The sequence below is a fragment of the Sabethes cyaneus genome, chromosome 3, assembly GCF_943734655.1.
Source record: "Sabethes cyaneus chromosome 3, idSabCyanKW18_F2, whole genome shotgun sequence".
Taxonomy (NCBI): Eukaryota; Metazoa; Arthropoda; class Insecta; order Diptera; family Culicidae; genus Sabethes; species Sabethes cyaneus.
In genome coordinates this window covers 80,032,798-80,104,886 of record NC_071355.1, presented here as the reverse complement: position 1 = coordinate 80,104,886, position 72,089 = coordinate 80,032,798, and the positions used below count along the sequence as shown (strand labels likewise).

At 41.3% G+C, this 72,089-nt stretch overlaps 1 pseudogene; it reads right to left on the bottom strand.

Moving 5' to 3' along the window:
• Positions 1-16,333: 16,333 nt before the first annotated feature.
• On the bottom strand, positions 16,334-46,967 carry LOC128739773 (fatty-acid amide hydrolase 2-like; annotated as a pseudogene).
• Positions 46,968-72,089: the final 25,122 nt, after the last annotated feature.

Below are 72,089 nucleotides of genomic sequence, written 5' to 3'. Positions count from 1 at the left end.
AGTGCACAAGGCACCGATGGTACGCATTACCAAGCTGTTTACCAGCCCGAAGGTAGTACCTCAGTACCTCAAGTACCTAAATACACAACTTCTCAATTTTTGGTTCATGATTTTTAAGTCAAATCTAATTGAATCGTTTGTTTAAGAAACCCCACAAACGCCATTTTTATGAAAATTGACTTTTTAACAGTTTTCGATTCCTTGAGGGTATCTACACCTTCCCTCAAAATTCCAGACAAAGTTAGTTCCACGAACCCCTTTTAATTGGGGTTGCAAATATCCGTTTGTTTGAGAAACCCCAAATATCCATTTTTCCGATAATCACCTAGAGCGGCGCTGCGATAAAACAAAATTATCATTCAATATTTACGTGCAATGTTGTAAGCAGTATTCGCAACACAATTCAATAGTATAAAAATATCTTCGGAATCGCAAAATTACGACTTGGACACAGTCAAAAAGAAGAAATATAGTGTTCGGCAGACTACAGAATACAAGGCGAAAGTTATTAAAAGTAAAAGAACGGTCTATGAAATCAAAAAGAAAAGAATGTTTTAGCTGAAAAAGTGAGAGCTGATTGCAAATGCAGATAAGTTTGGATTAGTTGGTCGACAAGATAAACGTAAATAAACCATTCTTGTAATCAAGATACAGTAAAAACTGTAGCAATCTCGTTCCGGAAATCGGCAGACTAAACTATCCATGCGTTTCCCACAAAAGTAGTAACCCACTAATTACTATACAATGTAAATAATAGCACAATATATAAATAAAAGGTTTAATCTTCTATTTATCTTTTTTGTTAACTCGTTGCTTTTCCTAATGTGAGTAATCCGTTGAGCACTCCCGAGTCACTGTAAAAGCAATAGTTTATCCGTTTGAAGTATTTAAGGTGCTGTTCACGTATGTCCATTTCCTTTTGATATAACGTAATTTGGGGACAGACCCTTATACTCGGATTCTGCTCCATAATCATAGTTCGGTTGTTATCCATGATTTAAAATGCTTATTTTCTGGTTATAATATCTTTGATTACTATTAGCAAAGTATCAAGTTATTCTATGCGATGTGAATTCGTGTTACTCTGGTCTATTTATGCAATTCAAAACCCGCCGTTTTTCCATTTACCTTTTATTGTTTAATAGGTAAATGCAAACCATGATAAAAATTTCGATTAAAAAAGTACAAAACTTTTTCTAAAACTTGTAGTATTCTACTTCAAAATTTTTAATAAATAATATTTAGCGCCCCTCCCTTCTTCTTCTTTTCAGCGGTACGTACTAAATTAACATCCCCAGCGATATATGGTAGCAAATTACACACTATGAACATGAAAAGATTACAAGTTTGAATAAAAACGGCCTAAAACTACTCAAGTGCACTGTCAATTTCTCGTTTGTTTGAGAAACCCCAAATATCCATCAACTTTAAAGCCTTGTAATTATAACTAGAATCATTATTTTGATCAAAAGATAAGTCTACATAATGTATTTTAGATACTATCATAGAACCTCATACCAAAAAATATAAGGATTGGTTCAAAATTTTGGGAAAATCAGTTTTTTGTTGTTTTCCAACAATAATGTTGAGAGGACTTGTGGGGTTTCTCAAACAAACGATTCAATTAGATACCGCTTAATTCAGAAATATTTCACTGTAAAATATTGCTGTATATTATTTTATTTATTCAATTCTTACACTTTATCTCCGTTGCAGAAAAAAACGCAAAATAACAGAGTCATCCTACCCTATTCAGAACAAACACCCTAACATGGAAACGGTTTGAGATAAAGGGAATTCGTTTTCTGCAATACTACTTAAAATACCTTAAGCTACAAACTTGCGGAATTCTTCTGTCTTTTTTCGTTTTAAAGATAATTTCTGGATCTTAATTTAATTTAAGGGCGATTTATTGATACCAATGTACATAGACCACTATCATTTCATGTATAACTAGCTGACCCGACAAGCTTCGTATTGCCACAAATTAAACTGTGTTGTACATAAATCGTGAATCTCGGATGACCTTTGTCACAATCTCGAGTTTTGCAAGTTTCTGGGGAATTCATGGGTGTTTTGATATACAAATTTTGCTCACAGTAAAGTAGAAAACAACTCCCCCCATTGCTTAGCCTGATAAAATAATGTGGATAGCATTTAAAAATTCGCCATCATTACAAACCATTGCGCTGAATACCATTTTTCGGAACACCGATTCTCGGTTGACCATAATGCGGAATATAAAGTTTCGCAGAATACCATTTCGCGAAAAACGTTACGCGGGATGTACCATTTCACGGAAATTCTTTTCGTAGAAAGTACCATTTCGCAGGCGTGACCCAACCAAAGGAAAGTAATAGAGGTCAGTAGATCTAGGAAAATAAATAACCCTAGATAGAGGTGCCCCCCGCAGTGGCTGGCGCTTCCGACGGCAGGTCGCCGGCAACAGTCGCGGCCTGTGGCCGTCTCGCGCTGAATTTTCTAATGTTACTATTGATAGCTTTTGGTGGTCTGTTATTTACTAATGTTTTATGAAAGAGTCATGATTTGTACCACAGGGATGGGGGGTTGCAAACCATCGTAAAAAAATTCCAACCCCCCCCCCCCCCCCCATGCCAAATTTGGTTCCATTAGCTTGATTAGTTCTCTAGTTATGAGGATATTTGTATTTCATTTGTATAGGAGCCCCCCCACTATTAAAGGGGGAGGGGATATAATTCCCCTCCTAAAGAGGGGAGGGGTCTCAATTCACCATTGCAAAAAAATTGCCTATAAAAACACCCACATGCTGAATTTGGTTCCATTTGCTTGATTAGTTCTGGAGTTATGAGAAAATTTGTATTTCATGTGTATGGGAGCCCCCCCCCCCTCCTAAAAAGGTAAGGGGTCCTAATTTATCATAGAAAAAATGCATGCCTCCAAAACACCCATATCCCAAATTTGCTTTCATTTGCTTGATTAGTTCACGAGTTATGCACAAATTTGTGTTTCATTTGTATGGGAGCCCTCCCCCCCCCCTCTTAGTGGGGGGAGGGGTCTCTAACCATCATAAGAACCTTCCCTGGCCCCAAAAGCTCCTACATGCAAATTTTCACGCCGCTCGGTTCCGTAGTTTTCGATTCTTCAAGGAACATACGGACAGACAAACAGACAGACAGAAATCCATTTTTATAGGCATAGATTTACCGGAAATCCCCAAAACGTTCCGCAACATAGTGGTCTATATCCTTGGGACTTAAAATGGGTATTGGTGATATAGTATGGCTATGGAATATCGTGTTCTGACGCCATATTCAAATCATCATCAAAGATCAATGATGGCGACTTCCGGTTTTCTGAAAATTACCGCACATGTCTAGATATATTGCAAAATCCCCATAATATGGGTATCCGATAAAAGGGTTTGAAAGGCAGAAGTCGAACATTGTGTTCCAATGTAGTTTTGAAATCAAAAATAGTCAAATATCGATTATTAGCAAGTCGCATGTACATAGAGCACTATAATGCGGAGCAGAATGGTCATTCTGTTCAAAAACAAAAATTCTGCTTAAAAAAGCAGGTTGGAAACCTAGCTCCTAGCTCCCCGTATTTCCGATATTTTCTGTGGTCGATCATCCTAAGTCAATATTTATCCTTCACTGGTCCTTCTGCTGGTGGCAGTAAAACTATTTTCGCTTCTGACAATGTATCACTTTCCGACCTGCAATAATATTCAGCTGGATCGGATTGTCTCGGCTTTAACGATAAAATGCCCATAATTTTCTCATTTACCCACCAACACCCAGCAGCAATAAAGCGAGCGGATTGCTAGTATATTGATACATACTAACGAGTATTAATCACACAACGGCTTTTGGTGGGGAAAATGGAAGCCCATCTGAAGACGATAAAAAATACACCCGAAAAATTAGGACTCACAATGGCTTTATCAGGCCGTTGATGAAGATTGAGCTTGAATTGCCAAACTGACGGCAGACTACACACGATCCATCCAATTTCGGGGGCCAGACAGAGCCAGAACGGCAGCTCGAAAATGTTCTGCATCTTGTAATGAGAATTTAATAACCGGAAAATATGTGTTTATTATGAGCGCTTTCCTACGTACGGTTCGGAAACTGTTATTTCGACTTGAAGACCGGTTACATAAAAACAGCGTCATTATTTAGTGCGTTGAGTCGAGGCGAAAAGTAATTTTATCGCTTCGCGCTCAGGTGTATTAGAATTTCAAAGCGGAACAAACGCTGTAACGACACAATAGTTTCGGAATTGGGTCTCCCCACAACAAGAGCGCACCTGTGATACACAGGGCAGGACCGAAGGGCGATGTTTATTCATTTTGGATTCGCCACTACCGCGGGGGTCGTTTGTCTTCATTTTACCGAGCTGCCTGTCGGTCAGCGATGCGCAGCGAAATCTGACAAAAAAGACGATACCAGGTCCTGATAACCGTAGTCACCGTAGTCGTTCAGAGGTGAAGGAAAAAAAATGACGAACGAGCTACATATCAAGGTATCAATTTCAAATGCAGTCGAAAATAACCCGCGTGTTGGAACAATTCGGCATAAATTTGTTATTGTTCGGAATCATTCCTGCACGCCTTCACGGGTGCAAGGGTTGTAGTTGGAGTGCTCAACATGTAATCAAAGTAACATTTTAAATTCTATTACAGTCTTATGATGGTCGAAAATACCATTATAAGAGTACAATAAATCTCAAATTGTTACTTGGAGGAGCTATCCGTAACTTAATCATTATTATTTTAGTTGCCGGCGGATAGTCCAAAAATTCTCTAAGGTCTAAGGTCTAAAAGGTCTAAGGGAAATTTCGTCCTTCACTTATTTAAAAATATTATACTTCTTGGTCCAAGCATCGTAGAACAAGCATTTGTTTAAAAAAAGCCAATTTTCTTCGCTAATTAGTAAAAATGATACCATAGTGGTTCAAACCTAAAAGAAGAGTCAGTTCTTTATTTGAAATTTCCTCAAACTCATATATCCTATATATCAAAAACATGACATTGCATCAACTGTCACCTTGCCTTAACAAAAGGCGTCAACCCTGATTACTTCACCGCGTGCGGACTTCCTTCAGTTGAGACCGCTCAGTCGAATTAAACTCGAGAGCGCGTCCAATGCTACCATGTCAGCTATAATTTTCTCATCGTATCAGTCCAATCTGGAAACTGCTTCCACTCTTCCTGTCCCGTAGCTGTAGGTATAGGAATATAGGAGAGGTACCCCCGCGGGTGCGCCGCCATGGCACCTGAGTTTTGCGTGTACACGCTGTAGATAATTGTAATTCTTCACCTACTGATCCGAAAGGCGATCGCTGCTTGCTGGTAGAATAAAAGAACAAACGAACACGGAAAGTAGTTACATTAAACCGCCTCCGAAAAGAAACCAACCGACAGGAATTCGTGCCATGACGGGTGAAGTGTGTTTCATAATGACTTTATTTATACGCGGCCGGTAGTTTTTCGTTTCCCTCGCACGCCCTCAGCTACACGACGACCGGGTCGACATTGACTGACTTGTTAGCGAATGTCTATCATCCATCATTGACCGCAACTAGCTTCAGTGACGATGGGCAAAGAAATAAATTACCGGGACCCTATCCAATCGTGTCAAAACAATAATGAAAGCCCAATGTAACTCGTTAGTTGTTCTTTTGTGGGGCGATGATTAACTCCCGCTCACACGCGGGCAAGGAACGGCAAATTTGGAGTTGTAAATACGTTACTCCATTTAGGAAGAGCATCGCAGCATAAAAAAACGATGGTGTAATTTGAAAGATAATCGGTTGCATTTTAGTTGTGTTTTCGAAACGATTTTGGAAAGCGACACAAAGGTGCCGAGTTTATTGTTGAGGTAGAGCCCATTTTACATTCAATGTTAACGAATGTAGATCAATTAGTCAACAACCACTACAGCTGTTGTTTTTTCCCACAGGTCACTGTTACAATTCCGGGCTGTTTCAGTGTGGATTTAGACAACCGAATGTGGAAATATTTGAAAATTTTCATTAAAATGTTCTTTGTGAGAACTTGTTTGCTTTTTTAAAAATTTAGAAAGATTGTTTCGGAAATTTATAAAATCAAGCTTATAAAACTTACGCTGCATGGATTGTATTTCGCTGGCTTTCACCACTTTCTCCGGAATTTCACAAGGTAGCCATTTTGGACATTTTGCACACGAGGAGCAGCTGTCGATATTCGCCAAATGGTGGAAAAACAATCGTCTAATAGTAAACCCTGATAAATGCGAAGTGATTACGTTCTCGAGAAAGTGGAATCCGATAATCTTCCAGTATACCGACTATCAAGCTTACTTTTAGGACGAGTAGATTACGTCAAAGTTCTCGGGTAACTACTTGGCTCCAAATTGACCTTCAAACAACACGTTGCTTTCGTTGTTTGACAAAGTTTGCAGGAATTTAGTATTCATCATACGTATCGCCAAATACTTCAATAATACATACTGCTTGAAATCGCTCCACTTTGCGTTAGTTCGTTCCAAACTCGTATAATGCGCACTCGTCTGGAGCCCGTATTACCAAAACGGTATCACCCGAATCGAGACGACAGAGGTTCATTCGCCTAGCAATCCGAAGGTTACCATGGAACGACAGGAACCGACTGCCAGGCTACAAACAGCGTTGCAGACTAATCTACCGGGACCCTCTGCAAACACGTCAAGATGCAATTAAAGCTGTCTTAGCGAGAATCTTAGCTCGGCCTCGCTTAACGCTTTTTTCGGAACGGCAGTATGTGTTCGAGAAAAAATGTTCGACAATCACAAACTTGATGGCGCGGCGTATGTTTCAACACTGACGAGAGCGCTTGAAAAGCGACATCAGTTCGATGCGATTTATGTTGATTTAGCTAAAGTTTTTGATAGAGTGCCGCACCTGTTAATAGTTACGAAACTAGACAGAATGGGATTTCCTGTGTGGCTGACACGGTGGATATTGTCATATCTTACCGGTCGGAATGCATTTGTGCGTGTAAATGGAGCCAGTTCCCATGTATTTGAAATGCAATCAGGCTTGCCCCAAGGAAGCCATCTGGGCCCATTACTTTTTATCCTTTTTGTGAACGATTTGCGCTCTACAATTGTATCCCCTAAGTGTATGTTTGCCGATGACCTGAAGTTCTACCGTGTAATGACTTCGAGAGTTGACTGCTATGCCTTACCATCTGACATTGATTCGTTGCTAAATTGGTGCACTCTGAACGAAATAGAGAAGAATGTACAGAAATGTAATGTCATCTCATTCAGCAGAAATAGACAGATCACTTCGTTTGACTATAAAATGGAAAACTTTGTTTTGCTCAGCACGTCGCAGCAACTATTGCTTAAGATTTAGCTTATGTTGTATTAGGCTTTGTCAAATGGAATACACAGTAGTGTGGAACTAACTTAAACGATTCTACATGTAAATAGGTCGGATTTAGTTAAAGCTAGGTTGAAACTACTCAAAATGCCCTTAAAGTGTACAAACTCAGATTTTGAGTAGTTTTTCAACCAAAAAATTGGTGGTAGGAACTTAAAAGTGCGTTATTTGTCATAGAGAATAATTCAATTAGCCAAAATTGGTTGAAATTTTTACCCAAAGTTAGAGTTTATACACTTTAAGGACATTTTGAGTACTTTTAACCCAGTTTTAACTAAATCCGACCTATTTACAGGTTACATTTAAAAGTGCAGGATGTCTACTGCCTAAAGTCCCTCTACTGTGCGATTGTACGCAGTATTCTTGAGTACGAGGTGCTTGTATGGGCGCCTTACCATGCAGTTCAAATCCACCAGATCGAATGAATCCAGCATAATTTCATCCGGTACACTCTTCGAATACTGCCTTGGAATGACTCAGTCCGTTTGCCTCCCTATGAACACCGGTGCGCCCTAATACGTCTGCCCCCTTTGGCAAATAGGAGAAGTATGTCGCAACGACTGTTTATCTTCGACATCCTGCAAAACAATGTCGATAGCCCGGAAATGTCAGGACAGCTTCGACTCAACATTCCGCCTAGGCGTACCCGACGAGTGGACTTCTTTAGGCTTTTAATGCGTCGTACTTTATTTGCCAGGAATAATCCTATTGATGTGTGTTGTCGTGAGTTTAATGTTGTAATGTAATGTGTAATGTTTAATGTACATGACTGTTGTACATGACTGATTATAATGTGACAAGAGCTACTTTTAAACTTCCTCCTTTAACTGGTCTAACGTCTTACGACAAGGCCTGCGCAGTATAATTTCTCCATCTGTTTCGGTCCATGGCAACTAGTCTCCAGTTCCGTGGCACCCAGTGCTCGCCAGATCTGGCTCCACCTGGTCTTGCCACCTCGCTCGCTCTGCCCCTCTTCGTCTTGTTTCCACCGGATTCGATGCGAAAACCATTTTTGCAGGATAGTTGTCCGGCATTCTAGCAACATGCCCAAGCAACAATGTCAGTTTTATTGTACTCTTATGACCGTTTTCATGACCAATTTTGGTCTCAACTGCCATTATAAGAGTGTAATAAAACCCAAATTGTTACTTGGGTGTCCTGCCCAACGTATCCGTCCAGCTTTAACCACTTTCTGAATACCTGGTTCGTCGTAGAGACGCGCGAGCTTGTGGTTCATTCTTCGCCTCAATACACCGTTCTCTTGCACTCAGCCAAAGATGGTTCTTAGCACCCGTCGTTGGAAAACTCCGAGTGCTCGTAGGTCCTCTTCTAGCAGTGTCCACGTTTCGTGCCCGTAGGGTAGAGGATAACCGGTCTAATTAGCGTTTTGTACAGTATGCACTTTGTACGGGGACTCAGATTGTTCGAGCGCAAGTTTTTGTGGAGTCCGTAGTAGGCCCGACTTCCGCTGATAATACGCATTTTAATCTCACGGCTGGTATTGTTGTCCTCAGCTGCCAGTGAGCCAAGGTATACGAACTCGTCGACTAACTCGAACTCATCCCCATTGATTACCACGGTACTGCCCAAGAGGACCCTGTCACGCTCGGTCCTGCCCACCAGCATATACTTCGTTTTAGACAATCTTCTCTGCTTCGCGTTTTAGTCTGGTGTACTGGTCTTCCAACGCCTTAGATGTTCTGTTGACAGCATCCACGTCGTCAGCAAAGCAGATAAATTGACTGAATTTATTGAAAATCGTGCCCCGCATTTCGATCGCCGCTCGTCTTATCACACCTTCAAGCGCAATGTTGAATAGCAGGCAGGAAAGGCCAACTCCTTGTCGAAGTCCCCTGCGAGATTCGAATGGGTCCGACAATCCACCCGAGATTCTCACACAGCACTGGATCCCATCCATCATAGCCATGATAAGTCTAATAAGCTTACCCGGAAAGCCATTTTCGTCCAAAATTTTCCATAGCTCTTGTCGATTTACACTGTCATATGCGGCTTTGAAATCGATGAACAGGTGATGCGTGGAGACTCGGAATTCGCGGCACTTCTGGAGGATCTGCCGCAGGGTGAAGATTTGTTCCGTTGTAGACCGACCCTCCATGAAACCGGTCTGGTAACTTCACACAAATCTATTGGCTATTAGCGATAGGCGATGAAAGATGACTTGGGACAGCACTTTGTAGGCGGCATTCAGGATAGTGATTGCTCGGTAGTTCTCACAATCCAGCTTATCACCTTTCTTGTAGATAGGGCAGATAACCCCGTCTTTCCACTCCTCCGGTAGTCGTTCCGTATCCCAAATCTTGACAATCAGTTGATGCAAACAGCCGGCCAACTTGCCCGGGCCCATTTTAATAAGTTCCGCTCCAATGCCATCCTTTCCCGCTGCTTTGTTGTTCTTCAGCCGCTGGATAGCCTCTTTAACTTCCCTTATCGACGGGGGTGGCACCATTTAGGTGTTCATCGTAGTGCTGCTTCCACCTTTCTATCACCGCACGGTCGTCAGTCAAGATATCTCTATCTTTATCTCTGCACATTTCGGCCCGCGGCATAAAACCTTTGCGAGATTCGTTGAGTCTCTGATAGAACTTCCGTGTGTCGTGAAAGCGGTACAGCTATTCGAGTTCTTCGCACTCCTTCTCCTCTTGGTGGCGCTTCTTCTCCCTGAAGAGTCAGGTTTGCTGTCTCCGCTTCTGTTTGTATTGCTCCACATTCTGACGGGTGGCTCTTCGTAGCATTTGTACCCGCGCTGCGTTCTTCTCAGCCGATATATGCTGCCATTCCTCGTCAAACCATTCGTTACGTCGATTCGATGCCACACGGCCTAGGACGTTCTCCGCTACGCTGTTAATGGCTGTTTTCACGGTCCCCAAGAGGGGCTTCATCCAGCTCAGCCTCTCCCGGCAGCGTGGTTTCGAGAGATAACGCGTAGCTTTCGGCGACATCCGGTTGCTTCAGTCGCGCTAAATTATACCGTGGCGGGCGCCGGTATCGTAAGTTTTTCACAATAGTTAGTTTTTGACGTATCCTTACCATCACTAGGTAGTGATCCAAATCGATGTTGGCGCCCGGATAGGTTCTGACGGCGATAATGTCTGAAAAGCTCTTGATGGCTTGACGATTCCTCAACTAAGTGTGCGGTTGAACTCCAGGTTAGGTGCGGCTCACGACAGCGTTTGATTTGGAGCTGGAGGCTGCAATAAGAATTGTGTTGCCTTGACACTAAAGCTAAGATGACGGCCCTATCACGAGATTCTGTAGTGTGGTTCTAGTAAGACAACCTGCCTAAACAAAGTTAGTACGAGCAAGCAGAAAATTTTGACTCGGAATATTCGGCATGGACAAAGGCGACGAAATAAGCATAACGAACGAATGCTTGGTACCTCAAACTGAAATTTGTGAGTGGCGGCAGGGTGCTGCTAGAACAGCTAGAACCCCGAAACTTTGGTATCGTGGCACTGCAGTAGATTTGTCGCAAAGGCGAGAAAGTATGAAGGATCTGTGAGGGCAAGTTCTATTTTACCAGACGGTGAAGCGACCAAAGTCTTGGGAGCGGGCTTTATAGTGATGGGCAGAATGCAGGAAGGCTATCAACGAGAGGATGTGTATGTTGAAGGTCGAAAGCCGTTTCTTCCACTACACCACTCTATATCCACGCATTCGGGACACGCGAGGGACTCCGTATGCCCGAACTTGTACAGATACTGCATCTGTCGACCCACCCAGATACTTCCGGGATTAGTCGATGTGGAATTAGACCATGCCCGCTGCCATGTGATCATCGAGGCCGATCTTGTGAAACTCCGTATATCTCTATTTCCACGTTGGTTAAAGCACTCTACGTCCTCGCTGATGATGATGCCAATAGGCATCATACCCGCTAAGATACGCACTGGCCACAAGCACATGAGACGATAGGTACTTTCCAGCTTACCTAAGTAGTTTTTGGTTCCTGACGCCGATGACCACACCGGCCCGTCATACCTAAGTATGGACTGACCACATTGGCTAATAACCTAAGAACTATTAGACAACTTACGAGACGATGCCGTAATAGCTGTGGAAGGCTTCTTGCAGGCAAAGTCGACGACGCTCCCGCACTTGAGCTTGTCATCGACCATGACTCCCAGGAGTTTCAAGGACCGCGTTGACGAAATAGTGCAGTCTCCGAAGCTGATCTTCACTTGTTACACCGACTTACGGTTGTTCACCACGAAAGCCTCCGTTTTATGATGCGCTAGCTCCAGTTTCCTGGAGCGCATCCAATCTTCAACAATGCTTATAGAGTGGGCGGCCGACAGCTCAACCTCTCTGATAGATTCATCGTGGACTTCCAAGGTAATGCCGACCGCAAAGTCGACAATCACAACCCCTACCGGGAACTTTAGATCACAATAGATCAAAATGCTGGTCGTAGTGATAATATCCACACAAAAAAACTTTAGCTTAAACACCTCGTCATACATGACATTCCACAACACCGGGCCCACCATAGAACCTTTCGGAACCCCTGCGGTGATTAAAACGCACTTCTGACCCTCCTTTGTGTTGTAGCATAGCATACGATTCTGAAAATAATTTTCCAGAATCCTGTACAGCGACACCGTCACTTGGACCTATCATAGTCGGCATGGAAGCGATATATAGACAGGTGATCGGGCCCCATAGCCGAATGAACTTCAACGAACTAGATCAACTTTGCAGCTTTCCGAAGTCTGGTGCACTTTCTATCCCCATAAAGATATTCACAAAGAACATTGAACCAAATCGACCATACTCTGATCGGTAAAGCTGGCCATTGCGAACATCACCAACATTCGCTCCCTACGGGGTACGGATGTCGCCTTGGATCATTACCTAGTAGCAGTACTTGTGTGTTCAAAACCTTCGACGGTATATACCTCGCAACAAAGCCGCTCTTGTCGGTTGAACATTCGGCAATCAGACAAACCGCGTATTGCCGAGAACTACACGAAGCTTCTGGATGGAGCACTATACCTTCCTCTATGGAGCGCTTCGACCCTCGAAGACGGATGGAGCAGGATACAAAGCAAAGTCATGGGCTTACACCGTCATTAGACATTACCCTTCTTTATCGACAGACTTCGCAGCCGGCTGTTTTAGAGTACAGGAAAATTACGAGGCCAGTGTAACGATCCTACTGACTCTATCAAGCAAGCACCGTCTAACCGAGATTCGAACATGCGACGACTGGCTTGTTAGACCAGCATCGTACCTCGAAGCTAAGTAGGCGGGAGCAGGATACGCCGCGGCCATCAATGAGCCAGCATTGGTGGTGCTAGACGAGGATACCCCGAGTGCACGAATTGACTGATTTGACGGGGAATACCAGCAAGCGGTGGAGAGGAATTGCCACTAAAGAGAATATGGCGAAATGTCGACGAACGTGGAATGAGTGGAGAATTGTGCTAAAAATAAATGCATCGAAGACCAAATACATTCTCAAAGGAGGCAAATACGCGCGTTATGAACAACCAACTACAGGTTTGGAGAGACTCCCGTCGTACATCTGGTGAAAATTGGTGGACTACGGCAGATCGGATTAGGCGTAATGATGCCGGACAATGAACCGACGAAAACGATTCTTTTCAACAACCAGAAACAGAAGGGCCCAACGTGCAAGATGAGACTGTCTGCGAGCGCGACTACTCTGGAGGTAATCTTAGCAATAAATCCAATATTACATCACTTTTCGAACTTTTCGGTTGATATATCACCAATTTTTACTGTGGCCAAAAGCAAATCATGGTCCACACGGTCAAAGACCGTCTTCAGATCTATGGAAATAATACCTATCTATTTGAGTGCTGTTCTCCATATGTTGGATGCAGTATGATGTGAACTCTGTGAGATTTGTGGTAGTCGACCGTCCCGGAAAAACTCAATGCCTGTCACAAAAAATATAGCACTTTACTTCATGAAACAGGAAACTTATTTAATCCATACTTATTTCCACAAAGTCTATACTCCTGATTTCAGTATTTGAAGAACGAATTGTATCTACATTCATAGTTTGATGGCAAGCCCGCGTTCGTTCGTTAGGTAGAGACCGTTCTACTTTTTTCAGGTATCTCAGTTTCGAATCCATTAAATATCATGAGCCATCCTTTCGAAAATATCAATCATCATCCATCAACATTTGATCAGAATGCACAAAAAAGAGTAGTTTGGTAGCTTCACTTGAACATACAAATATGTTTTTGTGTACTTTTGGGTAAACGCGTGCTCTCGTTACTCGAAATGCTCAAAACACCGACACTGCGCTAGGCTAGGATTTACAGCCTCTTACATACTACCTACTACTCATTACAAATGCAAATGGTGAAGCCGCTGAAAAGGTGCATGTTGAACATCCGGCGTTTGCAATTGACAGCTATTGGTTAGATTTGGGCTATCGGTGGTTTTCGCATTATCGCCGCGCTGCGACCGGTTTTATGAAACCGTCGTCGGCGCCGGGTACGTACTTTCCGCCGCAGGCATTCAAACCACGTAATTCAGCTGCCTGACCGCGAGTGTGGCGGTGTGTGTGTGTATGTGTGTTACAATCTATATGGTAATTTGAGTCTGAAGTGTGTTTTGATTCGATGCATGCAGTTTCAACCGCAACCAGCCAGCGCCAGCGTGGGCTTCTGTGTGCAACGTGCTATGGAAAACATTTTTTTCGCCAAATTTGATTAGAATAATGAAATATATCTCCTATGAAGGAATTAAGAGGCCGGAAAAACGAATCAATACGGTCGCGGGAAAACTGCGAACGAATGCCGAAATCTATTTGTTTGTGAAATTTCCATTTCACGATTCGTTACCGATATTGAAATGAATTTTTGGATAAATTGGGCCTACTGTTTGTTGAAATTAAGACCGTTTGCGTGCAAAAAGCGATCGCTTTTTGGTAACGATGAAAAAAAAAACTGCTCGAGTGGAAAACAGATCATTTTGCAACGTCCCTTGTTTAGATTTTATTGATAGTCAGCATCCAAAAATCGTTGGTAATGGGATAAATCAAATTTCAAATAAATTTTTGTCCGAAATTAAATTTAAGCTATAATTTTATGTTGAACTAGTAGAAAAAGTGATGGAAAAAGAACCAGCAAATAATATTTTGCAAACCGACTGCTTCGCTTCTAACCTTCAAATAACATTTATTTTAAACTATCGCGCTTGGGTTGGGTGATTGACCAAATGAATATGTATCTGACGGGTTCATTTGGCAGTCGCGCGTTCCAGACAATCGCCTCATCTGAAGTGAAGGTGTACAGAAACAAACATTCGGCTTCTAAATTGAGTAATTATGAGGAGTTAATTTTCCGGAACTTTGAAAGGGTTCAGACGGTTTTTGGACCAGCAGCGACGAACGAATAGCACGCAAAATAAAACATACCAAACTGGGAAAAAACGCCCATCTGTTAATCGAGTACAGCTGTCATGCGACATTACACCTTCCGCTAGCGATGTTTTATTGCTCTAGACCCGTCGGTTGTACCTTTGTTTCATTTCTCACCAAAAAGAGTTTATAGTTCCGCTCTAAAAGTTAAATTTTAAAACAAGAATCATAGAACAATTCTACACATACCTACTGATTGGTTCATTGTCGAAAACTTGGCAAACGTCAACGGGCACAGGATATTCTAGCGAAAAATGTTAATGACATCATTTGGAAAATAATTTTGCGGAGAAAAAAATAAATGCTGAATGTTCCAGTCTAGTTGACAAGTATCTTCGTATGCTATATTGATTTGACAGATTGAAGATAACTATCAATCTAAATAAGAGCTGTGTCAAAGCTGTTCATGCAGACTGGACACGCACTTTATAAATTCTCATGGTATAGCCAGCTTTGCTAGACTTTGCTGAGGAAAATCCGTAGTTTTATCATCGAAGAAAGGGTTATACCACAAACTATACAGACACTACGCGTAGAACAAAAAGCATAAAATCTGAGGGACCAGTTTCATTTGGAGTGAGTGAATCTCGTCCCTTGCACATCTCACGGATCTCACGTATTAATATGGCTCTCAAACACTACCTGTCTCTTTTGCTCTACTAGGAATTTAGAAATTCACTTGCGCATAAATCTCAGCAACCCGATTAGCTATGATATTTTCGTTAGTTCATTACAATAAACTGTTTATGTAGATTGACGAGGTAAGCAATTCTTGATATATTTTACATAGTCTTAGAATTTTAGTTTTTTTCGCCACTTTTCAGCTGCTGCACATATAATGTTTCTATGTAGTGCTAATTCTATCAATGCAAGGTATGCTTACATCAGTATACTCCAATTAATGAAAGGAACTGATGATTTGCATACCCAAAATGTGACGAACTATGGAAAAAATAATTGTTATACTTGCATTGTAAGCGCCTACCTGTCGAAACGGATAAATCTGAGTTATCCCGTGAAAATAAATAGAAACGAAGATCATATTCGTCTCCGGACTGGCAAAATCGCAAACATTGAAATTAAACACAACTCTAATAGCTCACTTGCGACCTGATAGACTGTCGATTGCACGTACAACTTTCTTCCTTAATAGGACAAATTCCAGCGTTACGGGACACAATTAGCACCCAGTTTTACTGTGTGAACTGCATCCTGTTTCACCATTTTTTTGGCAAATACCTTGTAAAATAGTTGATTAACGAGGCCATGTCAGGGATTGTATGTCAGGATTTTAATGAAATAGCAACTGATTTGCATAGTAGGGATTGTGTCCCGTAACGCTGGAACGTGTCATAGGATATTTGGAAATCCATATGACCCACGTGGAGAAGAAAATTAATGCAATTGGAATACGAAAGGACGGTTAGCAAAACTATTAGAATTTAAACATACAGCCTTATTTTGTATTCTAACGAATCGGTTTATCGAACATACATTATGATGTATAAGCATCTTTCTACATTAAATTTCATAGAGAAGACGACAAACGTGCCTCATCAGCATGGGCAACCTATTGGACGTGAAACTAGATTTGACATTAGACATCAAATTGTACTTTGACTCGGTCTTCGACTTGGCTACCGACGGTAAATCGAAAACAGAGCATCCTCATGGGTGCTTGAGAATCTCTTTGTCAAACGTGGTATTTGGTTGATCATCAGTCTGCCGAGTATTATAATAGGTTTCGATGTTCTTCATTCGCACCATTTTTCACATGGAAATGTCCAGTGACCGACTGAGTTGCTTCATTCTTTTTCTGGGTTAAAATGCTTTACAACTTTTTCAATGGCGAACCGTACATCTGGTTGAATCGATTCGGTTAAGCCAGTTGGACCTTAGACCATCATTTTCTACTTAGTAATATTTCAGGTCTGTGGGATTCACCTCTGTTTCTAAGGTTACAGTGGTTCCCTCCTTGTAAGATGAATAAGAAGATCGTCAGCATATCGGCAGGTAGCCGAGAAGGTCCTGCTGTATCCGTAGTAACCCCCGTCAGCGATGCGGCTGAGTTTATTGAAGCTACTTCACCACCCGAAGATCTTCCTACAGTTCACCACAAAGCGTATGCATTTATTATAAGTTTCCCAGCACATTCAAAGTTCTGGAGTGTTCCTAACCAGCAATATGATATCTCCGTTCGTTTTAATTAATTAGTCCACGGGAGCATCATGTTCAGCAATCCGCCTTTTCTTCAGATTTCTTCCACCCGTATTACTCATATCTTTGACTCCCAGGTTCTCCTTTAGGGTGATTGGCACAACAAGTATGGGTGTTTCTTCTATCATCTGTTATTTAGTTTTCAGTCCACTCGCAATTTCCTGCTCTATTCGTCTGACGTCTGATCTGGAGCTGCCTTAAATTTAGATGAATGCGTCGTACTTGGGATCCGCGGCCAATAATTTTTAGGAGATATCCAACTAAGATTAGCGCCAAATCCATCGTGTCGTCAAGTTTTGTAACAAAAATAACAGTACCTTCCGTTGCTATTGACCATAGCTTTGGGTTGGCAAGGAAATGTTGTTTGTTTTGCATGGTAACTAAAAATGTTTGTTTTGCGTTGCTATAAAACCTATTGATGAACTAACGAGTGAGAAAAATGAGTGCTTGTGAAGGGACCGTGAGTGACTTTCTCACGTCCCTTGTGGGACCTGAAAAAATCGTTCGCGTGTTGTCTGTATAGTTTGTGGTTATACCACAAACTATACAGACACCACGCGTAGAACAAAAAGTTAAAAATCTAAGGGACCAGTTTCATTTGCAGTGAGTGAATTTCGTCCCTTGCATATCTCACCAATTCATGCGGAGCTCAGCACCCAATATTCGCATATCAATCTCAGCAGCCCATTAACCTATCTAAGTTTGCCTGACAGTTGTAAGAATTTGTAAGAACCAATGGTGATGGTGCAGCTGTATATGAAAAGTATGAATCGAAGTAAGTATGATGAAAAATTTGCTGCCTATTTATTATACAATACGACTTTTTTCAGATCGACACAGCATTCTTCAGCAGTGACATCGTGCGATTACCACAATGCCGGAAGTGAAGCAAGCACTCCAGTAGCTTCCATTAAAGAACTTTGTTTCGTCTCTCTGCAGCAATCGAATGATTTGGTTGTTTGCATCACATTGTACTCGATCCGCAGATCATCGAATTCGAAGACCTGGAGTTCGTGAATATTTCACGAATTTCACCATTGCCGCTACAGTCCAGAAGGAGAAGATCCAGCTGGGAAAGGATTCGTTCGAAGACAGTTGTGCTGCCAAAGGCTGGGCAGAAGAATAATCTTGTCACTTCAGCTTTGCGGTACGTGAACAACTTCCGCACTTTCGCACTTGGGAAACATCATCGGTTGCGTCCTATCGGCAGACATTTTTGTGAAACGGATGAGTATGGAACGTCAACGGACACGAAGTCTTTATTTATCACCAAAACAGATTTGTGATAAGTATTTCGAAAGTCACAACTCAATTTATCGTTAGTTTGGCATTGTGTTCGATTACATCGGAAGAACTACAACAGACGAGCATGCAGCAGTTTACAGATTTGTATAATGGAGGATTCATTGAGATGCGAGCTGTGCATTAGTGGCTTTTTCAAAAATGTGAACTATATCTGGTTGATCAGGTGCATTGAGGGAACCTGTGCTCCTCATTGTGGTTATGAGGATGCTCGTAGCGATAAGCACGACGCTTGCGAGATGGCTGGTTAATGCTATCGATTTGATCCATCCGCGGTGGAAGGTTTGCAATACTTTTCCAATCATCTGCCAGTCCAGTCATTTTTACTGGATTTGTGAATTATCTTAAAATTAATAAAATGTATAGTACTAAATAAATAAATAAAATAAATTATCCAATTTTATTCGAAATAATGACGGTCTTAATTTGGGGGCACGCTATAATAAGACAAAACGTATTTTTCATCAACTCCTCAATAGTAGACAGTTGAGGCATGAAATGGGGAAGGCAATGAACATGCGTCTAGCATAGCTCTAGTCATCCCAGTTCCTAAATAGCGCGTGCACGTGGGCATATCCGGTAATGCTTTATCCTTAAGATTGAGTATACTCAATATACAATACATTATAGTATAGGTATACCTAAGCTAGGAGGTGCAATACTGCGTGGATCCCGGCATCTGGTATTAGCTGTGGTTTATGCAGCTGTTCATGTTCTCGATCACCTGCCTAGTTGTAATCATTTCGAACCCACATGCTTGATAAAGTGGGACCTTTGCCATGCCGGTCCTACCTGGATGACAGCAATCATTCCGGCTTGTATCACATTTCTGCTTGCTGCGGCGGTGCTAACCGTGGTAATGAACACTTTTTAAGCTACCTGTTGAACCAGAAACGTCTGGCCAACGGTTTAAGCTTGGATGATGTTTGCCTATATAAGATCAGTGGGCTAACCAATGTAGGTTGACCAGCACCTTGTTAACGGACCGCGGTAGTTACTGCCTGGTCGGCAGCACTGGGATGAAGAACTTTAACTTGCTATCAAACTGAATACTGAATTTGCGATGTGTTTACCGGTTTACCGGTGTAGGTTAGCGTTCCAACTGATATTCCTTTGGCTACAGAGACATCAAATCCGTTTCGAAACTGCAAAGGGCAACATGCGTCATGCGTTTCCATTACTTTTGGCAATTTAGACTTGAAACAAACAGCTGATCAGTTGAATAAAACATAACAACAATATCTCTCACCTCACCTATCATAGTAAGTCGGAATCAGAGCATCCGTCTAGGTACTTGACCATCACTCTGCAGAGTATAATAGGGTTCGATGTCCTTCATTCAAAGCATTTTGCATATTGAAAGTCCAGCGACCAACTGATTCGCTTAATGTTAACCATTTCTGCGTTACAATAGTTAGCAACTTTTTTAATGGCTACCCGTATATCTGGCTGAATTGGTTCGGTTAGGTTAGTTGGACCATAATTTTCTATGTAGTAATATTTCACCTCTGTGAGGTTCACCTCTGTGCCTAAGGTAGGTGGTTCCCTCGGGGTCTCTCATTGCTTGTAAGAGGAACGGAAGATCTTCAGCATATCAGCAAGTAGTCGAGAAGATCCTGCTATATCCGTAGTAACCCCCGTCAGCGATGCGGCTGAGCTTATTAGAGCTGCTTTACCACCAAATTTCCTGATCTATTCGTCTGGTGCCTTCTAGAGCTTGCTGGAAGCGGTCTTGCATGATTGCATTTAAAATAGGATTAACCTGGCGGCAGCGATTGATGTAGGTGGCAATGACTTGTTCACTGTTGATCAAACCGTTTCAAATTTTGGGGAGCTTTTCACCCTTTCGCCAGCGATATTCCAGCATCTGGCACGGCACATAGCTCCACGGCTGCCAATAACTTAGATCAAACCGTATTCAGTAAAATTCAACGTAAACGGGTGAAAAAATTCGGGATTGTTTTTGTTTTAGATGGTAACCAAAAGTGTTTGTTTTGCGTTGCTATAGAACCTGAAAATGAACTAACGTCTCCATTCAAAAGTGAGACAAATGAGTGTTTGTGAAGGGACCGTGAGTGAATTTCTCACGTCCCTTCTGGTACCTGGAAAAATCGTTCGCGTGTTGTCTGTATAGTTTGTGGTTATACTTTCGTTTCAAAATCAATAGAGAAACGAAATCCGGCCAAATGTGTGATCGCTCATTATCACATTTGTATTATATGTATAGTCCTTGATTGTTTTCGCAGATAATTAATACTTTTTCGAATTAAATTAAATAAAAATTCATCTATGTTTATCCGTCTTTCATTTTTTATTTTCCTTCGTGTGGATCGGTCTTTTAAACATCTGCTATTTTATCTATTTTCACCGATTTGTTGTCATTTTTCTTGTCGACTGCAGCAAACTTCCAGCGGGTTATTTATTCCATAAGCTGTTCGATGAGGCAATTGTCGAAAAAACTCAGTTGGGCGCATCACTCGGGATGGTGTGTTGAAGCTTCCATTCGGCCCCGTGTCCATTCGGCCTCGCGTCTATTCGGCCTCGTGTCCATTCGGTCTCGTGTCTATTCGGCCTTGCGTCTATTCGGCCTCGTGTACATTTGGCCAGTCCATATAGACGCCAGTATATGCCTCATATCCGTATGCCTTATATCCATTATGCCTAGCATACTATGCCTCGCGTCCGTATGCCTAACGTCCGTATGCCTAACGGGATATCATCAACCTGGTGAATGACATTATGCAGCATTTGTTCACGTTTGCTTCCATTCCGTTCAGACTGCACCAATCCATGAGCGTGTTGATATCCGATTGAAGTGCGCAACAATCTGCCAGCGTTGTGATTACTCGGTAGAATTTGATGCGGCCGCATATAATAATTTTGGCGACTTTAATTTCCAACATAAATCGTTAATAAACAAAACAAATTGCAATGGCCCCAGGACGCTGCCCTGAGGTACACCGGATTGAATTTGGAATGGGGTCGAGCAGACATCGCAAATTTTCACTGTTGAAGTCCGATCCGTAAGATAAGACAGGATCCATTGTGTTATCCATTCTGGTAACCCTATTCTTTTGAACTTCTCCACCGCCAGAACGTGTGGAAACTTGTTGAAAGCTTTGGCGAAATCGACTTTTCGATACCTTTCGCCTTTTTTGGACATATCTTTGTTTTCTTCTATTCGTATACGTTGTTTTTTTAACTTTGCCATATTTTTGTCATATTTCAATGGGGTTTTTGCCGCTATTTCAACGTATTTTTGTCATTTTCTGAATTCTGCTTTTAACATTTGTTAATTTTGACACTTTTAAACTTCTTTTTGTCGTGTTTTTTGTTTGTCTTGTCGTATTTAGTCATGTTTTTTGTCGCTGTGTTGGTCATTGTATTGTTTATTCATCGTCATCTGTTTGTTGTCTTTTTTCGTGTTCATCGTCTCTCTGTCACATTTTTGTTCTTGCGTTTTTAACGAATTTTTGGATGCTGTTTTTGCGTTTTTTCGTTTTCTTTACACCCAATTCTTTTTTTGCACGGATTTTTTATGCACGGTTCCTCGAAATAACTTGGTTTTTCGAAAATTTCGCCAACACCAGTTGAACACCCAATTTTCTTTTTACATGGATTTTCTTACGCGGAACTTTTTTTTCATGACTTTTTTGCACGGTTTCTCGAAATAGCACGGGTTATTTTTGCACGGAACGCAACCCTCATGTAAAAAAAGAATTTGGTGTATTTTTGTCATATATTCATCGACTTTTGTCGTCGTTCCGCCGTGTTATTATTGTCACTACATCACTGCTTTGTCAATTTTTCGCCATTCTGTCGATTGTCGAGCCAACAAAAATGTTACCTTCTTATTGTCTTTTCGTCTTTCTTTCATTGTCGTTTGAAGCATGTTTGGTTGCCCTTTTGACGCTTCTTAAACATCTTTTTGCCATGTTTTTGTTCTTTTTGTCGCTGTTTTGGTATCTTAGCAACGCATTTTCATGTTTTTCCTGTCGTATTTTCGTCGGTTTTCATTGTCTTTTTGTCAATTTTTCATCGTATTTTCGCCATCTTTTCAACATTTTTTTATTTTTATTGCATTTTTACCGTCTATAAGACGGTTCTTCGTTGTCTTTTTTTTTTCTTTTTTTAGACTTCGTTTCGTCGCCTTGTTGTGTTTTCTGAAGGCTTAACCAGTTTGCGATTGTCGCGTAAAAAGACTAGAGCTAATTAATACAAATAGAACAAGAATTTTGTAACTCAAAGAAATTTTGAACAATTTTTGTGAAGTTTTTGAAAATTCGTAGATATGAACACTTGGCCTGTAGGTCCCCAGAAAATTCCTAAATCCACAGATCTGGCTTCACTGCACAGCAGTTCGGGGAACATAACTTTCTAGCTTTTTTGCAATAAGTTAATTATTTGTATAAAAACAGATTCAGTTTCAAGTATAACTGAAGTACAATTTCATGTCCGGCTGCAGTAAATATTTTAACATTAATATAAATCCCGCTTTAAAATTTGGATTTACGTATAATTTTAATTTAATTTTTTTTTTCAAGTTGGATTTCAAGAACAATTTCATGTCCAATTAAGCAAAATTCAAAGTCCAGCTTCATGAAAACATCCATTATTTAATCCTATATGATGTCTAAATTCACGTAAATTTTGGAGTCTAATTTTAGCTGTAATATCGAGTCCTGTTTGAAGTCCAATTTCAAAATTCAACTTAATTGACTTTTGAGTAAAATGTTGACTTTTGGCTTTAATTTTTAACCCACAAATTTTGACATTTGACGTTCTATTGTGAACTTTTAAATTTTTGACTTCTGATTTTCTGAATTTTGAATTTTTCCTTTTGAATTTTATTTTTGGCATTTAAGTTTCTACATTTAATTTTTGAGTTTTTATTTATTTCTTAATCTTTGACATTGATGTTTGTTTTTTCATTTTAGTCGTTTGACATTTCGTTTTGATTGCGGACTTTTGATTCTTTACTCTTGATGGTTAACTTTGTACATTTGTATTTCATATAAAATTCTATTTTCTGTTTTCTGTTTTCTGTTTTCTGTTTTCTGTTTTCTGTTTTCTGTTTTCTGTTTTCTGTTTTCTGTTTTCTGTTTTCTGTTTTCTGTTTTCTGTTTTCTGTTTTCTGTTTTCTGTTTTCTGTTTTCTGTTTTCTGTTTTCTGTTTTCTGTTTTCTGTTTTCTGTTTTCTGTTTTCTGTTTTCTGTTTTCTGTTTTCTGTTTTCTGTTTTCTGTTTTCTGTTTTCTGTTTTCTGTGTTCTGTTTTCTGTTTTCTGTTTTCTGTTTTCTGTTTTCTGTTTTCTGTTTTCTGTTTTCTGTTTTCTGTTTTCTGTTTTCTGTTTTCTGTTTTCTGTTTTCTGTTTTCTGTTTTCTGTTTTCTGTTTCCTGTTTTCTGTTTTCTGTTTTCTGTTTTCTGTTTTCTGTTTTCTGTTTTCTGTTTTCTGTTTTCTGTTTTCTGTTTTCTGTTTTCTGTTTTCTGTTTTCTGTTTTCTGTTTTCTGTTTTCTGTTTTCTGTTTTCTGTTTTCTGTTTTCTGTTTTCTGTTTTCTGTTTTCTGTTTTCTGTTTTCTGTTTTCTGTTTTCTGTTTTCTGTTTTCTGTTTTCTGTTTTCTGTTTTCTGTTTCTGTTTGTGATACTGTTTTACTTCTGGCTCTATTTTCATTTTTAGTGTCATGTCTAATTTCGGTTGCAGTTTAATTGTTATAGTTTATATTTTTGGGTTTCGTTCTGCTGTTGCTGTTGTAAATGCGCAGTGCATTTACGAATACCGAAACCCAATCGTTCGTAATGATGCTTATAACATACGAACTGCTTTGAAGCCAAATTTTAAATCGAAAATGTTTTTTCGCAAAATGGGGAGAGTCTCAAATTCTATCTCTTTCTATTCTCATATAGTTCAAACAACATCAGTTCCATTATTCTTTAATTAAAATATGTATTGGTTTGGGATGAATTGATATCAAATGTTAGAGCTAATTACTCATCCGACTCCTCTTAAAGCCGTTATAAATTGATCGCTGGAGAAATACAGTTTGACATTCAATTCCGAAATGAACCCTGTCGGCCCGTATCATCCTGTCGTCGACCCTTTCAGAGGGAAACTTTTAATATTGGGAAATCGGAATCGGCCTGTCTGTCCTGTTTTCCGTCAGAAGAGCCCCTCAAGAAGCCGTACAAGCATCCAATAAGAGAATAACAGTTGATTATTTGAGATTTGATAAATGATACCCGGCAGGTATCAGCCCGGGCTTTGTGAATTTTGCTTCCGATGATGGCCGTCCCTGCCCGGTCCACTTGATTCCGGCAGGGCATCGGTAAGGCTATCGCCTTGTTCAAACAAACCCGCAAAAGAGTCAACAGTCAAGGTGACCTGCAGGGTGTTTTATGAGTTGATACGGAAATGAACAATTTCGGACCTGTTTGCAACCTAGGACCATTTTTCACCAGCTGACAACAAAGGATTAGGGATGAGTCGGGAGCTAGACTAAATATTGAACGCAAAGGAGGGACTTAACCTTCTTCGACAGTCTGAGCATCAATTTAATTTCACGCTGGGAGCACACTTTTCATCCTTTCAAGCGATACGACACGTGATCTTCTTGAAATTTCTTCAATTTTATCGAACTACGGAACTAGCTTTTTTTATAATTATATTATTAATAGCTTCTCAGCCTCATCAAAGCTGTGTAAAAATGTTTAGCTTCTGCAAAAACGAAAATTTTTATATCATATTGAACTTGCATTTAAACAGTCTGTAAATATATTCTCATTTAAAACAAATATTGTATCCATTAATTGGCGTTGAACAAGGTAGTACCGGTCCAAAAATAAATTCTTTATTCACAGTAAACTAAGGGATTAAGTTTCATACCGCATTGTTTGCTTTTAATGACACTTTTAATTACCTTAGAGAGAGAGAGTTGCAATTGCATTGCCCTATTAATGCCACAAATAGGATTGCAGCTTGCCAAAAAAGTATTTTTTCGGCTTTATTGAATCAATGAAAACGCGTTTGTTATTATTATCAAGTCAAACGTATTAATGTGCTCATTAATTACGCCACATATGTCTTCATTAACTCTATAGGTACGTCCATTGTTAACGTTCTTTTTTGCATTGATAAAAAACAAATAGTGAATCCTGTTGATTCAAGCCTTATTGATTTTCCTACACCAGATTTTCGGACATTTTAAAGTGAACAAAATTTATGAGCTTTTCGTCTTTGAAATAAACCCCAGTGATAATTGCAAAACTATATTAAAACCATAGTTTAAAATATATGCGTGAGTATATCTTTATTTGCCTCTTTTATACTGCTAGTAACAGAAACCTTAAATTCAGGTATTAAGGTCCGATAGCGACAAGAGTCACAAGATTAATTGATTGAACGACAATCTAGAATTAACGTCGGCTACAAGTTTAGAAGCAATTGCAATGAAATTACTTTCCACGGTCTCTATTCGAATAAATACCGGTCAGTGCCGGTACTACCTTGCGTGCACAGCAATTACAAGCTTGCCGGGGACACTTCGGGCACAACTCAATCCATGAGCTCACCGTAATCCGCAACTGCGTGGGCGTTTTATATCCCGTTCAATAATCCCGGCAAACGGTCTTTATTGCTCCGAAGCAAATAAATTCTGAAGCCAAACGACAGTGAGACTGACCGCGCCAACCGCAATGAAAACAACCATCAACACACCAAGAAAATTGGGTCGACCATCAGCTATGAGAGACCGCAGCCAACCAGCAGATGCGAAACTTTTATATCGTTTGCTCAATTGACGTTTTTTTTTTCTTCCTGCTCTCGTTGTTACCCTCCCACCACCCTTTATGTCCTAGCAGTCGGAATAGCCGATATTTGCTCGGTCAATAGTTACGTGAGTGGACAACACCGACCGCTCGTCCATCAAGGTAATCCCGGTGCGATTCCGACAAACTAAGTGCAGACCCTATTGAGTCCTAAACTGTACACAGACTGCCTGCGGTAAGATCTGCGGGCACCATCGTAGACTAATCTGCGTGAGTTTGTCCGGTAGCCATTCCGTATAACACATACCCAGTGTTTGTGCTTTTCCTGAGGAAAAGTGTTATTGCCGCTTGGGAGCAATATGCTACTCAACTGGACGTGCAGGCTTTTCTAACCGAGGCAACTGCTGTGGGATACAATGTATGAGCGGTCAACCGACATAAAGAGGAAGGAAATCGGTCTGTTTTCTTCCCCATTTAGTGTTTCGAATGGTGATGGAAAAAGGCAGATATTGAAATTTGTCAGTAATTCGTAGCAAATTTGCAAATAGAACAGATATTAGGTATAAGAGCAAACTTTTTGACTTTCCACTACTTTTGATATATTTTCCCCACTACTAAATCTGTTACTTGGCTCATTTCTAATAATTTTAGATCCATTTAATGATTAGATCAGATAAGATTGTTTATTTCAGAGGCTTTTAGTCTGCAGCTGGTTTGCCTCTATCATTTCAATGATCTTAACAGCAAAAGAATTTTTTTATGGAATTTAAAAAGGAATTCAAGGTTAACGCGAATACCAGACACAACACTTATGGCTCTTATGGTTTTTTTGTAAGAACCATAAGTGTTGTGTCTCGTATTCGCGTTGTTTAGTGTTCTTAGTTTAGTGTTATTTGTTCACTAAAATAGTCATATCTTGCTTGCAAAAATCAAGCGGAAAGCGATCAATGAAAGGATGTGCCTGTTTAGGATAGAAGGCCGTTTTTGCAACTACACCATCATTATCGTGCATTGGCACGAAGGTAGACCCGACGACGAGAAGAAACGGTTCTATGCGCAGCTGTAGGCAACATACGACAGCTGCTCACCACGGGACATCAAGATCGTCATCGGAGATATGAACGCCCAAATCGGCAGGGAAGCAATGTATAAACCGCTGATCGGGCCCCATAGTCTGCACACCGACACGAACGATAACGGCCAGCGATTCGCCAACTTTGCGGCTTCCCGAGGCTTGGTAATCAAAAGCACCTTATTTCCCCACAAAGATATGCATGGAGATCACCTGACCAACGAACCTCGAACCAAATCGACCATATTCTCATCGAGGGCCAGTTTTTCTCGAACATCACCAACGTACGCTCCCTATGGAGTGCGGATATTGACTCGGACCACTACTTAGTAGCAGTACTTGTGCGCTCAAAACTATCGACGGTTTATACCTCGCGACAAAGTCGCCCTCCTCGGCTAAACATTCAGCAACTAGACAACCCGCGAACTACCGAAAACTACGCGCGCGTACTGAATGAAGCTCTGCCTTCCTCTGTGGAGCTAGATGCTTCGACTCTCGAAAACGGATGGAGTGGGATATGCTCGGCCGTCAACGAGGCCGCAACCCGGTGCTAGGTGTGGAAACCTCGAGTGCACGAAATGATTGGTTTGACGGGGAATGCCAAGAAGTGATAGAGACGAAAAAGAACTTGGGAAAACTATCTGAGCATATCCACGTGAGAGAATTTGACCAAGTATCGACGAGCGAGGAATGAGTTGACCACGATCCTGAGGAGCAAAAACCGCCAGAAAGAGGACAGAGATCGTGAGGAGCTAGAACAACTATTCCGGGCTAATGATACACGCAAGTTTTACGAGAAGGTGAACCAAACTAGCAAGGCCCACACACCAAATCCTGACATGTGTAGGGACGAGGGAGGGGATCTTATCACAAACGAGCGCGAGGTGGTCGACAGGTGGAAGCAGTTCTTCGATGAGCACCTCAACGGCGATATAGCAGCAGGAGACGCAATGGAAGTTAACCTCGGAGTACCTACAAACGACAACAGCGTACCGGCTCCCGATCTCGAAGAGATCCGACGAGAAATCGGTTTGCTGAAGAATAATAGAGCCACCGGGAAGGACCGACTTTCGGCAGAACTCTTCAAAAATGGCCAAGAACCGCTAGTAACGGCACTCCACGGCTGATTTCAAGGATTTGGGAAGAAGACAAACTACCGGAGGAATGGATGGAAGGCGTAGTCTGTCCCATCTATAAAAAGGGCGACCGGCTAGACTGCTGTAACTACCACGGCATTACGCTGGTCAACGCCGCCTACAAGGTGCTTTCCAAGATTGTGTTGCGTCCTCTATCCCCAATAGCAAAAGAATTCTTAGGGCAGTATCAGGCGGGCTACTACGGATCAAATTTTTACGCTCCGACAAATCCTTCAGAAATGTCGAGAGTACAACGAGCCCACGCATCATATTTTCGTGGATTCCCGAGAAGCATACGATACCGTTGAACGCGAACAGCTATGGCAGATAATGCACGAGTACGGTTTTCCGGACAAACTGACGCGGCTGATCAAAGCTACTGTGGAACGAGCGACGTGCTACGTTCGTGATTCGGGGACACTCTCAAGTCCTTTCGAATCGCGCAGAGCGCTACGGCAAGGGGATGGACTGTCCTGTATGTTATTCAATATCGCTATTGAAGGTGTGATCCGGGGAGCGGGCATCGAAACAAGAGGAACGATCTTCAGCAAGAGTAGCCAACTTCTAGCCTTCGCAGACGACATCGACATCATTACTAGAAATCTTGGGACGGCGGAGGCAATCTAGGTAAGACTAAAAACGTAGGCTAGGAGGATAGCGCTACAAATTAATGCGTCGAAAACCTAATATATGGTAGGCAGAGGCTCCAGAGGCAGAAACGTTTGCCTCCCAAGGACAGTGGCTATTGACGGCGATGTATTGGAAGTGGTTGATGAATTCATATATTTGGAATCTCGGGCCACCGCCGACAATAATACTAGTAAGGAGATCCAACGACGCGAAGCTGGAAATCGAGCCTACTTTTCCCTCCACAAGACGCTTCGATCTAGGAGCATACGCCGCCGCACAAACTTGAAGATGTACAAAACGCTAATCAGACTGGTAGTCCTGTACGGACTTAACATAGTAGTTTTGATTACGGAAGACATACGTGCACTAGCCGTATTTGAACGAAAGGTGTTGCGGACCATTTTTGGCGAAGTACAAACGGAAAACGGAAAGTGGTGGAGGCGTATGAATCACGAGCTACAGGAACTGCTTGAAGAGATTCTCATCGTACTTGTACACCTGGTAAAAGTTGAGAAACTACAGTGAGCCGCCCACGCAGTGGAATGCAGTGAAATCCATTCTCTTCAAGAACCCCACCGGCACCAGGAATAGAGGGGCTCATTAATTGAAGCGAATAACGTGTTTTCCGAAGCGCCTTCAATAACAAGAAAATCTGCGAGAGAGTGCCGTTTCATGATATTTGAACGTATTTTTTAATTAACATTACTAGGAAATGAATCCGTAGATTTACCGCGCTGACAAGCAAAGGAAGTTATTTAAGAACTTATCACGGATGTGATTATCCATGATTTTTTAATCAACTAGAGAACTGTGGATGTCGGACTAATTGGGCTGTAGTTTTCAGGAACGGTTTTATCTTTTTTACCTGTCCTGGGTATGAATTTTGACTTTTCGCCAGCTTGCCGGGTACGTTCTAACGACAAGCTGGCACGAAGTGGTAGATAAGCCCGCATATAGACATTATAATCTCAGTATGCAACACTTACTAGGTTCGTTGTTTGTAAGCAAAGCAAGGCCTAAATTCCGTTTTCGAAACTTATTGCTAGCGGTTCTTGGCCATTTTTGTAGTTCTGTCGGGAGGCGGTCCTTTCTGGTGACTCCATTGTTTTTCAGCTGATCCATTTCTCGCTAGATCTCTTCTAACCAGAACCAGGCACACTGTTGTCGATTGTAGGCACACCTAAGTTAACTGCTGTTGCGACTCCTTCTGTTATATTGCCGTTGTGGCCCTCATCGATCCACCTGTCAACCACCTCGTGCTCGTGATTTGATCCTCTCCCTCGGCCCTACGCATGTCAGGTTTGGGTGTGTAGCCCTTACGACTCGTACGTAGTACGAGTTTGGTTCACTTCCTCGTAAAACTTGCACGTATCGTTAGCCCGGAATAGTTGTTAGAGCTCCTCACGATTTCCATTTGTGGCTCGAACAGCACGTTCCTCACAGTCGCGTGGAAAATTTGCGCCATTCAGCTCGTATTCCCAATTAATTAGAAACCGCAAGGTTGGAATCTTCCTTACTTTACTTTAGTGGCAACGGTCCGTTACCGATCCTGCACCGAATGAATAATGGTCCGCCAGTACTGTCGGTCCTGGGCTGCCGTTCTTCAATCCCCACGAACACCATCAGTTGAACGTGCATCGTCTTCGAGCACACATCCGTCGGGTTCGGGGTCTGCCTTGAAGTTTACAGCCTCTTTCTGGTTCTCTGCTGAAAATAGTCTTAGCTACTCTTTCATCGGGCATTCTGACCACGTTCCCAGCCCACCGCAGCCACCTTCACTATATCAGCATATTTGTATACTTGGTACAGCGTGATTCATGCGTCTGTGCCACACTCCATTTTCCATTTTGCCACCAAGTATGGATCGCAGAATATTACGCTCAAAAACCCCAAGCACTCGTCGATCAGCTTCCTTTAGCGCCCATGATTCATGTCCCTAAAGGGCCACCGGGAGGATTAGTGTTCTGTACAGCGCCAGTTTTGTGCGAATTTGCAAACTACGGAACTTCCGCTGGCTACGTAATTCATAGAAAGCCCGATTCGCGGCTGCAATTCATCGTTTCACTTCACGGCTTACATCGTTGTCACATATCACGAGTGTACCTAGGTATATAAGAACCTCCAATACCTCCACCTCGGCACCACCACCAGTTGGTCTACCACGTTCTCTGCAAACAACCATGTAATTCGTTCTGGTGGTTGTAATGGTAAGCTCCAATCTCGTCGCTTCCCTTTTAAAAGGCATGAAGGTCTCTTCCACTGCGCTACGGTTGATTCCAATGATATCGATGTCATCCGCAAAACCAAGAAGCATGTGAGATTTCGTGACGATAGTTCCATTTCTTTCCACGTTTGCGCTTCGTATTGCACACTCCAAGGGAATGTTGAATACCAGGTTAGAGAGTGCATCCCCTTGCTTCAGTCCATCCAACGTCACGAAAACGGCTGAGGTCTCACCTGCTATTCTAATACATGATTTGGACCCATCCAGCGTCGCACAAATCAGTGTAACTAGTTTCGTCGGAAAACCATGTTCCAGCATTATTTGCCACAGCTCATTTCGTTTGACTGAATCGTACGCCGCCTTAAAGTCCACAAACATATGATGTGTCTGCAAGTTGTACTTCTAGAACTTGTCTAGAGACTGACGCAGGGTAAACATCTAATCCGTCCTTGAGCGACCCTCACGAAAACCAGCTTGGTACTCGCCGACGAAGGACTCCGCTAACGGTCTCAGTCTGCAGAACAGGATACGGGAGAGCACCTTATAGGCAGAATTGAGCAATGTAATTCCTCGATAGTTTCTACGCTCGAATCGATGCCCATTTTTACAAATTGGGAAAATGAGGCCATCCAGCCACTCCTTCAGCATTTGTTCTTCTTCCCAGATCCTGACAATGGCCCGGTGGATTGCTTCGTACAGCCGCTCGCTCCCCGCTTTTAGGAGTTCAGCCGAGATACCGTCCTTCCCAGCAGCCTTACCGTTTTTCAGCTCATTGATTGCCTTTTTTACCTCCTTCTGTGTTGGTGGCTCCATCGCTTACAATTCTTATTCTGTCCCTGCTGATCTCCGCGTTTACCTCTCCGTTCAACAGTTTCTGGAAGTGCTCCTTCCACCTGGCTGCTGTTCTTGACGGGTTGTCCAGCGATATCAGATATTGTGGCTCGAACAGCCCATTTCTCACAATCGCGTGGAAGATTTGTGCTATTAAGCTTGTAATCCCGATTAATTAGAAACCGCTAGGTTGAAATCTCAAGATACCTATTCCTATTTAAAAAATGCAAGGAATCGATTGGTGATAGACTCATCTTATGCAGACCTTGAGAAAATGTCCGTTTTGCCATATTATTCCCAAAAATCATGGCAAAAGCTAATTAAAGAGTACGAAACTTATTTGCCGCTCGTGAAATGAAATCAGATAGCTTCCAAATGTTATCAAAACTTTAGAAGTACTAATCCCATCCATTTCATACTGTGCGAAATGCAAGAATAGTCCATTTTACCTAATTCACCCCTAAATGTATAGTAAAACCTGATTAAAGCGATTAAAACTAACTCAAAGGCCGACATCAGGGGTGACATTGCGAGTCTCGTTTCGAGTGATTTTGGTTCGTTTCACCCATTCGTTTAATGTGGTCGAAACGAACCAAAATCACTCGAAACGAGAATCGCAATGTCACCCCAGGAACGTTGAATGTCATTGTTTTCGTACCGTGATGAATTTACAAACGGTCCATTTTGCCTGATTCTCTCCTAGAACCGAAAACACGTTCATTTGCTCTTGCGTGAAAAATGCCTAATTTTTCAAAGATTGCGTCTTTAGATAAGTTTATCAATAATATATGATATGTGATCTTCTTCTACTTTTAGGGTGACCATAAATTCACCTATTAGGGTGATGCAGACTTTTGTTTTTTGAATTGATTCGTTTCTATAAAAATCCAGAGAGGACAAAACCCTATCGTGAAGCATTATCCACTAAAAGATCAACAATTGATGAACAGAAAAACAAATTTTTAGAATTATCTAAAAGACAGAACATATTTTTCCGATTTTTACTTAGAACAACCGACCAGTGGAAAATTTTGTGGAATACTTTTTTGTATATTTGCTGGCAAAAGTCCTTAATTATTTGAAAATGGCAATGGTGCAACCTGCGCATTGTTAAAACTTTTTTCTGGTCACATTTTATTTGCCACCTTAATGTTCTAACAGTATTAAAAGCATAATATTACTGATAGCGGTGGATGAACTAAATGTAACGCAAGGCTGTAGATTGATTGCTTGTATTTCCGTACGTTGAGAAAATACAAAACAGTCTTGCAAGTGGTCACTTTTGTCTACGCTGCAATTCGTCTGTCTGACAAATTGCACTATTATTATTTTAAAAAATCTCGTTCCTGCCAGGGTAGCAAGGTTTCAAAACAAAACCGAAAAAAAATGTCCAGAGCCATCATTTGAATGCAGGAAAAAATGTAAAGAAAACCACTCGTAAGACAATGGCATTCAGCTGCAGCGAAGCCAAACGGTCCGTTTCGTTCCATCTTGACAACTTAATTTGGCCCGCGTGGTGATGATATCTAAATTAGTGTGAATATTTATCTCGCTCGCGTTCGAGTTTTTCATCGCAAGGTTCACACGGCTGGAACACCAATTGGGACCACTGCGCGTTGTTCACAAGGCACGGGGAGCAGCATCAGCAGCAGTAGCAGACCAGTTCGGTGAGTACTGCGGTACCGTCGGTCGTCGGACGGATGCGAAAAGTGGCGAACGTGTTTCCAGCGAAAAAAGGAACTCGGTAGAAGAGATGAATTCACATCTGTATGCGCAGCATAGTCAGATGGTAAGGTGATTATGGGGGCAGGGTGTCTGTCACGGGGGAAGACACGAAAACTATTATGCGACTATAAATATCGGCTGCCCCGTTCTAGCGAAAGACAGACATGCAAAGTAAACCCGCAGTTTTTTTTTCGGGATGGGATGCTAATTTATGGATACGACTGGTGGAGACAGAGATTTCTATGGCTTTCAGAGCGGAATTACATGTTGTTGGAGATAATTAATTATAATTAGCTGCTAAAATGTTGGTCCAATTTTTTCGCCCAATCAACGAAGAGAAATGGTGTGCTCTCGTATGTATGGTGTGAATACAGCGCTAATTAAGTTTACCCTGCAGGCGGATTTTTCTTCGGTAAATAACAATACACTTGATAGCAACAAACCGATTGTTCAGCTATGCCATGTGAATTGTACCCCACAGGTTTGTTCGTTCTCACCAGCTTGCTATTTTGAATATAATATGATTTATTGACTGGATTGCGTTGGATATCTTAAAAACTATCAAGAAGATTTTCATTCTGAATAAAAAACGTTAAATATCATGAATTTTTTGTTTCCAGCCTTAAATAGCTATTGACACAACTGTCGGTGGAGGACCTCATACCAATACGGTTTACTTTCTGGACTACTCTTTGGTCTAGATTCAAAGCAAGTCGTAGCGGGTTTGAAAGTGTCGTGCGGGGTTTGAAAAATACAGAAATTTTTTAAACAATTTATAAAATATCTGGACATTTTTTCATCCAACAGCATATTTCCAAATATTAATAAATCAGTTATTGCTATTTGAGGGGTCAATCACAGTGATAGTGGTTAGTATTCACGCCTCTCACGACGAGGACCTGGGTTCAAATCCCAACTCCGCTGAAGTCGCGCATAACCTAAGCTATTGAAGTGACTATAATCAAAAAAATAAACATTCTATTCGATGTCCTTTACAGTACTACCAGTAACACCGTGAAAATACCATGCAATAACACCTTCAGTTGTTATTTAAAGTCATTATTTCGATCTCTACAAATTGCTCCTTACTAGCCTTGCGTTAAAAGGTTAACTCCAAAATTTAAAGGAAAATCCAAACAAACTAAAATCAAAGCGAAAACAATTCAAAAGAAACAAACAGTGATTCGTTTAAACAACCGGGTCAAACGAACCGGAGTACAAAAAAGTAAAAGGGCATAGCCCCTCAATCCCGAGAGCAGTGTTTGGCTTAATGGCTCATAATTTGCTGAATAGCGATAAACATCAACTTCAGCGCCATATCGACCATTACGGCTAGTCGCCGTCATTCCTTTGGAACTGGAACACGAAAAAAAGTGTGCCGTTCGTCAGGGAGCAAACGGTACCAGCACAATGCTTTAGCCATTTTTGGTGGCTGCTTGGGAGAGTGGTACGCTTACGATAGGAACCTACAAATTGTTGCTTGCTACTGTCAGTTGTAGTCAGTCAGTTGTTGCTAAGTGGCAGCTCAGGAATCGACGTAATGATATTGTTTCCCAAACTGACACTTTTGTTTTTGAGTAAAAGTTGTTGCGGATGTAACTAAGGGTTGTACCACCTTTACAAATAGATAGCAAGTACTGCGATCTAACTGTGGCCTTCAACGGTTTGTCCAATGGCAAAAAAGCTCCCACAAGCGTTCTCGGTACTATACCTTCGCGTCAGGGCGTTTCCTGACAAAGACTAATCGCACCGGTGTGTCAGCATGACCGGTGCAGATGGGTGCACGTTTTTAACCGCAAACCGTAACACGAAATTAGGCACCTCCAGACAGCAATTTCCTCCCGGGGAACAACTCAATACGTTACCTTCGTGGTTAGTGTTCTGTGACCGAATATTATATGTCACATCCACCGTTTTAGCTATACGCGGTTCGGCGTGGGCTAGAATGTCGCTTTCCAGTTGGCATTATTGCTGCCGTTGGATCTAAACAAAACAAGTCATGTCAGGCGAGCAAGTCACTGTTCGTGATACCGTTGCATGCTGTATGTTTGCCTAACCGACATCTGGTAGGAAAATTTATTTGTTGCTACGTTTGATAATTACTCAAATTGTTAAAATTTAGGACCTCATTTTTAATTCAGAGGGACCGAGTAATTTCATAAAAAAAGACATCAAATTTAAAATTGCTGCAACTTTGTTCAGATTTTTTATACTTATTCCTTTTTTAGAGAAATTTTAGAATTTTAGTTCTGGTGATTTACTACATAACTCATAATATGACTCTTTGCGATCGACTGAATCGTCTGCTGCCTTAAATCCATGGAATAATGTTTTCCTAGCGACATTTCTACACATGTACTGCTACTAGGTAGTCATCTGAGTTGATATCAGCACCCCGTAGGGACCGTATGTTGTGATATTCGAGAAAAACCGACTATCGATGAGTATATGGTCGAATTGGTTCAATGTTCGTTAGTCAGGTGTCCTCTTACTTTCTTTATTTTAATAGCCGACAATCCATATTAGCGGGTCCAAGCCGAATGTATTAGTGATTTCCAGGATTCTCAGTTTTGGGCTACCAGTTTCCAGTCTCTCTGCACTCCTGCTGCGCGTACATCTTCCTCGATCGCACACACCCAACGAGTGCGTGGTCTACCTCGAAGCCGACGACCTCGCCCAGGTTCTCTACTGAACACTATTTTCGCTGACCTTTCTTCTGGCATTCGGCCTATATGTCCTGCCCACTGTAACCACCGGCGCCTGATCAGCTTCACAATGTCATCACATTTATACAACTCATACAACCCGTGGTTCATGCGTCTACGCCATTTGCCGTTTTTCATCATGCCGCCAAGTAGTGACCGCCAAGTTTTTCGTTTAAATACACCAATTATACGCCAATCTGCCTTTCTCAACGTTCATGACTCACATGACCGACATGTCCATGACCGTAGAGGGCGAGACCGCAAAGTTCGTGACTTTAGCGACGTTAGATACGTTAGATACGATACGTTAGACTACGGAGTGTGTATAAAACCCTATTTGCAGCAGCAATACATCTCTTCACATCAAGAGTGACGTCATTGTCCCGTGTTACCAGAGTTCCCAGATATGTGAATCCGTCGACAACCTCGTACTGTTCCCCATCTATTTCCACCTCAGATCCAACAATATTCAGACTTCCACACTCTCTGCCAGCAACCATGTACCTAGTTTTGGCAGTGTTCATGATCAGTCCGATTCTCGCAGATTCTCTTTTGAAAGGCACAAATGCCTCTACAATAGCTCTACGATCAACACCAACAATGTTAATATCATCCGCAAAGCCTAGGGGCATGTGCGATTTGCTGATGATGGTTCCATTCCTTTGCATGTCTGCTCTTCGTATCACCCCTTCAAGTGCTATATTCAACAGTCACGAAACATTTCGTCTAATGTCGGAAAGCCGTGCTTGAGTATTATCTGCCATAATTCTTTCCTTTTCACTGAATCATACGCTGCCTTAAAATCCACAAACAGATGGTGTGCCCGCAAGTTGTATTCCCGAAATTTTACAAGAATTTGACGCAAGGTGATCATTTGATCCGTAGTCGATCTTCCTTCTCGAAAACCACACTGGTAATGGCCGACAAAGCATTCTGATAACGGTCTCAATCTGTTGAACAGAATACGACAGACTACCTTATAGGCGGAATTAAGAAGTGTTGTACCCCGATGGTTACTACAATCGAGTCGGTGTCCCTTCTTGTATATCGGGGAAATGAGACCATCAAGCCAGTCTGAAGGCATTTCTTCATCCACCGAGATTTTTTCGATCGTGGCATGGATTGCTATGTGCAGCTGCTCTCTCTCCACTTTCAGAATTTCGACCGGAATTCCGTCCTTTCCAGCAGCCTTTCTGTTTTTAAGCTCTTTTATCACCTTTTTAACTTCAACTAGCGTGGGCGGCTCCACAGCTTGACCATCTTCCTCAATTTGTATTCTTTGTCTGACGCTTCCTCCATTAGCTGTTCCATTTAGAAGCTATTCAAAGTGCTCTCTCCACCTGATAGCCACCATAGCCTCGTCAGTTAACAGGTTTCCATCCTTGTCGTTGCACGTCACTGGCACCGGGTTGCTCTCATTCACTGTACTGTTGACTATTTTATAAAAAAAACTCTTCGCGTTGTTCCTGGCAAAACAACCTTCTGCCACACTGAGCACCTGGTACTCATGCTTACGACGCCGATGGGTTCGTTTCTCTGCTACTCGTAGCTCTTTATATCGTTCCCTGTTTTGACGTGTAACCGTAGTGAGCATGCGACTCCCAGCCACGTTCTTCTCATTTGTCGCTATTTGGCACTCTTCATCAAACCAGCCATTTCTTGGTCGGCTTGTTCCGGTACCCAGTACCTCAGTGACTGTGCTTCGTGACACAGTTGTCTATCTTCTGGCACTTCTTACGCTTGACAGCCTAGCGCTAATCTTACGTACCGCTAGATAATGATCAGAGTCGATATTGCGCCCTCTGACGGACCTGACATCTATGACGTCAGAAAAGTGTCAGCCATCAATCAAGACATGGTCGATTTGGGAGCACCCAACGGGTGTCTCTAGGTGTGCTTTCGAATATTTTGGTATGCAAAATAGGTGCTACAGATTGTCATACCTCTGGGTGTAGCGAAGTTTATCAACCTCAGGCCGTATCATTGGTCGTCGAGTGAAGGCTCTCTTTTCCAATGATTGGGCGGAAAAACTCTTCACTTCCGATGATGATTTTGACGTCCTACTTTCGGCACTCTCCACATGTTTTATCGAAGGATTGATAAAACGATTCACATCATCGGGTTTGACGTTAGCTGAAGCGTATGTACTGATCAAGCTATATTTGAAGAACTTGCCCTCGATCCTCGTTTTTTTCTGCTTGCCCAATACCATAAACCCAACGTCTGCCTCTGTAGTAGATATGGTACTTGAACGAAACTTCAGCAGTTGGACCAGCTCCCCGGAGCCTCACCATCTTACTTCTTGGAGGGCTGCTACCTCAAGGTTGACTTTGTGTAGCTCTCGAGTAAGTAGGCCAGCTCGTGCAGGTTCCAACAAAGTTCTGGCGTTCCAAGTACCGAGTTTCCAATCAGAGTCCAAAAAAAGCGTCCAAAGAAAGTGCTTCTGATTATCAGGCCTCGGAAAGCTACCAACATACGGGAAGCTCAACATACGCATCCTCTCGGTGATCAGCCTCCAGTCCGTCAGGCGAACCCAACAAAGCCCGCTGCCAGCTAGTTGGTCGCTCAACCGCTCTGGTAAAATTAGGCCTTACCGCCACGGATCGTCTACATCTTCTCACCTTTGTTGCGGATGCCCCCCTGCGGGGGCCACGATGCCAAACTTTTGGGGTTACAGTCGCCATTCACGGAATCAGTGCTCTGTAGTTCCAGATACCAAGAATCCATTCCACGAATTTAATTCATCGTCTTCGTTCTTGTCAATCCGACTCAATTTTTTTTGATTTTTCCTAGTTACATTTGTTTAGGCATGTTGCCTTATTGGGGTCGTAATTAGGAGCTCCCCTACTAGGGAGTGGTAGGGGTAGGTTAAGAGACTGAGAACCACTGCGGGATCTATTTTATTCCTGCAAGTACGCTTGTCGGCGATGGAACGCATTATCCAGCCGTTCACCAACCACAAACATGTTACGTGCAATTTTGTTGATCAATGATGCAACTTGGCAGCCTACTTCCTCCACGAAAATATCCACAAAATCACATGTCTATTCAATGAAAGGTAAAGCAAATTATTCATTAACGGACGATTTTTCTCTGATATCATACGCTCGCGCAATGGGTCAACACCCAGCAACTCTTGCATGCAGTTGTTTGAAATGACAATACTCAAAGTAAAGACTTAAGCACAGAACCGCTCGAGTATAATTGGTATTTAGTATTGGTGGATAATCCGCCATTAGCCATTAGGGCATCCGCGATGGCGCAATACAAAGATAGAGCGCCAGCAATACAAGAATATAGAAGGTTATAATAGAGAATGCGATGCGCCGATGGCACAGAAAAACCATACCTGAATGATTTACCTAAGCGTTTGAGAGTACTTTGACCAAATATAGATGGGCATGCAGCGACAGGAACATGAACGGAAGAAACACCAGCAAGATGATCATGATCGCTCGAGTTCAAATTATTGTCCAGTGCCAATGATACGTCGGAGTTACAGAGAAGCCTGGCATATACCACCGAATAGGGTATATTCCGCAAGCCGTCAAGTGCAGGAATGTAGAAAAGAATCTGATCACAAACGAACACAAGACGACTGACAAGTGGAAACCTTCGATGAATGAATACCTGCATAACAATGCGGTAAACAGAAGCGGAAATAGCCTCTGGCCTCTGCAGCGTTCAACAGAGGATTGGCAAACTGAAGAACAGCAAAAAAGCAAAGCAAAGCCTTGGGCTTATACCGTCTTTAGACATTACCCTTCTTTATCGACAGACTTCGCAGCCGGTTGGTAGAGTACAGGAAAATTACGGGGCCAGTGCAACGATCCTACTGACTCTATCTAGCAAGCCAGTATTGTTAGACTACCATTGTACCTCGAAGCTAATTGGGTAGCAAGTACAAGGGGCAAGGGGACTGAAGAACAGCAATGCTGTCGAAAGAAGCCCCACCTCCTCGTAGTACCAACTGAGATACGAGCAACCTTAGTGGAGATCAGCAATCCAACCCTAGTGGTATGCTGACAGGGAAGGGAGAATTATCGTTCGGCGACACAGTACCAGTACTGGAAGCATATAATATGAATAGTAAGGCTGTGTGAGACATCTCGCGAAATTTCGTGTTTACCGAATTAAACGAAATCAAGCGAAATTTACCATAGATTCTAGTGTAGTTTAAAGGTAATTTATTATAAAATCTAATGTAAATTTCTGAAACTGAAATTTTGCTAAATTTCGCACAGCCTTAATGGATACGAACCGGAACAATAGGCATAGACAAAGGCAACGAAAAAAAGCTAAGAGCATATGGAAGTGCAAGTTTAAATTTTCTGGGAAGTAACCGCATACTTTCCGACTTTTTGAGGGCCCCGCAAGTTCGTCATTGTAGCGCTGCATGAAATATACTGGAAGGGGTCTACGGTACGTACATTCGTATAGAAATGAATACGTCATTTACCAGAGCTACGATAATACACACGAGCTGGATACAGCTCTTATCGTGTTGGGCGACATGTAAAAGTGCGTAATTAGGTGGTGACCAATCGACAGTCGTATGTGCAAGTTGAGGAATAAAAGGCCGTTTTTTCAACATTAGCATTATCAACTTGTATAATTAGCGCACAACCAGGAAGTGATGAGGACGACCGCGACGCTTTTACGCGCAGCTTAAGCGTGAGTACGACAACTCCCCAAGACATGACGTTAAAATCATTATCGGAGGCCTCAACGCTAAGACTGGCCAGAAGGAGAAATTCAGACCGGTTATTGGAAAATACAGTGCACACTCGCTAACGATCGAAAACGGTCATTGACTTCGCCGCCTTCCAAAATATGACCATACGAAGAACCTACTTCCGGCACAACCACCATTATCGGTACACCTGGGGATCGCCACAACAGATGGACTCACAAATCGACCACGTTTTGATCGATGGAAGATATTTCTCGGATATGAACGACGTTAGAACCTATCATGGCGCAAACATTGATTCTGACCACTACCTTTTGATAGTTAAAGTGCACCAAAGACTTTCCGTTGTTACTAACATTCGGTACCGTCACCCGCCACGGTACAATCTAGAACAACTGAAGTTACCTGAAGTCGTTATTAAGAACGCGCAATGCCTTGATAGTGTACTACCGAGTGAGGGAGAGCTAAACGAAGCCCCTCTCGAGGGCCGCTGAGGTAGCATTAAAGCAGCTCTCAACAGGGCAACGGAAGATAGAGTGGGGTTCGCTGAAAGGAGTCGACGTGACGGCTGGACTGGTTCAACGAGGAATGCCAGAGGATATTAGACGAGCAGAATGCATCGCAGGCGTTGTTGCTGCAGCAGTTGACCCGTCAAAATGAAGAACGATATAGACAGAAACGAAGACAACAAACACAGTTTTTCCGGGATGAGCAACGTCGTCGGGAATAAATCGAGTGCGATGGCATGGAACAGCTCTATCGTTCTCAGCAAACGCGTAAATTCTACAAAAAACTGAACGTATCCCGCAAAGGCTTTGTATCATGAGCTGAAACATGTCGGGATAAAGATGGAGAGATCTTGTCGGATGAATGTAAGGTAATCGAAAGTTGGTAGCAGCACTACAATGAGCACCTGAATAGCGTGGAGACGGAATACCAAGACAGCAAAAGTATGTAATGACTGTATAAGTATGACGAGTGCTGGTCCTCCTACAATAGGTCAATACAATAGGCAATCGAAGTCATTAAGCAGCTTAAGAATAATAAAGCAGCTGCCAAAAACGGCATCGCAACGGAGCTTATCAAGATGGGCCCGGATAGGTTGGCTACCTTTTCGCACAGGTTGATAGTCAGGATCCGGGAAACAGAACAGCTACCAAAGGAGTGGAAGGAGGGAATAATATATCCATGATACAAGAAGGGCGACAAGTTGGAATGTGAGAGCCATTCTCAACGCTGTCTATAAATTTCAAGGCCGCCTACGATACTATCGACCGTGAAGAGCTATTGAAAATTCGAAAACGGCTTTCCCGAGAAGATTAACTAATTAACAAGACTGATTAACGCCACGGTGGGTGGTGTACATTGCTGTATGAGGATTTCAGGCGCGTTATCAAAACCGTTTGAAACACGCAGGGGATTTCGACAATGCCATGGTATTTCTTATCTCCTGCTCAACAGCGCGCTAGAGAGTTTTATGAAACATGCGGGACATGATTTTCAATAAATCTAGCTAATTTATCTGTTCCGCTGACGACGTGGACATTGTTGGAAGGAGTATACGAAAATGAAACATGAAGCAGTAAAGGTTGGATTAGTGGTGAATGTGTACCTCGGATCATTGATGACGTCGGATAACAACTGCAGCAGAGAAATACGCAGACGTATTATTGCTGGAAGTCGTGCTTACTACGGACTCCACAAGACTCTAAGGTCTGGTCAGCTTCATCCCCTTGCCAAATGTATCATGTACAATGCTAAAAAGACCGGTAGTCCTCTACGGTTACGAAACGTAGGTAATGCTTGACGGGGACTTGAAACATCGGCCATTTTTAAGCGTCGTGTGCTTAGGATCCTAAGCTTATGCGGTGTATGTGAGAACGGTGGGAACCAAGTACCCAGAAAGTTGCTAAAGTCTGAAAAGTACAATGGGCGGGACATGTTGTGAGAATGCCATACAACAATTCCGCAAAAATGGTGTTCGCCTCGAATCCAGTTGGTACCAGTCGCAGAGGTGCGCACCGCGCTCGATGACTAGACCAAGTGGAGCAAAACCTGGAAAGTGTGGGATATAAGAGAAATTGGAGATGGACAGCCATGGACCGAGTTTGTTGGCGGACCATTGTTATGCAGGTGAAATCCTAAAATTCAGTTCCTAAAACATAGCGCCAGGATAAGTAAGTGAGTCTGTAAGAAAGTAAGTAAGTAAGTACTTGTACTCCTGGTAATTTGCTCATAGATTTTTGAAGTCAACTTATGTGTATCAAAGGAAGCATTCGTATGACAAATTACACTGTACTAGATTATGTGATGTTTTAACTGTATTTTAGCATTGTCGAAAGGATGTTTGGACTCAACACCTTTTTGTATCTCTAGTTAAACCCTTTATAGCTTTCACACGAATATAATCGTTGGGACAAAAATTCAAATCGAACGTTCGTTGCACAATCGTTACGAAGTAACTCGATGCTATTGTACAATATTTGCAAAAGGAACATCAGAATGACATACGACGAAAGCGTCCATCCGAAAACCGCCTCGTCGCATCGTACAGATGGCTTTCTAGGATGTATTGTGGAATGAATGCACACAAAAAAAGTGAAACGGTTTCAAAATCTGGGGCCATTTGGGTTCCGCTTCCACGCCCAATTGCCAGCCTTCGTACAATAGAATCGCGAGCACATCGAATCGGGTAGCAATCAAATCGGCGTTGCGACGATATGCTTCCAAGCCGCCTGGTGACAACGAATTGACGGCTGACATTAATCAGTGTCAGAATACTTGTCCACAAAAATTTGGAAGTGAAACTTTTACGCGTCCGCCACGGACGGTGGATCGGTATGGAACGTGCCCGTGCCAACACCAGATCGAAACCCAACTGCTGGAAAGAGGTAAAAATGGTAATCTGATTGAAACTGCTGATGCTGTCAGTCATAAAAGCGTGACCTGGTCGGTCGGAAAGAGCTGCGTATGCGAAAAGAGCTGCAGGCCTGGGTTCGGCCGGCGCGTTACGGTATCAAACGGGGCGCAGCACGTTGACCTCATTTAATAGAGTAATTTATGTAAATGGTTGACCAACCGAGAGATATGACACCGCGCGACAGTGCAAATGTTTGCAGAAAATACCTAGCAAAAACCGATTATGTGCTGGTCAATAGTACAAAATAAAATTACAGTTTTATATGCAAGGTACCAAAAACTGCGAATTGATCCAGAACTCAATAATACGAAAACTCAAAGTTTTCGTCGAACACAACTTATAATAAGCACTCTAATTCTCTAATGTCTTAACTATAATCACAGATTTAGTTTCGACAAAGTGTGAAATACCGAAAACTGAATGTAGCACTGGGGTTAGAATAATTAGAAAATGTTAAAATTAAAAGAAATAGTCTAATCACACCCATCAGTATTACCAGAAATTCAATGTATTATGGAAATCAACCAAATTTATTGCGATGATCTTATCTAACGTGCAATCCTGCAAGTTTCATAATTTATATTCCCCACATAACTAATAAAGCATCGTTAATGTGAGCTGCCGATTGTCATATTTATGTCATTGTATCATAAAAGTAGATTAAATGTATTAGCACAATAACAGCAATGAACGATAAGTGTATACCTAAAACTCTTCCTTCCTTCCAGAACATTCCATCCATTGTTCTGATTCTAGATCAAGATTACGGAACAACCATTTTTTGTCTAAAAGCCGATTAGCGCTCAAGCATCACTTTTGGATGCCCTCGCCGTGTTGTTTCGTTTCTCAGCATTCTTCGCACCGTCCAATGGCACAGCTGGAAGCCCGCGTCGACCGCAACGACGCGGCACGATGGTGGTAGCAATCAGTCCTTTCAGACCTCCGCACAAATCGATTACAAATCATTAATCAATTTCATAACTCGCTGCGCAGCCGAGAGATCGCACCAGTCGAGAAAGGACGCCCAACAACCGCCGTTGCTGTGAGGAAGTGAACGCGAAGACCAAACGATTAACTCGCCCAGATAAGCCACAATTAGATCACGTTAAGCATTATACAATTCCGACCGAGGAGGCCGCGTTGCGTGCAGGCTACCAAAAGGCAGGATTCCCAGCGTGCGGGGTCTTTCGTGACATCGCCATGCCGAGCAGTGGCCCGGATTGCCAAATTATTCACACCGGTCCGTCAGAGTCAACGTTCCACCAGGCGGCAGTCCACCGCGGATCAGTTGAGGCACACAATTTTGATGGACGTTTGTATTCATCTGATTTGACGAACGGGAGAAATGCGCGGCATAGAAATAGGCGGAATGTCGGAACGGAGCCTGCGTCGCGTGGAGTCCAGGTTTAGGTAGATTTATTCAAAACCACTGGGTTCGGTTTATTAAAAGACGAATGATCTGATGGATAATGTCATCTTCTATTATATCTGTGATCGTGCTTGCGTTCCTCGATCGGTTATGACTTCCCCAAAAGCACCCGAAAGATCTGCTCCTCATGATGATGCAATCGAATCAGATCACTAAACCCTCGCTAACCGGTCGCTACCGACTTGAATTGGCTGACGCTAATCGAAGGTGTTGCGGTATTCCAAGCAGTTTGTTGTTGGCAAATCGTTCGAATTGGAACAGACGAACTCAGTGGAGGAACCAGACGTGACTTTTGGTTCGAAGTAAAAGATGAAGCACGGGATGTGACGGGATGCATCATGTTTTCTCGATAAACATTTAAAGTATGAAGAGAATGAAGTGCTCTTTGTGGTTCTATTCAAATATAATTTGTAAGTACATTATATACAGTGTACATAAACATAAACATAAAGAACAGGTAAATAATCAAAACTTTGGGCATAAACGTCTTTTGAAGTCTCGACTCTAGTAGCAACATCCAGCTGAGATCCGAATATATGACGACTGGTTGGTTAGACCAGCATTGTACTTCGAAGCCATCTGGGTGGCAACAAAAAAGAGGGACGTTGAACAGAGAAAAGTGAATCATCTTTGTAACATTTTGTGTCATTTTGATATTATTATTTGTAACATTATTGTATAATGTTTGTACAATCAGGACACAATTGTGAGAAATTTTAACTTTAACCCCCGAATCATGCGTAAATATAACCTATTGATTGGTAAAAGTATTAATGCTACTAATGAGCAACAATTTTATCAATTTATGAACAGGAGCCAGGAAATACCAACGCCTTGTCGAAGTCACCTGCATGTTTCAAACGGGCTTAATAATACGCCCGATATCCTCACACAACACTGTACACCATCCATTGTGGACTTAATTAATCAGTTTCTCGGGAAAACTGTTTTCGTCCATAATTTTCCATTGCTCTTCACGGTCGATGGTATTGTAGCAGCACAAGGATTTGGTTCGTTGTCGATCACTCGTCCACAAAACCAACTTGATAACTTCCCACGAATCTACTTGTTAACAGCGATAGACGGCGAAAGATGATCTGAGAAAGCACTTTATATGCGGCGTTGAGAATGGTAGTCACTCGATAGTTCTCACATTCCAACTTGTCGCACTTGTTGTACATTGGCCATATTACTCCCTTCATCCACTCCTTCGGTAGCTGTTCTGTTTCCCAGATCCTGACTATCAGCCGGTGCAGACAGGTAGCCAACATATCCGGGCCCATCTTGATGAGCTCTGCTATGATGTCATCTTTGCCTGTTCTTGAGCTGCTTGATGGCTTCGATCACTTCACCTTTTATGGGGGTCGATACATCAGCATCATCCGCTGCACTGATGTCGTCATTCTCCCTACTGTCTTGATATTGCGTCTCCGCACCATTCAGGTTCTCATTGTAGTGCTGCTTCCACCTTTTGATCACTTCACGTTCATCCGACAAGGTTTCCTGCGACATGTTCCGGAACACGTTCTGTTTCTTCCATAATTTACACGTTTCCTGATGAGAATATAGCTGTTCCCTGTCCTCGCACTCAATTTTTTCCAGGTGGCGCTTTTTATCGCGGAAAAAACTGGGTTTGCTGTCTTTGTTTCTGTCTATATTGTTTCTCGTTTTGACGGATCCCCTGCTGAGACATCGACACTCGCACTACATTCTTCTCGTCTGACACGCCCTGGCATTCCTTATCGAACTAATCGTTACGACGACTCCTCGCAGCGAAGCCAACGGAACCTTGCGCTGCGCTATCGATAACTGCTTTAACGCAATCACAGTTTAGCTCTTCCTCACCCGGCAACGCTGCTTTAAGACATTCTGCGTACTCAATAGCGACCCCAGGTAACTTGAGTCGTTCTAGATTGTACCGTGGCGAGCGACAGTACCGAATGTTGATAACAACGCAATGTCTTTGCGTTCTTTAACCCTGAAAAGGTAATGGTCAGAATCTATGTTTACGCCACGATAGGTTCTAACGTCGATGATATCCAAGAAGTGCTGTAACTGGATTTTTGTGAATTGACCCGCTTACGGGAATAAAACAATATTTAAGACCAGTAGTTTTGTTTTATTCAGGGTCTATTGTGAAACACCCCCTCTTTTGTTCAGCGTTCGATGGCGTCGGCAGAGTCGGCGGGTCTGTAACGAAACAAAAGAGGGATCGGTGAACTTATGTTCACCCAATAATGCACCCCTAATGGGTGTATCCGGCCACCTATCACACCTTCCGCAAATGCAGAGACTCGGATCACAGAACGGGTCTGACTCACCTTCTCCACAAATCCCGTCGGCTCAGGACACCTCGCGATGGACACTGCTCCGGTTCCTGGGTAACGCGGCTCTTTGGCGGTTATCTGTGGCCTTTCCCCCACGGGTTCTTCTGGGTGGCTGGATCAACGGTTGCGGTCAACGACGACCAGTGTAGCGTCCCTTCGGCACTTTGGCACTCGCGGAACCTTTGTAATAAAAGAACGGACAGGTTTGTTTCCGTACTTTATGGTACGTCTTGACTCGCTTCACTCCAGTCCACTTCAGAATTAAAAGTCTCGGCGATGGCGTCCTACGGGTTTCCTTAATATGGCGGGAATATTCCTCACATCGTCAACTGACGTGTGTGTTTATGTTATGGGGCGAAAAGCTCACAGAGAGCATTAAACCAGCAGTTGTTGAAAGGGTGGGGGTTGATTGATGGACGGTAGGTTCGATATAGGATAGGATGGGATCGTGATCGGTGGTTTTGGTTTGTCGTCTCAGAATCTGTTTACACTTGCCTTGTCTTCACTTTCAGTGATCCGGATTTTAGGTTACACCGGTCGAGGTGGTTACTAGGCTAGTAATAGTTCAGTCGATTCCCATCTCTTGGAATCGTTACAGTGCCTTCCATCTATCAAAACATGGTCGATTTGTGGGTCCGTCTGTCGTGGTGATGTCCAGGTATACCGATATGGGAAGCTGTGCCGGAGGTAGGTACTTCGTATGGTCATATTTATGGAGGCGGCAAAGTTAATGAGTCGATGGCCTTTTCGTTGCCTTGGTCTATGCCTATTGTTCTAGTACTTATATACATTACATGCTTCCTGTACTGGTAAATTTTATGGATGCCTTTTAAGGCCTGCACCAACCACCTCTGTCGCCGGAGGACCATCGTGATAGTACTGCCCAAGCAACAATGTGAGTTTTATTGTACTCTTATGGCGGTTTTCATGACCAATTTTGGTCTTAAATGCTATCATAAGAGTGTAACAAAACCCAAATTGTTACTTGGGTGTTTAGCGTCCCACACTGATACGAGAACGATGACCAAAATGGTTATCGAGGGGAGGTCCAAATTTGGCGAAATTTGGTTCAAACCCGTAAAGGTCGATTACAAGTTTGAACCTGTTCTCGGTCACTTAGCGTGGAATGACCTATATTTAAATTGGAATAATTTTTCAGTGCTTGTTTGTGTCGTTTTTGTATCCTATCATACACCAATTTAGCACGTTTATTTTTTGTCAAGAAATTTCATTTAAAAAACTGCATGACCCAATCTAGTTTTGATACATAACATTTTTTATCTCAAGTATTATTTTTGTATACTTTTTGTATCATATGTGTGTCTTTTATTATCATATTTGTATCTTTTTGTATCATTTTCCTATATTTTTTGTGTCAGTTTTGTTTTACTTTTGCATTATTTTTATATATATTTGGACCTTCTTATCATTGGCATTACATTTTGAATTTTTGACTTTTTTGCGTTATTTTTATGTCTACTGTACCGTTTTTATATCTGCAGTACCATTTTTATGTCTTTTCAGAAATACCGCATTTCAAGGTCATGACTAAAATCACGAGGTTTGGTCAATGTTTTTATATCATTCGTAAATTATTTTATGTTGTTCCATATTTTCCATATGATATTCCATATCATCATCATCATCATCATCATCATCATCATCATCATCATCATCATCATCATCATCATCATCATCATCATCATCATCATCATCATCATCATCATCATCATCATCATCATCATCATCATCATCATCATCATCATCATCATCATCATCATCATCATCATCATCATCATCATCATCATCATCATCATCATCATCATCATCATCATCATCATCATCATCATCATCATCATCATCATCATCATCATCATCATCATCATGATCATCATCATCATCATCATCATCATCATCATCATCATCATCATCATCATCATCATCATTATCATCATCATCATCATCATCATCATCATCATCATCATCATCATCATCATCATCATCATCATCATCATCATCATCATCATCATCATCATCATCATCATCATCATCATCATCATCATCATCATCATCATCATCATCATCATCATCATCATCATCATCATCATCATCATCATCATCATCATCATCATCATCATCATCATCATCATCATCATCATCATCATCATCATCATCATCATCATCATCATCATCATCATCATCATCATCATCATCATCATCATCATCATCATCATCATCATCATCATCATCATCATCATCATCATCATCATCATCATCATCATCATCATCATCATCATCATCATCATCATCATCATCATCATCATCATCATCATCATCATCATCATCATCATCATCATCATCATCATCATCATCATCATCATCATCATCATCATCATCATCATCATCATCATCATCATCATCATCATCATCATCATCATCATCATCATCATCATCATCATCATCATCATCATCCATAAAAATACATTTGTTCTACCATGATCGATTCAAAGCTATGCCTATTTGAAACGAGGAATTTAAAAAAATGCGTACACAAGAAAAATCCAAACAGATAATTGATTTTATACAAAAAATGTTTACTCAAGTTTAACAATTTTTTTTTTCGCCCCTCGATTTTAAGAGCCAATTTTGAAGGACGGGGGGACAAAAACTTTGAAAATAATTTGCAATGGCCTAAGGGCCAATAAAGAGTCATCAACTTTTCGTCGGAAAAACAAATTTCGGAAACAGTTTTTGGACACAAAAACAGGCGTTCTGTTTTTAAAAAGGTATTTCTTGCATTCTTCTTGCCAATCCGAACACAGAGAATATATTTTCATGATCAGAACTTTTGGTTCAAACAAAAAAAAACTGCGTTCAAAATTTACAGAATCAATGACGACTCATTTTTGCTTAATATCCAGCTCGGTGGGCTGAAAAGCGAATCACAGCCCATATTTTTTTCCATTCTAAGAACTCAACGTATGAACAAAAATCTGCCATTTGCCATATGGCATCATCGGCGAATCATTATGTACAGCATCAAACATTAAACAGAGGGGCACGTGCCCCAGTGTGCCCCATTCTGTGGACACCATTGTAAATGTGTCCTACATCCTGTAAGCATTATGTTTTATGATAATTTATTTTGATTCGGTGCTCATCTACCACGGCCTTTAAATGTAAAAAAAAAGTTCATGATCCTGACAGCCAGGGATATACGATTTGCGCTAAACGGATAGCGGCCGCTATCATTAATTTAGCGGTAGTCCTATTTTTCAGTTGTTGCATTATCACGAGTAGTGTCAAAAAAAGGCGTAAAAGTGCTGCACTAAATTAAATTTTTAATTCATTGATCGTAAAATACTAATCTGTTGGGAAGAATAAATGCTTAATGCGAGAAATGAAGATTCAGGCAAACTGAAAATTCTTGATATTAGGCCAAAAATATAGACTTAGCGAAGGTGAGAGCTCTCACCTTCGCTAAGTCTATATTTTTGGCCTAATATCAAGAATTTTCAGTTTGCCTGAATCTTCATTTCTCGCATTAAGCATTTATTCTTCCCAACAGAAAAGTAAAAAGCCGACTGCTATACGTCGTTGAAAAGAGAAAAAAGTAAAATACTAATTAATCTGGAACACAGACTGTTCTAAGTTTTTTCACTAAAACAACTGTAAAGTACTTACACTTCTCCTGGAAATTCGACATTTTGCCATTCACTAAACCATTGTATGCTATCACGTGAAACTTTTGTGAAATTCCTAAAGGTTGTGTTGTGGTATTTCATTTGAAATGAAAACTTTTTTCAGAAACTCGCTTAAGAGCATGTCATATAACTTTATGATGATGAAAACCATTTATAACTAATTAGAAAGCTAAATCAAATGACCGTAACAGGCGTTGGCATTGATTTTACAATTAACAACTAAACCGAGATAATGCGTCAACACCTGGCAGTAAGTAGGAGTAGTAGTAGTAGTACACGTGTCACAAATTTAATTAATAATATTAACCACAGGTACCAAAAGTGATTCTCGCAAACAAACCGCAAGAGACGATTTTCCATCAGAGTGATTCAATTTCAGTGTTGCTTTGTGTCCTGATCCGATAACACAGTACTGGAAAACGGGGTCCGGCAGAACTAATTGAATGCATTTTTGTGACAATCCACTTATATATTTGCATTCATTGTTACTCGGCTAATGAATCGCATAATTGAGGAATCCATCTTTATAGGTTCCATTATTTACTATCAATTAGCATACGATTCCATCAATCAATCAACATTCAGTACATATTCAATTACGCCCGTTGATTGGAAGCGCGTAACCGATTCTTTTGCTACCGCTAATTAAATATTGACTTGGCATGCGGTGAATTCATATCTCCTACAAAGCTCATTAAATCTCGTGATGTGCTGATAAGTTGTCAGAGTAATCCATTAAAATTTTCATGGGCTATTGTTCGAATCAAAGAGAATCACAATAATACGGCAAACGGCTTCTGGGCGGCTGAAACTAACACGTTCAAACCTAACAACCTAAAATGACATCGATTGTATAGATACAGATTGCATTTCTAGAAAATTGACAATTCAAACAAGCCCAGAGGAAAACAATGGTAAGTATTATAGAATTAAGCCCATTCTCGAGGGGCTGCTTTTCTCCTCACTATTCAGTTTGGATTCAGCGAATGCAACGATTTCCCTAATTAAATTCACACCGGCGACAGCAACCGTAAATAAATAATACGGCCGCATGAATATTCGAACAGGATTATTTCGAATTAATTAATCCATCCATCGCCCACTCATCATCTCCCCTCATAACACAGCGAAGCACTCAAATATATCCTTCTGCATCGAGTGCAGCAGTTCAGATGAGCAACACTACCCGACCAAACAGCCAGCCCCTGCCGGTGCAGTGGTGTCACAAGTAGAGAGAAACTTCGCAGGACTTGAAACGCACCTGCGAAACTCCGTGCTGCATAAATTTCCCTTATGCATGCTTGATTGTACAATCATGCTTCAATTGCAACTGGTGGGATTATTGCTACCTGCCTGTTATGTCAACGTAACTGTACCAATTATCGCATTATTGATTGATAAATTTCATAATTTATAAAGAGCATCAGTTCAAGCAATGATTAAAAACAACCAACGGAAAACTATTATTTCTGCTAGCTTCTGACTTCTGAAATATGACTACTGATTTTTGGCTAGTATAAGGAGCTGTACCGCATCGACAATCGATACGCGCGATACTACAATGATCGCCGTAGCAGCGACGATGCACTTTCAAACGAATTTGACAATAAACATGTGAAAAGAGAGCTCAGGGAATGGCGGACTGCTGCGAGTTCAATTTGCGTACACACTTTCTCAAACACTCACAATGGTGTTCGTGATTGAAGGATATTTACATATGACGCTTCCGCACAGCAAGGATGCTTCTTTGTATCTATCGCAAATGTTGTTCTGTGCAGTAAATTTCCACGGTACTTATTCGGGGCACCGGAAAACGCTGCGGGCTAGAATCAGGGTTGAACGATGAATGCAATCCGGAAATGTACAAAAAATGTTAACAGGAAATAAACGATTGCAATTGACTCAAACGGATAAAAATCAAATAAAATAAATTAATCAAAAGCTAATTGAAGTAATCACGTTAAAATATTTCAGTATAACACATTTATCAGTCTAAAGGGTGAGTCCGTCTGTAGATGACCTTCGCCTTTAGAGACTTAGAGCCATATATGAATTTTTTTAAATGAACAATATGCAAAGTATGTTTAGAACAGTTTCCTCGACATTTTGGAATCAACATTATAACATTCTGACCACACGTTCAAAAGTTATCATGCTTCAAAAACAATAACTTAGAAAAATGGGCAAGAAAATTATTCCGCGAATTTTAGCCGTTTTTATTGAAACTTGCATGAAAAATCCGCAGAATGTGATCATCTTGGCGGATTAGATCAAGCTGTCATAATACAAAAGTTGTAGTATTGTTTACATTACGTTACGTACTGAGGATATGCGCCCTGATCCGTTCCACACATTTACATCATTCTGGGCGCACTGTCCAACTTATCAAATTCGTACGCGCCAAAAACTGTGCTGTCTGTGTATGATAGAGGAGCTAACTAGCATGGTAAGGCAATTTACAAGGGGAGGGGGGTGACAAAAACTTTCAAAATGATTTGTAATGACCTTATTATAATTCTCATCTTTAGAAAAAGTTATACACTGTAAAAAATTATTTTTGGTGAAAATAAAAAAAACTTGAAATTTTCAAAATATTATAAGGCCATTGCAAATCATTTTCAAAGTTTTTGTCATCCCCCTCTATGAAATTGGCTTGAAGAATCGGGGGGCAGAAAAATAATTTGTAGGATATGAGTCAAAAAATTTTATAAAATCAATTGTCTGTGGGCTCTACAGTCTGAAAAACTTGAAAATTGAGTGTACAAGTTGACTTAACGCTAGCACGAAACAAAAATGGAAATTCGAACAATGCACTATGGTCCAGAAAGCGATTTTAGACGGACAAAAATGATTGCGCCTTAACGGGATATTCTAGCTCAATGAAGTCTTCGGCAACTTTTTGAATGAAAACATGACGCATCTTTTGAAAGGGTCGTCCAATGTTCAGATGATACCGTAACAACAAGTCAAGTAATAATTTTTTAAATAAGTTTGTTTTCCATTTTTTAGTTTCAAAACATTAAAGATAGATTAATTTCACGTAACTTTTCTAAACATTCCAAATTTCTAACTCTTACGTATTTTCAGCAGTGGACCTTTGTTTATGGACGACCCGTAAAATCATATTTCCTCTTATAACTCTTTTATCTCAACAGATAGCTCAATATGATGTTCTACAAAAATTTGTATACGTAAGAGAAGAATATTTTTGCAGAAGACTGTTTTGCTTTATCTTTATGAGTTAATAAGTTATAGCCGAATTCAGGTTAAAAACAGACCAATTTTACTGAAGCATAACTCAAAAAGCGGCAAACGGATCTTGATGAAACTTTGGCGATTTAATATACACATATGCATAAATTTTTTAGCAAAAAATGGTGGAGGTGTTATTTTTTTAAAAATAGATAAAATTCTTTGAACTTTATGATTTACTGTAGCTAAAGTTTTCGTTTTATCCATCCCTAACTGCCCAGGTACAGTTTCTTGCTCAGTTTCAAAGCGTTAAAACATAATTTTGTGTAACTATTTTTTTAGAAAATGTCTAAAACATAATACAAAGCTTGTTGCTTTACTATTTATGTTTTATCGAGACAAATACGAACGCTTATCTTACGACAATCGCGGTCTTTTCAATCTGTTTGTGAAAAATATTCATGAAGTTTATTTGATACGTTTAGTATCAATGCCTACATTGAGAGAAAAACTATTATATATACGCTGATAAATTACATAATTAAGAAATCTAAATACTATTTGCACTGTGCACTGTCGGAGGCAAAGGATACCAGCCATAGAGCTATACATATAGATTGTTCTGTGTATTCCCGAAACTGTACATATTTAACCTTCTAAAGAGGCAACGATAGATAATGACTATTTTTCAAGAAAGCACACTCAAAAGAAAGTCAATTTGATATTCATGCAAAAGTAATAATCTGGACTAGCAACAGTTAAGGCATATTATAAAATCTTTATTTGGGGTTTCATATCCAATCCTTGTTTTTTCCAAATATTATTAGTTTTTCCAAAACTCAGTGCGTAGTTCATCACTGAATATTTTTGAGGTCGAACATTTTGTTTTAGATGTCCTATGTTTTCAAAAGTAAAAATTGACAAAAATCGTGCAATTATTTTCGTCACAATTTTCCTGAATTTTTGATTTTAAAACATAAGAACTCTTAAACGCATAGTCAGAATGTTGCAATGCTGATGCCAAAATGTCAATCTATTCTCAGCACAGATATTGTGTTATCCAATTAGAATAAATTTCATATATGGCTCTAAGACTCTCAAAGCAAAAACTATCTACAGAAGTCTACCCGTTAAAGGGTTAGTTATATGTTTGCTAATAATTATTAGCATCTCGTGCATTCGCTCAAATAAATCAACATGGTGTATATTTAATAAATGTTGAAATTGACTGAAGTTTTTTGAGCGTTTCAGTGGAATACTAAGATTGAAAATAAAGAAAAAAAATCCCGATTTATTTCCATTGTTAATTTTATAGTATTAAATGGATTTAAAAATCATAATAGAATTCTTCTTGAATTTCAATGGTAAATTTCCCGAAAAGTATAACAATTAGTGGAATTTCCTTCGTAAGTAGTTCGATTACGCGCAAATCATAAGTTTTCCGCAGCTCTGCTTCATCTTCATCGTTTTTCACATCGCAGTTATTTTTAGTCTATAAAATATTTTCAAAAAACATTCAAAACATATTGCGAATATACGCGTATAACAGTAAAAGTCCGTGTTAGTATCTAAAGGGATCGTAAAAATCGTTTAATTCAAGGTTATTATTAAACATTCTTTTAGTTTTTTCGCTTAAAAACAAGATTGCGAATGTAACTCTTTGAATGCATTCACTATTTCAGTATCAACCATGGTTATTGCCAGTATATTTGTTGTGTATAGTATTCCGTGGTCGCATACTTGATTACTTGAATGTGAATCTATGAAGAAAACGACAATTTTAGCTATAGTAAATCATAAAATTCAAAGAATTTTATCTTTTTTTAAAAAAATAACACCTCCACCATTTTTTGCTAAAAACTTTATGCATATGTTTATATTAAATCGCCAAAGTTTCATCAAGATCCGTTTGCCGCTTTTTGAGTTATGCTTCAGTAAAATTGGTCTGTTTTTAACCTGAATTCGGCTATAACTTATTAACTCATAAATATAAAGCAAAACAGTCTTCTGCAAAAATATTCTTCTCTTACGTATACAAATTTTTGTAGAACATCATATTGAGCTATTTGTTGAGATAAATGAGTTATAAGAGGAAATATGATTTTACGGGTCGTCCATAAACAAACGTCCACTGCTGAAAATACGTAAGAGTTAGAAATTTGAAATGTTTAGAAAAGTTACGTGAAATTAATCTATCTTTAATGTTTTGAAACTACAAAATGGAAAACAAACTTATTTAAAAAATTATTACTTGAATTGTTGTTACGGTATCATCTGAACATTGGACGACCCTTTCAAAAGATGCGTCATGTTTTCATTCAAAAAGTTGCCGAAGACTTCATTGAGCTAGAATATTCCGTTTAGGCGCAATCATTTTTGTCCGTCTAAAATCGCTTTCTGGACCATAGTGCAATGGAATTTCCGAAAATCGTCCAAAAAAAATTTTCTTCGTTTTTGTCTTTTTTTCGTAGATTTTTGCATAGAAAATAATAACGTATAAATTATAAGCAAGAATAGATTCGGTTTTCACGTTTAAACTTTAAATAAAAATGCTAAACCAAAAGTTTTTTTGCTCGATTAAAAATTCAATTTGTTTTTTTCCGAAAAAAAAGTTTAAGAACCAGATGCTATTTGAACGATGCAGAAATGTTATGGGATCCGGCGACTCTGTGAATGACGTGGTGGAAAGGTTTGGCAATATTGTTCGAAATTTGTTCATCGCTTTCTTTTCCCTGATACATCCGATGAAAAAGGGAACTGAAATGGTAAGATCCACCTACGTATGATCACTGCAATAAGTTTATGATGTTTCACGATAAAATTAGTAAGCGAATCATCACTCCTTCCAAAGTTGATGGCCATACACTCCATACTAAACAAATACAAATATTCTGATGCTGTATCGATTCATCACAAATGGAATACAGTGAAAAGTCAATTGATATGATAGAAATCAACAGACCGAACAAGAACAAAATCAATAACCTCACTTAAAACAAACTTAAAGCAGCGGCATGGAAGATATTTGAAATCTGATGACATCAAGATTCTAGGCAAACTAGATTTGCAGTAAACCTTTGAACATGCGTGCTGATTTGATGTAATAACTCCCTACAGGAGTGGAAATAGAGATGGGAAAACTATCACTAAATATTAATAGTTATCAATAAGCAATAATATCACAGAGAATCAGTAAAAGGTTTTGCTATTGTTGATATTTACTGATACAGTTATGTCGTCTCGTTAGAAAAATCAGTTAACAGTTAATCAGTTAAACTTATTGGACGGTAGTTGCGTTCGATTGACGACGATGATATAATATGTCAATGTTGTCGTCAGCAGCCGTAATGCTTCGTGCTGTTTCAAGTAGTCGTTTCCATTTAAGGCGGAACCGAAAGTGGCTAACGTTATTGTGTTAGTGCGACAAACACTGTACTGTACATCTCATGTGTTCGTTGAAAACCTAAACGTTTATTTGAATATTGCATTAGTATTGGTAATATATGTCAAATAGCGGAGCTTGCAAACATAAACAGCTGATCCGCAGCCAACCGCACTGACTACAAACATCCCGAAAAAGGGTTATTTTCTTTATCAAGGCATTCCGATTCAATCAAAATTAACAGCAGCAACTGAATAATGCGTAGGATCACTAGGATGTTTAATTAATCCGCTTGCATCGGATTGCGTTTTTGATTCCTGCGTTTGCGTTTTGTTTGTTTATTTCACTCTAAGCTCATCGATGCGGCGAAAGTTGAAAGCTCTTTAAAAGCTCATTGATGTGACGAAAGTTTGATACTGTGTTGCTGCTTTTTCCGAAATCGCTAGTTCAACGAAATATGTGCGTAACCAAATATCTATTAACTAATTCCAAATTATACATTGGTCGCTTTTATGAACACGTAATGATCGATATGTTCAGTTAAATTTATTTTCCATTAGCAATTATGTTTTGCTAAGCGTTTATTGATACACAGCAGATCGATAAATTGAATTCCAAGTTTTAGGACATTATAACAGCGCTGGAAGCACTGATTACGTGGCGAAAGCGTGCTCTGCCAATACAGATGCATTTCTAAGGCGCAAAACAATACATGCTTCGAATGGTAGCCATTTATCCAGCCATCTTTGAGCCACTTTCGGTTTCTCCTTAACTCTATCTTGGGACAATTCCCCAGTCGGCTCAGAAGTTACAAATCTCTTTCGAAATTGTCGAACCATCTTGCACGTCGGGGCCTCCTGTTCATGGTGCGGGTGGGGTTCAAAAGAGAACTGTCTATTTTCGTCGCACTGTCATCCGGTATCCCTACGACGTGTCCGGCTCACCGTAGCCTACCGACTTTCACAAGATGTATGAAACTCTCCAAGCAGTGCCTGTAGCTCGTGATTCAGACGCTTCCACCACTCCCCGCCTTCAGTTTGTACTTCGCCAAACGATAGCAGTACCTTCTGCTCGAACGAGGCAAGCGTCACGGCTTTAAGTCCATAAAGAACTACTGGTCTGATAAGGGTTTTTTACATTGTCAGCTTCGTACGGCTGCGTATGCTTCTAGATTGCAGCGTTTTGCGAAGGTAAAGAAGGCCCGATTTCCCGCATAAATGCGCCGTTGGATCTCCCTACTAGTGTTGTTGTCCGCGGTCACCGGCAATCCCCGATACACGAACTCGTCTACCGCTTCTCGTTCATTGCCGTCTACGGTTACCATCCATGCAAAGCACACGTATGTTTTCTTTGAGCCTCTTCCTTTCATGGATGTGGTCTTCGACGCATTTATTTTTTACCCAATTCTCCTAGACTCCTAGACATTTTCACTCTGGCATAGATTGCCTGCGCCGTCGCAAACTTCCTGTCTATGGTATCAAAGTCATCTGCAAAGCCTAGGAGTGTGCTACCCTTGGTTAAAAGCGTGCCTCGCTCACCCTCTCAAGAGCAATGTTGAACAGTATGCAAGATAGGTCGTCACCTTGTCCCAACCCTCCCCACGTCTCTAAGGGACTTGAGTGTGTGTTCCGAAACAGTGCGCACGAAATACATCACTCGATCCAATGTAACTCTGATTAGTGGCGTCACTTTATCCGGAAAACCGTGTTCGTGCATCAACTACCATAGCTGGTCTAGATCGACTGTATCGTATGCCGCTTTGAAACCAATCAAGATGTAATACGTGCATGTTGTACTTTTGACAATTCTGCAAAATCTGAAGGTAGGTAAAAATCTGGTACGTAGTTGCGTGTTTCCATGAAACCCGCCTGGTAAATTACAAGTGACGCAGTTATTACATTTTCCTATTTTTGGCTTCAATGCCGTGATCGGTAAAATTACTGATATTTACTTATATATAGTTATGATAGTACAGTAACGTTGAAACCAGGGGTGACATTGCGATTCTCGTTTCGACCACGTTAAACGAATGGGTGAAACGAACCAAAAACACTAGAAACGAGAATCGCAATGTCACCCCAGAACTTATTCCGGAAGTATTAAAAGATGTGGCTTTTCGGTCTCGGGTTTCTTACGAAAACTTTATTTTACGTTTTCGGCTGACGTTTCGAAGGTCTATGCCTTCATCCTCGGAGCAACAATTGTTATAAAACATTACAATTATTTAAACAATCTTCGTCATTACACATACAATTACTTACAACGTTAACAAATGTTTTCTTAGTCAAGTGTTTGCATTTAAACGCGAGAATGTTGATTTTGTTTAACCCTCTATACTGAAAGCATAACAAAATGAACGGAAACGGACTTTTTACAACTAACTATTGTATAAGATAATTTAAAATTCTAACTTACACTATAACCTTCCACGCACATCACAACCAGACAGATTGATCCAATATGAACTTTCTAATATGCTGCTGTAGTTTTCGTAAGAAACCCGAGACCGAAAAACCACATCTTTTAATACAAATACAACGGTCTATTATAATTATCTTATTCCGGAAGTACCTATGATGACAAATATGAATACATGATCATTCGAAATGCATGCTTCCAGCACATCCTCTGCCATCGGTACATCTAGGGATCACCGCTACATATAAAATCACACATCGACCCCGTTCTGGTAGATAGTCGGCACTTTTCACACATTATCAACGTCAGAGCCTATCGGCGCGCCAATATTGGTTCAGACCACTAAGACACCCATAAAATCTTTGTTGTGTTACGTTTGAGTGACTTTAGTGAGTGAGGTAAAGAAAATATAGAAACTGTCACAACACGAAAAGGCATTTCTTTGACAACTAAATTTCCGGAGGGAAAAGCAGAAAAAAATAAATAACTATTGTTCGGGTGTGATGTATAGTCAACGAAAGACTGAGTACGCTCTCTTCTTGATCTGTTCGCCAAGGTGTAAACACCGCGTTTCCCGTTCGGTGCGGGCAAACAAAACATTTGTTTTCGTCAACTCAAAACAATAAATTAATAGGGTGTGCACATTGCGCTTATGTGAAAATGAATAGAATTACCAAATATTCTGATTGAAAATGAGCTCACTTAATCTGAACGAGACGTCATTTATATTAGCGGGGGCTCATGGTATCCAACATCGCACTATGAAATAATTTGCGGTTTCGTCACTAACGAGAATGACATTAGCTGGGGCTCGTTTATGTAGGAGTGAGAGGGGAGCAAAGAGTGGAGGAGAGGATCCGGGAGTTTGGAATTTGACGCTGTTGATATTATTCCTACTGCAAACAGCTTCAGCGAGGGCCTCAGCTAATCCCAAAAAATCCTTTATGTGTGCGCGGTGGAATACTTCATAAGGCGATCGTCGATCGTGCTGATCGTGTCGTAAATTTGCTATCTAGTTCCTACAAAAAGATACTTTTTTCAAATGTGATATCCCCTTAATACCGAATTGTAAGAAAAAGTGAAAAGATGTAAACGAATATTTTAAGTAACTTCTCCGAATACACATATGCTCAAAAACATCAGAAAAGGCGGGAAAGTACTTTGACCGTCTTTTTTTCAGAATGGTCCCACTATGTGTCGTGCATCGCCGCAAAGATGTGTTTCACTAGCATTTTCAGCCACTCCTTCTAGGTGATTACTTGCTGCTCAGACACGACCAGTTCGGACTGACACTTCCACATAATAAGGTTCATTTTGGCCAGGTTCTTCTTCATCGTTTGGCCAGTTGCATCGACCTCCCGGCTCAATGCACGGAACGATGGGGCCACCTTACCTTCGGTCTTTCTCTTCAGCTTCTGCTGGCCCAGCACCATCGGGCGGTCGGAATCAGGTCTCCATTCGACGAACTCACCTTTCTCTACAAGGAGGAGGATGTTGTAAATGCCGAATCGGTTAAATCCGGGGGACACGAAGTGCCTCACAATGTCCGACTTCTTCGCTCCGGAGTAGAGCAGGCAGTACAAACAAAGCATCGAGCGTAATTGGTTGACTGTTTTCGCCATGACTGCTGCCAATCAATTATAATGCTGTCAATTTTTTTCTCTACACAACCGGGTTCTGGCGAATGGCGATGCATGGGTGAATTCACCACCAGTTGACCGGAATTATTATTGGATACAAATGGAACGAATGATGGGCAATAATGATCGACAATGACGGCTCAAAAACTCATAGCCAACTCAGCAGAATCATGTCATTAGGAAATCTGATGCACTGAAGATGCTCTCATTTTACTACCTTGAGGTACTTTCCTTGAGGACTACCTCACACTACCTTGAAGAGACGCAACCGTTGAAAAATTCTACATACTTTTCCATTTATTTTCATTCTAAGTATACATCAATCTAACCACAGCAAGTGAATGAAAAAAATGTTATACCTGCTTAAGTATTCTTGTACCTTGAGGAACAAAACTCAACGCACAAAAACGCTGGGGTAAAGTTATGTATTTCAAACTTTTTTAGGGAAGCTAAACAACGCAATTATTTCATTTGGTAGACGTTTGGACGAGACATTTAGAAATTTTGAACCTTGCAAGTAAGACACTGTCGGAGAAAAAGAAGAATAAGAAGACTAATTTCTCTCATTAGACACATTCCACGCACTTGTACACCAAGAAATCGACATTTAAAACTGAATATATCAACTCATATTATACAGGACATGCACCAGTGATTATTGAACTACAAAGAAAACGTAGTTCTCAACACAATTAACATACATGACGTTTAATAATTGGTACATTGAAGTGTACACATATTAAAACATAGTTGAAAAAGCGGTATTTCTGCGAAGGTGTCCCGTTACGAAATGTAACTTGTTATACCTACCTAAATAACAATTTTTTAGACGTTGTCGACTGTTAGACCTTGAAAAAGACTAAAATAAATAGTCGAAACGTCGGAGTGAATTGAAAAAAGCCAGTTCTAATTTCCGTAAAAGACTGAAAAGGCCAAAAAAGTACGATAAAAATTACTAAATAACAATCTAAATCAAAAAGTAAAAACTACGTTAGAAAGTATTTAACAGACATAATTTTAAACTTGTTCAATAACTTAGTCACAAATGTAATTTTTGCTAGCGGGAGCAAAATATCAATGAAAGTCGGGTCCTCGTGTTGTCCCGTTACGCTGGAATGTGTCATTAACATTTTTTTAATACATTTTAAAGCACAAAATCAGACCACTCAATCGGTATACGTCTAAGGTTAATGATCTAAATTGCTATTATTACAGGCATCATCATCATCATCTCCGTTTGCTGTAAATTTCCGATATACACCTCACAATAAAGAATCCCACTTACCCAACCATCCGAGCGAATCAACAGCAAAAAAGTACCACACAAGGATCTCTTGAGAATGCAAATCGGTTGACTTGCCGCGTTAATATCACCCGCGTAGTTCATACCTGATTCTATTCCTTGCCTGGGTAGGAGGATCTCTCTGCCGAAGTAAAGCAATGACTTATATATTATAGAACCAAATCACGGTAATCATAATTGTTCGATTCCATTCTCGACGTGCTCCGTTCGATTACTTGCAATTCATCGAGTGCACAATGCCACGGAATACATATGCAGCTGGGGTCTGCAGTACCTACATATTAACGCTTTATATCGAATGGACTGAAGAGGTCTTAATTATCGTATTTCTAACCGTCTTTCTCTTGTTTGGTGCGTAGGTGTTATGCACGAACGATATTGTACTCACACGTACCTACCCTTGGGAAACTCTTCTGACGAGCGCAGTCAACGGTGCACAATGTTAATCTTCGACTGGGTTTATTATAATGCACTTTTTAACTGCTCTAGCGGAATAAGCTTAGCTAGTCATTGGTTTGGTTGAATGGGAATGGAAATGAACCTTAAATAGACGTCATTTTTCAGTACCTGTAATGTGCTAAATGGGAATCAGGTTTGTAATTTCATCGGTTGGATTTATAAGAGTTAACGACTTAATTTAGAAAGCAACTGATGGGTACCGTAAGTGGCATACATTTAAAGTTCTGGGAATAACCTGGCGTTAAAAAAAATATATTAAAAAAATCTGTGATGTAATGAAGAAACTGTTTCCTACAAACTTATTCACAGCCGCTCGCGCTGCGCTGCAATGGAATGGAAGTTTCATTAATTCGCTAGAACTTTTCTCGTTTTAAATTTTGTTCACTTCGATTTACCGCGAACAACGAAACCAGAGCCGGGAATCAAAGTTTTAATCCAATCGCCATGGGCTCTTTCCGAATTCGAGTTCACTAGCTCATGAGATGAAAAGTTTTCAAATTTCATCAAATTCCATTCCCACTCGGTACGGTAACCACTCCGCTGTCTGCTGAAAAACTCCGGTGACGACGATGACAGTTGTTGCTCTGTTGCGTCTCATCACCAGTTCGAGAGGCCCGGCGGGAATCGTAAAAATTCATACCGAAGAAGGCAACCGAAAATATTTTCAAAGAAGCATCCTGACAATAGCCTTCGGCGAATCTTCCCCGCTCAAGCCCCGCACACGGAAATCGAAACCAGTCAAGTACGACACAGCCGAAGAGGCGGACCAGCGCCCCTCAAAATATTGTATAAGCTCATCAAAATACGATATGTCACATCCTTGATTACGTTCCTGACGAAGCAAAACGAGCCAAAACTCCCACCACTCGCCCAGGTTCAAAATTCCCACAGAACAAAAAAAAAGGAAGCCGGCAGCACTTGAGTATGGGACATGCGAAAAATTGTCAATTCCGACCACCAATAGAAGCCATTGCTAAAACCAATTCGGACTTGTTTGTTCAGCGTCCGCAAATCGCAGCGGCAAGACAGATGCGGGGACAAAATTTGATTTTCACCAAGCGTCCTACATTTTACATTTTTATAGTCCACTCGCCTGGCTGATGATCTTCTAAGGAGAGCTTCCGATCAGCTGAGATGGTCTTCGAAGCCAGGGTGACCGGAGCTAAAAATTGCCCATAATAACTATAACTTATTGCGAAGGAATATGCTCCAGTCACCCTGTTTGTTGGTAGCACAATGATGAGACAGGCGATTGTCGCGGAACTTTTCGAGCTTCCGAATCCGGTAGTGGTTTCGTCCGGTGCTCGTGCGGTGGGGGCGGGAGGATGCAGCAGCCAGACTAGCCTATGCGGAAATGTTGCCGAATGGCGACGGGCAATAAAAATGTCATAAAATGAAAACCAATCTCTTTCTGCATTTTTTTCGTCGGTTCGTACGTGAATTGAATTTTGATTGTTTTCTTGCTCTTCCCAGGGGGACTTGCGAATGTAATCCAGTCGAAGCGTACACATTTGGCATTCAGAAAATGGTATGCCGGGAGGAAAACCGTCCAATATAGGTGTCCGGATGCGAATGCGATTGGACAGTAGGGGATAATCGGAAGGTGAAATAGAAGTCATCGATTGTTGTTTGAATAGGGTAATATCACATTTATAAATTATCTTAACAGCTTTAATCAAGGGTCCAGTTGAGCCTATATGGGCTTAGATTAGTATTAACTTTCCAAAGGTAATTAAAATATATTATAAATAATGTGATTAATAAGAACCCAACAAAACCTGATGCTGATACTGACGAAGCATTGCACTCGGGCAGCGCTTTTGCAACGGGTTCCTTTGGTGACCTTTTGTATCTCCGGAACCTGTTAAATCAGTAAGATTGGCATCTGGTCTTTACGGATCTCTTGTTGAAGTTTACACCAATGAATGCTTGGCACACTCTTCCAAACTTGCTCGATCCGTCGAGCCGCCAGCAAATACAATCGCAAGATGCAAGCTGCTTGGACTCCTTCAACTGAGCCTTCAAGATATTCCTTCACCCATCGTTACCAGTTACTAGAATTTGTCACAGTTGAACCACGGCAAATTCCAGCTGCCACTGAGCAGAGATCGGCAATCTAAGGTGCTGTAGAGGGAAGAACAAACAACCCAGCAAGTAGTGATTTGTAGATTTGCTGAATAGTTGGCGCTCAAACTACATTCCACAACCCGAATTTACAACTCAAACGTTAAACTCGTTTTTTCAAAATCGATGTTAAATTTGGACTTAAAAGCCAAAATTCCAAAGTTGAAATCACAAAAGTCTGAATTTTAGTTAAAAGACAATAGCAAAAAGTTAAAAATCCCAGGAAACGTCATACAGTTTAGAAGAGGCAGATAAGACCGAAGGTCTGCAAGTCTCCGATAATGAGCTAATGGCAGTAGCTAAACTTCTGAAGGTCAAGAAGTCACCAGGTCCAGGTGGAAGCGGCGTATGCTCCTTGATCGAAGCGTCTTGCGGAGGAAAAAGTAGCCTCGATTTCGAGCTTGAATGCGTCGTTGGATCTCCTTACTATTATTGTCGGCGGTGACCCGACATCCCAAAGTTCCGAACTCATCAACTACTTCCAGGTCATCGCCGTCAATAGTCACTGTCCGTGGGAGGCAAACGTTGCTTTCTCTGGAGCCTCTTCCTACCATATATTTGGTTTTCGACGCATTTGTAACCCTATTCTCCTAGCCTCCGTTTTTAGTTTGACGTAGATTGCCTCCGCCGTCCCAAGGTTTTTAATAATGGTGTCGAGGTTGTCTGCGAAAGCTAGGAGTTGGCTACTCTTGCTGGAGATCGTTCCTTTCGTTTTAGTGCCCGCACGCCGGATCACACCTTCAATAGCGATAGTTAATATCATGCAGGACAGTTCATGCACCTTGCGCGATTCAAAAGGACTCGAGAGTGTCCCCGAAACGCGCACACAGCCAATCACTCGGTCCAGAGTAGCTTTGATCAGCCGCGTCAGTTTGTCCGGAGATCCGCACTCGTGCATTATCTACCATAGCTGTTCGCGTTCAACTGTATCGTATACTGCTTTGAAATCCACGAAAATAAGATGCGTGGGCACGTTGTACTCTCGACATTTCTGGAGCGTTTGTCGGAGAGTAAAAATTTGATCCGTAGTAGCACGGGCCCGCATACGTGATGCCGCGGTAATTACAGCAACCTAGCCAGTCGTCCTTTTTGAGGATGAAACAGTCTACACCCTCCATCCACTCCTCCGGTAGTTTCTTCTCCTCCCAAATCCTAGAAATTATCCAATGAAGTGCTGTCGCTAGCGGTTCTTGGCAATTTTGGTAGAGCTCTGCCGGGAGTCAGTCCTTTCCGGCGGCTCAATTATTCTTCAGCTGACGTATTTCTCGCCGGATCTCTTTGAGATCTGGAGCCAGCACGCTGTTGTCGTTTGTGGGCATTCCGAGGTTAACTTCCATTGCGTCTCTTTCTGCTATATCGCCGTTCGACCTGTCGACCACCTCGCGCTCATCGGTGATCCCTTGTCCCTACACACCTTACTGCAATGGCGTTTACGTTAATGCCGCGCCTATCTTCGTCCCGTTAAAACCTGGCAGGGCTTCGTGATACGTTCAAAACTCGGCATCTTAGATGGTGGGGTAGCAGGCACAGATGACAAATCCTAACTTACGCCGATCTGACTTTGCCTTGGGTAGCTATGACGAATCCGAGTCAACCCTAGCATAGCCTCACTGCTTGCATAGATAACCATGGGATCATAACAAAGGCGATTACAAACCACGCGTGGAGATAGCGGCACGAAGGAGGGACCCAGAGTATGGATGCACCCCAAAACCAAAACAACAAGGGCTGTACGCCAAGCGAGGAGACGAATGTGTTTGCGAGGTGTGAAAGCCCACAACGATTTCTAGTGCCGAACAAGGATACACTGACGAGTAGACGAGTAGCAGTAGTGTGCCTCCAGCAAAGCAGAAAGTCAGGCACAGTATGACAGTGATTCAGATGCTCAGGCCGAAGCCTGGAGGATACGCCTCCCGATGACCCTTACGAATTCGTTAAGGACAGACATAACATCCATAAGTAGATTAAGCAGTTGGTGGTGAACATTAAATCTGCTATGACTACAGTTGAATGCGAGCAGATGCAACTCGACGCTAGAGTTTTGGTTGCTGAAAATGCACTTAGCGAAGCCACCAAGAAAACCGCTGAAGTATCAAAGACGCCAAAGAGACCTTCATCAGTGAATTCTCGCTCGGACAAAAGGAGGAAGTAAACGCCTGGTGAAAAAGAGGAGCCAAAGAAAGCTGGGAACGAAGAGGAAGACAATCAGGACCAACGCGAATGTAGCGGATGGCGTACCTTCGTATACCACAGAGAGCGGATGAAGCAGAAACCAAATTTTCATACGTTTCGTACGCAGCGCTCCTCCGAGAAAGCTCCAGAGCTCCACGAGGCTCCAGAACTGAAAGAGCTCGGCGAAAAAGTGGTAAGGACCAGGCGAACTCATCTACGCTGCAGAGCTGCAGAAGGATTCATCGGCCAGTAACGCAGCCTTTAAGGAGACACCGTAAGTGGCTAACGTTATTGTGTTAGAGCGACATTAAGATTAGCAATTAGCAAGATTAAGGAAATTCTAACAGCACTGGGAGTACTGTTTACTTGCTCTGCCAATACATATGCATTTTTAAAGCACAAAACAATACATGCGTCGAACGGTAGCCATTTATCCAGCCATCTTTGAGCCATTTTCGGTGTCCCCTTAAAGGAGCTCGTTGCCAAGGCGTTGGGGAATGAAGCAAACGTTAAAGCGCTCTCCCAAGAAACCATAATTGATTGTAGTGACCTGGAATGAAATGAAATTACGACGGAACAGGAGTTGAGAAATGCGTTGAAGGTAGAGTGCGAGTTGGGCAACGTACTATTGGTAATCCGGTTGAGAAAAGCTAACGGTGGAACGAATATGGCGGTGATTTGCTTGTCGGCAGCAGCAACGCCAAAGCTATTGAAAAAGGGCAAAATTAAAGTTGGGTGGTTAGTGTGCATATTAAAAGTCATCCCACGCGTGGCCAAAGAAATTGAGCGATGCTTCAAATGCTGAGGCTTCGGACACCGAGCGAGAAACTGTTAAGGTCCGGACACATCGAGATCGTGACGGAGATGCTGCGAGAACGCCCATTTTGCAAGCGACTGCGCAAAGCCGAGGTGCATGCTCTGCAAAAATGAAGAAAGATATGACTGCACAACGGAAGCTTTCAATGCCCAGTATATAGGAAGGCGGACGAGTTGATGGATATATTGGCAAGGGCATGTGATGCCACAATGCCGAGAAACCACCGGCGCTCAGCTTACTGGTAGACCAGGACACTTAGCAACCCCCGCACTAATTGTCTCAGAGCTAGAAGTCGCGTTCAGAGAGCCAGAACTGCAGCAGATCAAGAAGAGCTAAGCGTGAAGTTCAGATTAGCCAGGGTTGCATTGAAACGGGAGATAAAGCTGAGCAAAAGTAGTTGCGCCAAAAAGCTGATGCTGATTCTGATGTTGGGTAACGCGTACCGTATCGTGATAGCAAAGATCAAAGCTCCTGTGACAACTGGGGAGTTCTCCTCGGATAAGCTGAAGGCTACCGTGGAGGGATTTTTCGCGATGCACGACCCTACGATGTGGCCGTCAACGCCATACAGTTTATAAGAGGCATGTAAGGCAGAAGGTCTGCAAGTATCCGATGATGAGCTTGTGGTAGTAGATAAACGACTGAAGATCAAGAAGGCGTCCGGTCCGGATGGAAGCCCTAATGTGGCCCTGAAGGCTGCGATGTAAGCGTACCCGAATATATTTAGAACAGTATTACAGAAATGCCTGGAGGATGGCCGCTTCCCGGACAGAATCGAAACCTAAGATAAAAATATTTCAATAATTTTAGTCGGCCATATCCCTTTAGACTTTTGAAGAGTAGCACATTAGTAAGTTGTATTAAAGTTTCTAAAACACACTATTAATTTTTTCGTTTTTAAGAAGTTTTCATGCTTAAAATAAAAATTGTGTTCACGAAAAGTAATTCGTTGTATTCTGATATCATCGTTTTGTTCTACCGAACCGGCAGACATGAACCAATGTAATTTTGATAGACGGAAAGAATGGAAGTGAAAATAGTGCTTTGAAACCCAAAAAAATTGATGACGCGTATTAAAACATAAAAACGCGAAACGAATCCTCCACGAAAAATTCAGATTCACGCTATACTATTAAGAAACCTCAGGTTCAGTCGCTACATCTCCCCCCTTAGGGAGCTCCGAGTCATCATGATAGGGGCAAGCTACCGATAGCTATTATAATTGGATGCTAATAGTGTGACCTATATACCCGCACTATATGTAGTTATCAAAGGTTACAACCTTGCCGCTCCTAGTGATACTTATAGCAAGTCTGCACTGGAGTAGAATCAGCCGGTCCAGCCTTTTAAAAAGCTTGGAGTTGAAAGAGGTTTCACCCACTTTGGTCGCCGCATTCCAGATCTACCGAGGCTTCTTCAGATTAGTTATAAAGCCTAAGAATAGTTGCCATGTGTGACTAGTAACCACGATACCTAGGTTCAAACCTCCCGTATGATTTTTTTTGCAAAAGTTGCCTAATAGGTTGAAAATTTACTACTATGGGATAGAGTAATCAATTTGCTATAAGCAAGAAACAATTTATAGCGACAGTCATCGTACTAAGTGTTTGCAAAAATGTTTACTTCCTTTCCTCCTGTCTACAGCAAAAAACGATATCACTGCAGTCCGTTCAAAGAACCGTCCAATAGTTTCTGCCAAATTATTGTCAGGTTTATCCATATGTTTCATATAGCCTAACATATAAACTCTAATTAAAAAACTCTACGATTCGAGAGTAAAAGAAGGGTAATCACGCCCGTAAATTGAAGTGAAATAAAGTCCGAGAAGTCTAGACGCACGTTGAACTTGCCAGGAAGTTCTGACAACCAATCTAATTTAAATAGTTATACTTTTTTCAATACCATTAAAATAGCATTGCAGCTGCGGTCGGGAAACCACATTATTTCCACCGAACCCAACCCGAGAAACTGATTTCAATTTCAGCTCCAATTAGCTGTTTAACACACACACGCAATCCAAAACAGCTTTCCTATCTTACCAAATCCCAAATTCACGGCCAATGTAATGTCAAACTTCAGATTGAAAACTTTTCCATCCTTCGATGGGATCCTTTAGAAAGTACTGCCGATGTCGCTTGGCACCAGCTGCGGGCACCGTATCGTGAGTCGATGGCAACATATGCGTCCTGGATTGCGCGAAGATGCAAACGACTACATTCGAAGGCCTCAGAGCTCTGGCTGCTGGGTCGAAGGAGTGCCTTCACTTTTATTTACACGTCATTTCAATCTTGCGCCTTCTTCGGTCTTCAAACGTCGGTAATAGGTATTTTATTGCTTTCTATCCGCGAAGCACGGAAAGTTTCCAACTCGAAAGTGATTCTGCTTTTGAAAAGTTCCCCGGCGGCGTAATGGCTCAGGTACGTTTAGAGAATGATGTGGTATAAAATGCTTTATTTATTCAGCACTCAAAAGAGACAAAAAGCTGATTGTGGAAAGAAAGGAAAAACGACGAACATCGAAGAGCACACTGTAATAAAAGCAAATATTTTTCAAATTCAACGCTTTTTATCATTTCCAGATTGGCATAACTTGTGTTGCGGGCAAACTCTCGAAATAAAATTCATTCGATTTTCTAAAACAAACACATCTAGAAAGTAGTCACGTAAGACGGTAATTAGCAAACTTCATGGATATATTCGGTAAAGTGCGATGTTACATTTCACGCGCAATTAAGATTTCACCAGTTCAGCGAAGAGTGAAAGCGCGGAAAAGTTTCGTCTGATCCCTTAATAAGCATCTTGAGAGCGATATATGGCCCAACCCAACAATCGCAGGTAGGTAGGTACGTTATGAACGGTCCTGAGAAGATAAAAGAGAAGTAATTATCCGTCTTCTGATTACAGTTTGGCGCAACTTTTAATAAGCTGAGAATAAGATGAGACGAATACAGCTGCCTACCTGTTTGCTTGGCTGATAGCGAGTTTCCTAAATTGTTTCCCCAGCGCACATATTGACTCACAAAATACTCCCCATGTCGCAGTACCTGCAGAGAAAACAACGAAACACAGCTTGATAACAGTTGATAGCCTGATGTCT